General features: G+C 37.2%; 5 protein-coding genes across 7 annotated transcripts; 2 read left to right on the top strand and 3 right to left on the bottom strand.

Annotated features, from left to right (window-relative positions):
- Nucleotides 1-27659: 27659 nt before the first annotated feature.
- Nucleotides 27660-31258, top strand: glrx2 (glutaredoxin 2). Of its 3 annotated transcripts, none has more exons than XM_007560573.2 (4): nt 27660-27748; nt 29285-29351; nt 29817-29993; nt 30519-31258. In XM_007560573.2, exons 2-4 carry the CDS (start codon nt 29286-29288, stop codon nt 30672-30674), a joined length of 399 nt encoding a protein of 132 aa, XP_007560635.1. In that variant the 5' UTR covers nt 27660-27748; nt 29285; the 3' UTR covers nt 30675-31258. The 3 variants fall into 3 exon arrangements, with proteins under 3 accessions (XP_007560635.1, XP_007560633.1, XP_016531062.1); XM_007560571.2 differs by lacking the exon at nt 27660-27748 and adding an exon at nt 27756-27960; XM_016675576.1 differs by lacking the exon at nt 27660-27748 and adding an exon at nt 29149-29189.
- A 310-nt stretch (nt 31259-31568) lies between these two features.
- Nucleotides 31569-37484, top strand: uchl5 (ubiquitin carboxyl-terminal hydrolase L5). Its single transcript, XM_007560574.2, has 11 exons — nt 31569-31787; nt 32187-32250; nt 32330-32435; nt 33330-33455; nt 33611-33672; nt 33954-34084; nt 34262-34325; nt 34409-34511; nt 36323-36436; nt 36560-36658; nt 37105-37484. The coding sequence occupies exons 1-11, from the start codon at nt 31712-31714 to the stop codon at nt 37147-37149; spliced, it is 990 nt and encodes a 329-aa protein (XP_007560636.1). The 5' UTR covers nt 31569-31711; the 3' UTR covers nt 37150-37484.
- Nucleotides 37485-41607: 4123 nt separating this feature from the next.
- rgs2 (regulator of G protein signaling 2) lies at nt 41608-43691 on the bottom strand. Its single transcript, XM_007560575.2, has 5 exons — nt 43365-43691; nt 43190-43276; nt 42782-42843; nt 42396-42562; nt 41608-42293 (listed from the first exon to the last, which is right to left on the bottom strand). The coding sequence occupies exons 1-5, from the start codon at nt 43457-43459 to the stop codon at nt 42099-42101; spliced, it is 606 nt and encodes a 201-aa protein (XP_007560637.1). The 5' UTR covers nt 43460-43691; the 3' UTR covers nt 41608-42098.
- Nucleotides 43692-54771: 11080 nt separating this feature from the next.
- Nucleotides 54772-59248, bottom strand: LOC103143868 (regulator of G-protein signaling 21-like). Its single transcript, XM_007560576.2, has 5 exons — nt 58826-59248; nt 58425-58487; nt 58059-58123; nt 57728-57894; nt 54772-57554 (listed from the first exon to the last, which is right to left on the bottom strand). The coding sequence occupies exons 1-5, from the start codon at nt 58903-58905 to the stop codon at nt 57366-57368; spliced, it is 564 nt and encodes a 187-aa protein (XP_007560638.1). The 5' UTR covers nt 58906-59248; the 3' UTR covers nt 54772-57365.
- An 8395-nt stretch (nt 59249-67643) lies between these two features.
- Nucleotides 67644-69668, bottom strand: LOC103143869 (regulator of G-protein signaling 21-like). Its single transcript, XM_007560577.2, has 5 exons — nt 69483-69668; nt 69299-69391; nt 69151-69206; nt 68872-69032; nt 67644-68100 (listed from the first exon to the last, which is right to left on the bottom strand). Exons 1-5 carry the CDS (start codon nt 69557-69559, stop codon nt 67915-67917), a joined length of 573 nt encoding a protein of 190 aa, XP_007560639.1. The 5' UTR covers nt 69560-69668; the 3' UTR covers nt 67644-67914.
- Nucleotides 69669-71052: the final 1384 nt, after the last annotated feature.

Raw genomic sequence — 71052 nt, forward strand, 5'->3', positions numbered from 1 at the left:
ATTGACAGGTGATCTCTGGCTGCCAAGAGCTGTGCAGAAGCACCACAGCAAAGAGTGATTAATGCCACAGATGGTGACAACAGAAGAAAAAGCAGCTCATGCATAGCATTATCCACAGTGGAAGAAATGAATATGAACTGAGAGTCATGCATTAATCTGTCTGAGACTATGAAGGAATCTGAAAACATTTTTCCTCCTCAATTAATGCGGTAAAAGCTGTTTGTGAACTAACACGAAAACCTTTCATAGTAAAATATCAAGTATTTATGCTTGATCGGCTTCAAATAGTTTGCCATCAAGTGGGATTGGCTCTAGTACCATCGCTAAAAAGAAGGGGAAAAAAAAATTATCTGCACAAATAAGACACTAATTATCTCTCCCAAGGCCTGCGCGCCTCCTCCCTGAAGAGAGGCTGTGGAGGGCAGCGGCAGTAAATGCAGCTCCTCCACCTCTGCCGGGCTCATGTTTCAGTGCGGTGTTTACCCTTGCACTTTCTGAGATGACAAACGAGAACAAATTGCAGGCCAAGGGTGCATTAGTAGGGTTATTGGGTTATGTGCCGGTAAAATATAAGCCTGACAAAATGCCCTTTCCCGGCGAATCTCAGAAGTGTCATTCTCCAAAGTAGAAAGCAGAGCTCCTGCTATGTAACAATGCCTCTTTGTGCCTTGGGCACAAGTCCCGCAATGCACTTATGGGATCTGTGCCAAGGTGCTGATTTCAATTAGACCATTCTGACAATAGGACTGCGACAATAGTGCCAGTGATGTGTGTGAAGAATTTTGATTTAAGAGTACATTTGTTTTGTATCAAAATGTTAATTTGTTTTGGTAAAGATATGAGTACAAAACTATGCAAGTTTATTATGTTTCCACAGTCCTGAAGAGCTAAACACAATTTTGCATTGGTGTTGGATTTTGCCCTTTTATTTTCTTTAGGTTTTCGGAACCAGCGCCAAAAAAAATCTATGGGCTGTATTGGAAAAGTTTATCATTTTAAGTGAGCTACCTATCATATTAGAACAAGCTATTGCTATAAATCCTTTGTTCTGCTCTGTGGTGATTTTACTGCAGCATAAACTGAGCATCCTCTGAGGGATCATATTGGTGCAGCAAGCAAGTGATGTCCTCAAAATATAGAGAGCAAAACCTTGGGAAATAAAATAACTAATTAACCAGAAAGTAAATCTACTGTGCTCTCTACTAGCTTCTTAAGAAAATACTTCTCCCAGATCAGAGGCTGAATAGCTTTATAATTGCTGTCACACATTGTCAGTGTTTCTAAAAATGAATTTTATGTGAAAAAGATTTGGCACTTTTTGTGAAACATCAACTCCTGCCATGTGATACCTAACTTGGCGAGTTAGACTGACTTCTTACCCTTTCTCAAAGCACATAGAAGTGACAGAAAGTGCCTCAACTCCACCTTGAAGAGTTTCTGAAAGGGGCTAATGAATGCCTTTCAAAAAACAGGACTGAAGCCCCGTGTCACTTGGAGTCAACATAAGAAGCTCAAAGATTTCAAGTTGAAACGTTACATGTGTAGAAAGAGCATTTAAGTATGGTTTCAGTCTCCATGTTGTAGCTTTCTGGCTTTAGAATATTTCAGCATGTTACAAAAAAATATGTGGCAGTTTAATATGGTACAGCATCACAAAGCAGGCACACAATATTCCTGTGGAGATATTAACCATCTGCTAACTGTAGGTGCTCCACAGAGCTCAATATGCAGCATACAGTGAATTTAATTGAGACCTCCATCACTGCAGATGTTGATGATGAGAGAAAACAAGAACATTTTTCCAGGATGACTTGTTATCATAACAACAAGTAAAATCTCTTCCTGTGTCTGGATCCAAAATTATGACAACAGAGGTTTGAGTCCAAGGGACAGAGTTACTGTCCTTCAGCGTCTGTTGTGCTGCTGGCTTTATCCAATAACTCAAAAGAAAATCACAAAAGCTCCAAGAATAAAGAACTGAGACTCCGGTTTCTAATAATAAGTGACTTGACTTGTATATTGTGTTTCAAACAGATAGTTGCAGCTTTGTATTAATGAATACAAATGATAATTTAAAGGCAATAATCACATTAGAGAATTATGGTCAGGATAAAAGCTTATTATACTTTAGGAGCTGCAGAGATGAAAGCAACCAGAAGGTTTTCTTATCATCTCAGACAATGGACTTGTGAACTTTTCAGTGGTGCATTTGATATGATCAAGCACAGAATTAAATGTTACTGAGATGAAAGAAGCTAATTTCTTCACTCTATTACTCTCTGTGCATGCTTATGCTCTTATTCTTGTCATTTACTGTGGGAACACGTCCTTTTTTCTTCTTATTGGCATGCTTTCCTTGTCTGCTGTCTGTGGTTGCGCTGTGTAGATACCACCCTCTGTAAAAAGACAGTTTTGAACTCGTTTCCTCTAATCTGAAAGGCAAAGAGTTTGTTGCCTTTTGAGTATTGCATGGCACCATATGAACATCAACATAATTAACCTGACTGTATTCATTGACACAAAATTTAAAGCAATATGCTGAATTTTACTGGAATGTTCTAACACAAAACTTTGCCTTCTATGAATGATGAAATCAAAAACAATTTGACAGTTTAAGCTGATTATAGTGTCTCCATTTTTAAGGCCCTTGTCACAGTTTCTGTTTGCACTAACCTTAACCATCAGTAATCTAAGACCCAGCTGTTTGTGATGTCACCTTTAACCACATCCTGTTCTTTAGTGCTTTGCAGGGTCTCTGCTGAAACCACAGTCCTTGCTGGTCTTGAAATAACTTTACGGTATCCTGGTCTTCTTCCTGTTCTCTGTCACCTACATATATGACAAATGTTATATAAACTACACCCAATAGATAAGTAATGTATAAACTTTACAATTTGGAATAGTTCCAACATTCCAGTTTCCAACATCTTCAGTCACGTGACTGAGGAGCAATATAGACATAATAAAATCTACTTGCACAGAGTCGGATTACTTTCATTAAGATCATGATCAACCACATTTTTAAATCTGTTAGGGTCCAATCTCAGATAGTTTGAGTTTTTGTAGTTCCACTGTATCCCCATTTATGAGCACCTGGATGAATGAACCCTCGCTCTACTCCAATGCATGTCTACAGTAGCAGAATATAGAAATGATAAACATAAACAAAGTAGCAGGCACTGCTGATAAGAGCTGGATAATGGCTGTTCAAAGACACACCTTAACTTTTCTGTGTGGAAAATACAGCACCTCTATGCTTTCCTCTATTTTCACTTCTTTTTTTTCCTGTGATAAAGCTACATAAACACTATTGTCTGAGTCAGCAACTTTAACTGACCCATGTCCAGACAGGGAATGCTTAGCTTTATTTCCACAACAAAAGCAAGTTAGGGCTTTTTCAATTTCATTTGACATTCAAATAATGACTTACTGAACACTATGCACCTTTATTTCTGTCAGATAAAGTGGCGGTCAGAGGTGTTGGCATGCAACACTCCCAGTAGCTGCTAAATTAAGTCCTATCGCTGACATCAGCTTGGCACTGTTTCTTGCGCTGAGCGTAAATGCACACAGACAAGGAACAGATACACACTTTTGTTCCACGTTTCACCACAACCAGACTGTGCAATTGTTTCTGTCTCCTGTTAATCTCACAATGTGCTTGGTTGGATCTGCTATGTGTTGAATGGCTTTGGTTAAGAGCAGCAAGTGAAAAGGCATGGCTGTCTGGTGTCAAAAAAAAAAAAAGACAGAAATTCAGGAGACAATATCCAGGCAGAAAAATTGAACAACTCCAATGTTTGGAGGATGAAGCTCTGTTTTTGCAAAGGAACTATTCTAATGACAGCAAGACGGAACATGTTTTGAACTTTGCTTCAACTATTTACAATCCCTGCACATATGAGGGAATAAATTATTCACAGACTTGGACCGCAGCTCCCTCTTGCCTAATTGAGATGACTGATGTTGTGCACTAATGTGTAACATCCTGAGTTTCATTTAAAAAATGCTAAATTCTTGAAAGCACACATGGGACCTAAGTAAAAATGGCAACCTCGAAATTGGCGCAGATATAGGTCCCCTGTTTTCAATTAATTCCCAGCGCAAACACTTACCAAGCAGCTTATTTGCAGCCTTGCCCATATTTCGCCTTTAATAAGTTTGCCATCATCAATGACTGAGTGGAGGTTGCAATGACACACAGAGACAGACTGGAATCAGCTTTGATTTGTGGAACAGAATGTCATCATTTCAGCTCCGTGGATTTTTTATCTGACTGTCTTCGATTGTTGCACCATTTCAAACAAAACCTTCTGATAAGGGAATGTTCTGCTGTTGTTACAAAGCTTGTAAATCATGAGGACAATAACTTATGTTATCCTGTTAGAATCACTTGGCAAAATTGTAAATTATTGATGTATACCAAAGTACAAGTCAAGCTTTGAAAAAAAAGAAATGTTTTGTCTGTGAAGAAAACAGTTGCTCTGTGAAAAAACTAATTACACATATGTAGTATAGAGATGTTCTTAGGAATATCTGAAAATATGGGGGAAAAAAAATACACCTCAAGTTCCTGCATTGATTTGATGGTGATTACTTAAAGATAAATTAAATTGTACAAGCAAAAACAAGAAAAAAATCCCCCCAAAATCAAATCAATTTTGTATAAATGTATATCTCAAGAAGTTTACACATCTACAATTTTGAACCATGCAGGCACTCCTGGCACCACGTGTGTAGATATAAAAATTTACAATATTTTGCATCAGAATTGTAACATGTCAAACAGAATGTTAGTAAGTAGCTTTTCTTTGCCAATCTCCTGTTTTGGATACTTTGGAAGGTGACTGCTCTAAGACTGACAGTGTGTAGCTATGTTTCAGGCTCTTATTTTGAAGTTTGATGGGAAGTAGTATTTGTGTTGTTGCCCTGTTGTGTTGATAGAGACAGTTGAAAACAGCACATGGACTGGCTGACAGCATTTGCTTAAAACGCCTCCACAAATTGCCACGCAAATGTTTTTTGTGGCAGCATTTTGGTTGCACGGTTGAAAAACGATCCACAGACAGATGAGATATGAACAGTTTGTAACAGTTGAACAGTTGAGAATACTGTCACTGAGCAGGCTAACACTTAACAACGTTAAGAGTTTCCATTAACTTCAAAGCAATAACCAAAGGGATGTTAGTTCACTGTATTTTTTATTTAATTTTATTTTTTTAACAGAATTTGGACTGCAGTTGTGCAGCTGAGAGCGGTTACACCTGAACCTGAAACCTCCACAAAACATGACTATTATGAACAGAATTCATTTTGATTTTTTTATTTTATGAGACAGCAGGAATCAGCATTGGTTAATGTCCTTTCAGCATTTGAATAATCTTGGAATTAGAAAAGCTTACAAATAAAAAACACACAATTTAAGAATTAGTTAAACTAGACTGATTAATTTGTTAGTTAATTGATTAGTTTATTTCAATGAGAGTAGGAAAGGGAGAAAATAAAACTATTAAAAAACAAACAATAGACAAAACAAATTGAGACGACAATTTGCTTTTTCATTTTTTTAAAAATCCTGTTTTGTTTTTATGAAATTATTATCCTGTATTTCTTTGGATATTTTGTCATGTTGTAAATATTACTTATTGATTTAGTTGCTCAAAAGCTGATGACTCTAAATTGAGCTACTTTTCTAAATGAAAGGCAAGGAAACCAACATGGACATTGACATTTTTAGGGTTTTATCAGTTTAATTTACATCTGATCACTTTTCATCCAGACTTTTAGATGTACCAAACTGACCCTTGAAAATGTTGAAATCTTGCATATTTCTGTGTTTGGGTAACTTCATCAGCACCATTGCATGTGTGCCAATGCTGATTAAAGTTAAAAAGAAAAACTGCATCAAATGTACTTTCTAACAATACACACATTTTCAAGTAAGAGCTACTGAATATCATCATTGCAATTTTAATGTGGGCATCAATGAAACTGAAGGCCTTGGAAAATATTGCAGGTGTTAGTATTTAATGCCTTATATGTAATGTTTCACACATATCTTGTTAATTCATTGAATTGGTGAGGTTTCTCTGTTTGTGGATCCTTCTTTTTCCGGGATTAGAGGTTGAATTAAGATCTTCAGACACTGCATGCAACACATGTGACGCAACATTACAGCAAGTTTCAGTTAGGAGTAGGTTTTATTTTACTGTTAATCTGTTAGCACCTGAGTAAAAATTATATTTTGTGTTTGTCTATAATTCTTTTCGTCCAATGATTTGGTCACCAGCAATAAAAGTAAAATGGCCTTTTTTAGTAAATTTATTCAAACTTTAAATCCCCAGTAAATCTTGCTCAGCAGTGGACTTTAAAACTGAGATAACCGGGTAAAGATGACGCTTAATCTCATGTTCCTCAAATATTTGTTGTTCTTTTTTATTAGTCCATCTCACTATCACTGAGTCCATGTGTAATTTAAACATGAAGAGTCTAAATAGAAATGATTTACCAGTGTTCGCTTAGTTTCCCGTAACCAGAGAATGGGAGAACATTTTTATATGTAGTTTACAACAAACGTAGCACTTTGCAAACTGGTCTAACAACAGATTCGGCAACGCTTTATTTGAAGGGGTGTGCATAAAACTGACATGACACTGTCAAACATGACATAACACCTGTCATGAACATAAAGAAGTCTTTATGAGTGTTTATGACAGTTGTCATGAAGTGTCATTCGGTAGATAATGACACTTTTAATGCAAAGTTCCTCTAAAAGTTGCATTAAAAGTCCATTAAAAATACCAGCTTTGCATGATTTTGTAAAACAAAACAAAAAGAAAAAAAATTCTTACCCAGCAATTTTGTAGTCTTTTCTTTGAGTGATGTTTTCTGGTTAAAATTTGTGCAGAGGAAGTGACAGAGGAAGAGGGTAGAGTTCATTTAGAGGTCACCGGTCTATACTTCTCATCAAAGTTTGACAAAACGTCTTAATTTGATCTCTTCTAGGTAATATTTGTCTGAAAATCACCACAGTTTTCCTTCAGTATTTCCATGAGAAGAAAAAATGACCCAGTTTCTGATTCAGTGACTTAGATCCCTGCTTAACCCTGTTGGACCAACTCTTCCAGCTGTCATCTAGATCCAGAACCATTGTCGGTCCTCTTGTATGTCCTTATCCAGCCTCAGGTCTCCAAGTAAGTCTACCACCCTCCCTTATTACCTTAGCATGGCTGGTGACTAACTGATCGCATCTCCTCTGTTGTTTTTCTCTTTCTGCTGGTGTAGAAGCTGGTGATGTCTTCATGTATCCTCTCTAATATTGTATTCCCAAGATCAGTGTTTCCCAACCCTGGTCCTCAAGGCACACTGACCTGCATGTGTTAGATGTTGCCCTGCTTCAGCACATATGATTTCAATTGTTGGCTGATCAACAGGGTTTTGCTGAATTGCAATCATCTGAATGGGGTGTGTTGAAGCAGGGGAACATCTAAAACATGCAGGTCAGTGTGCCTTGAGGACCAGGGTTGGGAAACACTGCCCAAGCTAACTTATGTTAGCATGTTTTGGAGTGATACCAAGTTTGTTTCTATGGACTACAACCAGTCACCCAGAGCCTGTACTCCACTACCCAGATGCTCTCATTCATTTCCTGGATTCCCTCACCTGCAGCTCCATCTCTGCTCATCAGCTGCACCTGCTCTATATGAAGAGTTTCTACAAGGGAGAAGAAAACCTTTTAGATAATACTATTCAACAATGTTATTCTTAGAGTTACACACTGTTTTTTGACTTCCTTATCTCTCTCGCCTGTGACAGAACGTCACACGTGAAATAACAAAGAAGTCAACAGTGTTATTTACTGAGACTAGTCTGTCTTCAAAAAGGCTTTTTTTTTTATTTACACATTAATATTCAATACGACAAGCTGAACTTGTAACACATTCCCTCAGGCAGAGCCATGATTCCTGCTGAGCTGCTCAGACCCTGTGCTGTGCAGGCTTTCCCATGAGTTGAGTCATTCTTGTAGATATATACTCTAAATGTCCGTACGAACCTCATCCAACTGCATCATTGATAAGACAAATGCCTTAAACAAGTGCTTGCTCCTTTGACAACTCTTGTCGAATTTGAGTTTCACATGAAATCATATTAGATATTGAATCAGTCAAAAATAGATAGCTTTTATGGACCCACGTTTTGGGATTTTGGGATACTTTGTGGCAAAACTGTATTAACTCTGACAACAACTTGCAGCGTTACCACAGATTGCCATGTCCAATGATTAGATCAGACGGGAAAAGCACAGCTTGTAGTACAGCATGACATTTTGATAAGCAGCCAACAATAATAGAGTTTTCAATACAATTTAAAAAACGACTCAAATATACAGAGAATAATGAAAGTATAAGGGCAACATTTTTTTTTTTGCTCTCATTTTGTCATGAGCTGAACTCCAACATCCAAACCTTTTTCTATATACAAAATAGAACTATTTATCTCAAATATTTTGTGTAAATGTGATTAAATGTGAGCAGTTCTCCTTTGCTGTGATAATCCTTCCAACCTTACAGGTGTGGCATATCAAGATGCTGATTAGACAGCATCTGAAAATGAAGAAGGCACATCTGATTATTACACAGATCACAATAAAAGGCCACTTTGAAATGTGCAGTTTTGCTATACAGAAAGGTCTAAATGGTTTAGAAAATCAGTCAGTATCTGACGCAGTGAAGCTCATCTTCTTCACATAAAGATTGTCAGATTGTTGCTTGTGGCCTGTAGATTGTTCACTCTTCCTCCCTGGTAGGAACTGGAACATGCTGTTACGAAGTATGAGTTTGAGAATGGACAGAAGCTGAAAACTTACAAAAATCACACAGAATGCAGGTAGCCAGAGCAGAACAAAAACTCAACGCAAAAAGCAAGCAGAGTAACGACAGGGAAGTAAGTGGGATATACCAGTAATTTAGTGGGAGGAAATAGCAAGGAGTGTGTGCAGAATAAGGATTTAAATACTGTGAGGGTGAATGCTGGAACAAAAGTCCTGGGCTGATTAGCTAACAGGTTGCAGGTGTGAACGGAGAGAGCAGACAGTGGGACCAGACAGGGGACTAAGAAAATGGATCTCAGAATAACAACAAAAAGTTAGACACAAGGAAGAAATAAACATAATAAACTAGAAAAATTAAGCTGGACTAAGGTTAAAAAGAAACAAGGCTGCTCTAATCAGAGAAAGAGACAAAGGAATAAAACTATACTAATAAAACTATAACCAGTACCTGACACAAGCTGTCGTTCACACTGATCTGTGCCATCCTGACATGCTCAGTGACAGTGGGGTTATAAGGTCAGAGATAAGATTAGGTTACAATGTTAATAATTTATCCAATGGTAAGACATTGTGAAAAAGTTGGGTAACACTTTATTTGAAGACTGACATGACACTGTCATAAACACATGTCATGAACATGAATAAGCCTTCATGAATATTTATGACTTGTCATAAAGTGTCATTCGGTAAATTATGGCACTTTTAATACAAAGCTGACATTATTCAAAATGTCTTTGTCATGACAACTTGACATTAACCAAGAAATCATTACTGATATAAATTTGTGATAAAAGTATTACTGATTGCACTTTAAAACTTAGGTAACTTTATGTTATTAAAGGTAAAGTTTAAACAGTAATGATTATAGAGGCTGCTGATCATTAACCACATCTGGTGTTAAGAAGTTGTCTATGTTTGGTACATTTGGAAGCAATGAAATTCAAATTTAGATCCCAAAGTTTGATAAAAAAATAAAATACATAAAATACTGTCAATGCCAGAGCGGTGCAGGAGGAACAACATTTAAATATCAAAATCATATTTAAATTCTGCTCAGCAGAAAAACTAAGGGAGTCTTGTTTGCCAACCACAAAATTATATTACTCATCTAGCCACAGATCTTTTTTTTGTTTGTTTTTCTATTGACCTTTGTTATTTCACATCCTCTTCTAATATGCTACCAATAAGTTTTGTTATTTTGATATGTAATGTTTCCCTGTAATTACTTAATTACTTAAGTTGCTTGGGAAAAAGTAAGCTGTAGATATTTGTTTCCTGTTGTAGGGTTTCCTGTTGTAAAATAAAGTCCTCATTTTGCAATATGTATGTTTTAGTAAATGATTACCAAAATGTTTGCAGAATTATACTAACTGAAGAGACTCAAAAGGACCTGCAGAGTTTTTCCATCAGTAAAAATCTTGTATACGTACAATATGCATTTATAGGCTTCATGCCAATGTGATTATACAGATAAATGCTGTATTACAGTCTATCATCTACAGATGAAAGACTTGGATCATTTATACTTACCTTGTAGAAATAATTAATATAATTTCCTATGTATTTACACACATTTACATTACATAGACAAGTGCAGGAGAGTCTAAGAGCCACTGGGTAGTTAATTTGACTTATTTAAGGGTTAGGTACTGGCTGAAAAGTTAAACATAGATGGTATTTGTAATGTTTTTGAAAAATTGACTTGTTCACTAAAGATGTGATGTACTGTAGTTAAAGCAGAACTAAGTTATGATACTCCTTACATATAAACAAAGTTTGTTCTTCCTTTAAAGTTTGGCTGAGAGCAAATTCAAAACCCTGTTGTAATGCTGAGTTAACACTGCATTGTTCAGATTTTACTGCACAGCTTGCCTCTTTTCTCTTTGTTCCCCATTGCAGTCAGGATGTTATTCATCATTGGCTAAAAAGTTATTCCACCTGGCTCCCAAAAGCCAGAATGTCTTTATCCTTTGTGCAAGACTGAAAATGTCCTTATTCTCTACAAATTAATTATGATTTAACTGTAATTAATTCGGTTAATTTCAGGTAACAATTATGTCCCTTTTTAAATCTGCAAGTCAGTGTTGAAGAAATATTAAATAAGGGAAACATTAGTGAGGTCACCAGCAGCGGTTTGCACACAGCATGTTCTGTCACTAAAGAAAAAGTATTTTACACATTTTAAAGCAAGAGTCATTCTGAGCAATGGGCCTCAGCTGGAAAAGGTGATCAGCTCCATGCAAGTCAGGGCCCACAAGTTCCCTCTAGCAAAGCGGTTTAGCTCTCTGTTTTATTCACGAGTGAACGAAGCACTGATAGGCGGGGTAATTGAATTGGAACCCCGTCTGAGGAAATGCAAATGGTGTCTGTTGTGGTGAGCAGAAGAGGTTAACTCTAGTCTGTGTCCTGGATTTTGAGAGGCAGATCATAACCAAAAGACAGAAACTCCTGATATGATAAAATCGTCTGTGATGAGTTTCCTCCATGAGATGGCTGGACTTACACCTGGAAGGTGTGGCGCTCCATCAGAGCTGCTGCTTCTTTACACCAACAAGCAGGAGTTCAGGTTTTTAGGCTTTTCATTAGGATGGGTGGAAAATAGCCAGTGGATTTTATTGGGTTTCTGTCCTTCTTCCTCTCAAACCTCTAGACATGATCTCTGAAGTTTAACTACGAGGCTTATTCATGATAAATTTGTTGAATTTCTGCAGCCATATTAATGGTAGACCAGCATTTATAAAATATTGGATTTATTTCTGGGAATGATCTTAAGTGGCATAACCTCCTCAGATTCAATTTTATTTACATTTGTTTCAGAAAAGTTCTTTGCAAAAGGCATTTCTCCTTTTTCTGCGGAATAAAAATAAGACTTTCCAAAGTGACTGCAAAATATTAACTCTCCTTTTGTCTCTAACAATACCAACATATTTTCTTAATTTGCTGAGACTTTGATGTGCAGCAGAACAATCTGTTCAACCTCCAAAGAGTCTTTACCGAGTCCATCCTTCACTGGCTCTCCATCCACTGTAACACTTTATGAAGTACAGCTGCAGCTGTTGCAGCTAGACAACTTCAGAAGTGATGCAGCTTTTCAAGGTTGGCTGCTTCCTGGTCGAGGCGATATTAGCCTCTGGAGGGAGGTGGGCATCAATCTCACATCTCTCAAAGAACAAAAGGCTGCGTCTGCAACCTTGGAGGGTTTTCTTTTTCTTTATTTATATGCCTTTGCCTTTCTCATTTTTTTTTGTTCCTCCATATACCCTCCTATGGGCTTCTTTAGGAACTTTGTAGGGTTTCCATAATTCCATATCACATCAGAAGTAAAGCGGAAGCTATCGTCAGACATCATGAAAAATTAACTAGACTTGTCCTTTTGAAAGGCAAATTTATGTTTGCACTCTGTGTTTGTCCAACATGAGGTCTGCTTCTTTTCTTTTAATGTGAACACTTTTTGAAAATCAGTGGGTGCATTTCAGCAAAAGATGGGCTAAAGATAAGACAACCACCACCATCAGAAGGAATATTATTTTAATTTAAATCTGAGCTCTGTCTCACAACAAACTGCTTCACCTATTTTACAGTGAAAAAGACATTGCTAAAAAGCTAAATATATATTCAATGTCTAAGACATCATGTTCTTTTTAGCAATATCAGCTTCCGAAGCTCCTTTCCTGACAACCTTTAATGCTTGATGACTACCTTCCTATCTAGAAAACATGATTAATTTGTTTTGGTTGATGGTGCAGCACATACTGAGGCCACATAAAAATAGCCTCACACCCCTCTCTTCCATTCTTCCTTAGGTTCCTATTGTAACTCTTGTTTTGAGGCACAGCAACCTCTCTTTCACAAGGTCAGCCTCTTTGCATGGTACAGCTCTACGTTTCCACCCTGAAGGTATAATAAAGTCATATTTGTTCTTAAGTTTTGTTTTTAATTACCACATATGTCCTCCTGTGAATACCTTGTGGTTCAGACAGGAAGGGGGAGCCAAGAGAAAGAAAAGGTCTGACGACAAGAAAGAGACGTAGTGAGGCATCTGGATAAAAGCAAGGAAAGCAATAATGAAGGAAGGAAGCATGTGGGGAGAGGAGATACAAGAAACGCAGTGAAGTCTGTGGAAATATGTAGCAAGGAGAGGAGAGAAAGAATGAAAGAGAAAAGAGAATGAAGGAGGAATGCAGGACCAAAGCAGGAGGCACTTTCCACTCAAATTATGTTCACTTTTCTGGCACAATATTTTTTTTTTTTTTATTTTTTTTAATTTATCTGGCCACATAAAAGAACTCTTTGCAGAAAGACTCCTAAACTCCAACCTTATGTACCCTACAAACAGGTATCACCCCAGGGATCGGATTTTTCTAAATGATCAGTATTAGTTTTCTATGACAGCTGTTGAAGGTGTCATAGGTTTAAGTTTTGCTCAAGTATGACACCTTAAGTTAAGCAAAACAGTTTTGCTTAACTTGGCAAAACTATTTTCCATGGGTTGCTTGTGAATTTGCATCACTGTGCATCGAGATTAATTTGTTGATCTAACAATTCTGTGTTTTCACCTAAAATCAAAGTGCCCCACCCATTTTTCCTTTTCCAAAGGTGATGGAAGCCAAAAATTGGATTGGTTTGTTTTCTGTCACTGTCACATAACCAAATTTGCACGCTTTACATAGAACATGTAGCTCAAATACCTCCAGTGTTGGGAATAAGTGTGCAAAGCTCTGCTGAAGCTCTAGTAGTCATGTTTTATTCAAGGTTATTGAACAGGACAACCTTTTTTCTTTATGGTTCTGCCCACGTATAATAACTAGAACTGCATTTAAGTCAAATGCTAACGGTCTCTTGAGTAAATGGAAAGTGAAAATGCTAACAACAACCTTAGATCTTAGCACAATACTGAAAATTATACTGACGAAAACATCATTGCAGGCGCAAGACGTGAATTTATAGAAGACTTTGGTGTTAAGTGTTTAGTTAAACACATATTTAGAAATAATTTTAAAAGCTGATCACATTTCATCCTTGGTAAAGTGGGAAAGATCTGCTGAAACAGCAAAATGTTCAAAATGTTAGGTTTCTGAAGGACGACTTTTTTACACACAGAAATAACAGAATGACATTGCAGTATTTCATAAATCAGATTGAGTCACATCAAAACAAAGCAATGCAGATGTTATAATACCAGTGTTAATTAGACACGTATTTGCAGTCCTGCGAATTGTTATCTTTTTTCATTCCAATGCTTTGCTCTATATAATAAATCATGAATGGTAACAATCTTGAACATTTTTCCTTACCAAACCAAATGAAAACATCTTTTCCAGAGATGAAACTTGACTTTTTTGCAGACTGTAATTGTAGGCTATGTGTCACATCAGATGCATGTTTAGTTGCAGTTTCCTTCATGTTATTATCCCTGAATTTGAAGAATATATTAAAATAGCAGAGCATGTTTATATATATTTTGGGACAACATATGTCTTGCTAACATGCCAAAGTGTACAAGGGAAACTATAGTGCCCAAAATCCAGAGAGCTAAGTGCTTCACAATCATAATACTAACCTAGGCTACACATCAATGAATAAGCGTGGTAAGATATTCTACTGTATGCTTTAATGAACAATTAATTCCTGACTTGCTGTGGGAAAATTTCTGTTGTTAATAAATTTGGTTTAGGGTTCAGAAATCTCTGCTAGCTCTACTTTAAACAAAAAAGAAGCATTGTTTGAGGGGGAAGATCTTGTTTTATGACGACAGACTTCTATGCTGCACGGTATCCTTCCTGTGCCTCTGCCAGCAAGTTGGAGAAATTTCAATAAATAGTCCTCATGTGACAGTGTCTTTAACTAGACAGAAACAAAACAAGCCTGACAGCGCTCAGGGTATTTTTTTTCCTTTGAATTTGGTCATTATTCTGCACAGAGCTGAGAGGAAGCCAAGTGTGGCAGGTGAGAGCATCTCGACTAGACAGCTGTCAAAGCCACTCTGAATGGAAGGGCAGTGCGGGAGAGCAGCGTCACCACCAGAGGCCTCGCTGCTCCGACTGGTAGGAAGCAGGTACAGTTGGTGTACAGAAATCTCAAACAGAAAGGAAACGTAACGCTCGCATGCACCTGCATGGGTGGCTTTTGTTGCCATGGTATCAGGTGATTGATCCCCTGTGTTAAGTAGAGGGAGAGAGAGAATATTAATGATAGGGAAGAAGCGGTGGTGGAGGAGGGAAAGCAATGGCATGGTGGGTGAGAAAAACAACTAATAGAGGCTTGCATCGATGTGCCGAGGGAGGGATCAATGAAAACAGCATGTAGTGTGTTTTGTGTTTGGCTAAAGTCTGTGAGGACACATTGAAACACTGAAGCCTTTTATTGCTTCATGTGATCTGCTGTTCTCAGCTTATTGTGTGGAAAACCGTAATGTTATAAAGCAAGCAGGCTTATGAGGATTTAAGTAAATCTATACATTCTGAGACTATGATCGCGTCCCAGAAGAGTTTATGTTTCCATATTGGTTTATGATTAAAGCTTCATGCTCCACATTATTTAATGAAGAAGGTGATTCCTCATAAAAAGTGGAACTCAGGTGAGATGGTTGTCTCTATTATCCAAGGAAGGCCATTTATTACAAAACTGGTAGTAAAACAAACCATTATGCACAGCTAAGACAAGAATACAAATAAATGAATAATCAAAACGTGAAAACTAGCCGGGGCAAATGTTATCTTAAATCTATTGTTTCAGCTTCTAGGCAAATTTTCTAAACAGATGAACAAGGGGTGACCTTGTTAGATATTTCTGAGTTACTCTGAGTTTCTGGTAGAAGTGCATATCATTCTTGGCATTTTCAACAGCATTCAATATCAGGAAACAGAACCTTTAGAGAACATGGCTTTTGATTATATAAAGGATGGGAGGCTGGGATTCAAATTCAGGACCTTCTTTCTGCAGTCTTACCACTGAACACATTTACTTGAGTAATTATTATTACTGTCACTAAAGCTGCCAGACAGTAAAAGTGATGATGGTAGACATTCACCCCTCATTCTGCTGGTTACCGGTTCAATCTCCACCCGTCTCTGTCGTTGTGTCCTTGGACAAGACACTTACACCTTGCCTCCTGCTGGTGGTCAGAGGGCTGCATGGCAGCTTCTGTCAGACTGCCAACAGCAACTGTGGCTACCATCCACTTATATCTTCTGATGATGACGTCCACCATCAGTGTATGAGTGTGTGGGTGAATGGGTGGATGATAACTGACTGTAGAGTGAAACGCTCTGTGGTCCTCTGGAGTTGATAAAGTGTGATGCAAATACAAGTACAGACAACGAACTTTAGATAAGAGAGTGGACAAGGAAGTATAAATTTAACTGACATAAACCTACACAGGTAATGAATCGGGAGGATGTTGTTATGACCACAATACCAAGGTTCTGTTCTCACAGAGCAGTGGTTGAAGAGGAACTGTTATGTCATTGCTGCAGAAAAGGGAGTTACCTTTTACAGCAACCTCATTTTTACTTCTCTGACGCAGAATGCAGATAGCACAATGCTCTTTTATTTAGCTCCATGCAAAACTTGTAAAGTATCCCTCTGAGAATGCATAAAAATGATAGAAGGATAAAAGACTCAGAAGCACCAACGCAAAGGTGTAGCATTTCATGCAAATGTAGTCATTACTGTAATGATGGTTGTTGTACCAGCATGATGGTAGACCTGTCAGGGTGACAATTACCATGTGCTTAGTGTTCTTCAGGCCTGTACTGGATCTGTACTGCAGAATTCATTTCAGTATCTAAACTCATGGTCGGTTGATGTACTTTCAAAGAACGCATCCAGGATGTGATGCTCAGAATCTTCATTATATTTTGCTGCACAAATTATGTTAAATTCTAACAGTAATGAGATGCCTGCTGTGTAGCTCTGTCTTTTCAACCACTGATGAGTGAGTTCCCTTTTTACTAATGAGTAACAGAGACCTAAACTGCTTTTCCATAGCAAACTGTAAAAAGAAAATGTATTATTTTTTTTCCACTCTCAATAAACCTCTTTTTATTCAGAAGTTTATTTAGATGAATCAGATGTGACCAGAGGTCATGATCACAGTTTGACAAATTACAAAGGCTTCCTCTAAGATGAATAAACTTTACAGATCCAATTTGAGAGGCAAAAAAACGAGTTGGAAGATTTAACTTGGATTGCAAATCTCTTAAATGTGAAGCCAACAGAGCATCTCTGTGGAACCGAGACCTCGACTCACAATTTACACGACCAAAATGATCTGCTGCTGATATCCTGGAGTGAGGTAGCGCAGCACACCTTCAGTGGTTTAATGTGGTTTAAGCCTTGATGGGTCGAGGCAGTTTGACAGCAAAACAGAATAAACGACTATTAGACATGATGTCCATAGTGTTATGTCAAGCTGGTGCATGAAGTTCATATTGTTTACTGATTCCAAACACGATCACGTGTCTTTGTCTCCCTGTTCGTAGCTACTCTTATGGCGATTCAGGACAGAGTTAAAAACTAGCTGTTTGTGTGTCTGCGCTCACATCTTTTATCAAACCTTTCCCCCATCTCTCCATGTGAACAGACGCTAAAGGTCAGTCTTGTGATCAAAATCTTTCAAAGTCATCAGAAAGTAGCTTTCAGCATGACAACAAGCATCATGTTGTAAGAAGCCAGTTTAACTGACTGAGGAAAATAGTTATTATTCATTTGGTCCACTTTGAAATGGTCAGCATTTTACTTTTGTGCACCAAAAGTAATTATATAAAAACTGTTCTCTTTGACGAGTTTTAATTAAATATTTTACACACTATATATGTATGTAATTTACAACATATATTTGTATGTATTTCTGGTAGACAACTAAATGTGTCTTTCTGCTAAGTTGATTAAAGACTGTTTGGAAAAAAAAGTTTTCTCTATAACCAAACACTGAGTAGTTCATTGACATAACGTGATTTGTTAAAATGTATTTTGTCATTACTATGTTGCAATAACAAATGCTGTTAAAAGCAATGTTTTGCTTGGGGTTACATTCATAATTATATCTTGCATCTAAACTTCTGAGGAAAATGCACATGAAATAAACTTCTTTTGGAGGCACCATGTACGTGCATACAAAAATAATTATCCGTGAAAATGGGACTGTTATTTATTTTTTTCTACGTTTTGAGGCGGCTTTCTTCATCTTCAGGTAACAGCCTGTCATTAGAGAGAGGCTGTAGCAGCTGCAAAATCTGCCAGCTATCAGTGGGCATATGAACCGTGGCTTCCAGTCGCTCTGATCAAATTCTTGTGATTCAAAAGAAAGAAAGAAAAAAAAAACAGCTCTCCTTCCAAAACATATATAAATAGAAGCGCGGTTACATGAAATTATTCAGTCAGTCACACATTTTCTTGCAAAATAAATAAATAAGATGCATAAAAAAACATTTATTAACCAGTGCCTGATTTCTGAAAATTGTAGACATTATTAATATTTTGTCTTTCATGAGCAGCTTCCAGTGAATAAAGCTACTCCTGTGAAGAAATCTTTTCTTTCTCTGTTTTTTAGTTTTTGAGAAAAATGATTCTCAACTTTTTGAAAACTGTCTTGTCTATTTGACTTCTGGTCACTAGTGATGTAACCCCACAGCGCCAACTTGGACACATGCAATCCCATAACTTCCTTTTTTTTCTTCCCCATTTTGCTTATGTGTCTCCCCATGAAGAAGATTGTTGTGCTTCTGATAAAGTGTTTAAGTTGCTGCAAGGTCAACGTTACTGCTGCTTCTGATAAAGTGACACAGAGACAGGGAACTCAGCTCAGGGGGTTCTGAAGCCAGCAGATAAAACTGCACAGGAGGATGGATTCTTAAAAAAGATAAAAGAGGAAAAGAAGTATGGAAAGAAAAAGGGAGATAGATCGCCAGCTTCTAGGACCAACAGGACGTCATCTGTGATTGCTGCAGGCCACCCACACAGGCAGAGCTGCAGCGACAGGCTGTTTACTTATCTGCCTTGGCCCTTGGAGCCTCAGGGGTCGAAGATTAGTAGAGATAAATGCAGCATTTTCACTCTGATGTATGGCATTGGTTTGCGGTACTGCTAGGTTTTATTGCTTTATTACAAACTGTTAGGCTAAGCTCTCTTTGGACAAAAGAAAAGTCTTGGGCTAAAAGTGAAAAAATGGGTAATAATAAAAACAAAAGCAAATAATTGTAGACAATATATCTAAAACAAGATCAATAGCTTCTGTGGCTCTTATTGGTCCAAAGCTGCAGGTAAAGATTTCAACTCTTAGCTGAGCAAATTTCTTTCAAAAGTCACGTTTACATGTTAAACTTTGAGGCGCTGACAGAACAGCACAACCCTGCCCTCTTGAGGCAAAAGAAGAAACTGCACAGATTGCACCTTCACAAGCAGAAATAATAATACATTTAATTTGATATAGAGAAATAAGCATCAAATGTGCCGGACAGTTATATATTTAAAACCTAGGATGTTCTAAAAGACAAGTCAAGTATTTAAAAAGAATGAATATTACACCTTTGATAAGGAACACTCCATGAACACTGTAGACACTTTAAAATATTCATAGTAAATACTTCCTTTGAAAGAGCAGTCATCTGGCAATGTGCTAAAGTGTCATTTGGGAAGACACACTGACACACAGGGTTACTACCAAAACATTACATAACTGTGTAAATATTCTGAGGGTGGAGGATGAACGGGACCATTATTTAACACGTGCCATGTATTATCATTTTAAGGTTAAGCTTGTCTTGCGGATGTATGTCGATTGGGCAACTACAAAGCAACATAACAAGGTGGCGTTGACCTTATTTGTAAAGGGCCAAAGCACTTCATGGTGTGGAGTGATACAAATCAGGGGAAGCAGGGATCAGGAAGTGTCTCAGCATCTTCCAGGGGGCCTTTTTATTTGCCATCTTGTATGAAGAGCTCCAGGATTACCGTGCTCAAGGAGCTGTGAAATCTCCTCGGACACCTTGGGCGTCTGAAACAACTGGTGTCGCCTCTCCTATCACAGAAACACACACTGGCCAGCGTCCATCCTGAATAACAAGGAGAAAAGCTGCCCCAAAGCCCTCACACGCAAACCGTCTCTCAAGCCCAGCACACAAACACACACACTCACGCAAGCAGACACACACAATCTCTCACACACAAAGTCAAAAAGAATCCGGTCCTGTCCTTTTTAAATTTCTAAACCCTAACCTGACATGCCACCAATCCAATTTGTGTCAACTGCGGTCCTTCTACCCATCGCCTCAACGACAAGAACAAAAACAGCTATTCGTGTTGACAGCAGTCAGGAGAATACTTACTCGCCACATTGTCGTAACCTTCCCTAAAACAAATGTCACCGTCAATAGCCAGGCACATCTCAGCTGACACATGCAATGTCCGGTCTTTCAGCGGAGACATTTGAAAACCAGAGATGACACAGGAGTGGGAGGGGAGCGCAAAATTCATTTAAATTGCTGCACAAATATGGGATTTATGGTTTTGATTTTCTTTGGTGTAACCCTAAATCTGGGTGTCAACAGGCTGAATTGCCCTGAAATTAAACATGGTGGGACTGTTGTTGACTACAATGACTCATATTTTAAAGAGTTTGGCATGTTATTGAATTTGAAAAAGTTTAAAACCTTGAGCAAGTTTCTCCTAAGAATAACATAATTGATTTTTATATATCACAATTACAAGCCGACATGATCATCCAGTTAAGCTGACAATCTGTGATGGGAGAGTATTAATCAGAGAAACAGCATTTTGTGGCAAGTAGAAAGACATTTTTTTGTCAGAAAAGCAAAAAGAAGTCATTTTTAAAACTTTGAAACGAAGTGATGGAGGGGTGTAAACGTGGAAGAAGGCTTGATGAGAATAAAACCGAACTGTTTTGAACCACATTTAAAATGCTGTGTTAAAGAAAACTAACTCTGCATGTCAAGTCTGTAACACTCTTCAGATTTTCAAATCTGTGTTTTCCTGCCATTTTAAAATTAATCACTACTTTTGTTGGTATTGTTAATAAAACACACATTAAACCCATTGGGTTCTCAGTTGTTATGTGAAAGATTAATGTTATCAATAATTTCCAAGGTTTTGTGTCAGTGCCTTCCATCCAGATTATTCACTTAGAGGTGCAGTTCTGACACTGCTGGTAAAAAAGGGAATTACCAAAGTCATTAGGATAATTTGTTTTGGATTAGAGTCATTAAATATTCCAGAGTATGGATCTTTTAAAATGGAACTACTGTAATAATTCTAAAAATTTTGAGTCATAGTTGTGACAACATGAAGCGAGAAGTTGATATTCAATTATCATAAAAGGTTGTGTTGTCAATTTCCTGTCTGTCCCTATCCTTCCTATAACTCTTTTGAACTTAATTAGCATCTCAGAGCATCACACATTGTTTTTTTTTTGTTTTTTTTCTTTTTTCACAATTTTTTGAGACAATGCTGCCTCCAAACAAAACACATGCATGATTGCTCCCCGACAGCCAATCGGCAGCCTGAGTCATGAGAGTAATCAGGAACGGCTGATTGTCCACTGGAGGAGGAGGGGAGGGGAGGAAAATACGGTGCTGCTAACACAATTCATGACAGCCTCTCGCAGGACCTTGCCGACTGATTACAGCTCCAAGCTAAAGCATGTGGCAAACAGATATTACATCAGCACATGCTAGTATTGGACCAAGTGTAGTATGCATGTGCGGCTCACAGCTATATGCACTTGTGGCATTGGGAGAATTACATTTCTATAAGGGCTCCAGATGAGTTCAGGGATTTTTCTTCTCACAGCAGTGATTAATAGTGATGGTCTCACAAATTGTTCCATTGCTTCGGTTGTTTTGTACTTGGAAACCGTTGTGTTTTTGAGAGTGGCGGTTAGATATGCATTCAGTGATGAAATTCGGATGCAGGGAAATTGGAAGAGCCTAGATTGATTTCGCAAACCAGACCCATTAAGAACTTTGATGTGAAATGACATTCCCTGAGCCCAAACAATACGGAAAGATCTGGAAGCGTTATCTCATTTCACCTCTAACCTTGTATACTCCCACAGTGTGCTTGTTGCCACCTGCACAAAGATTGCCTCTATTTTTAGTTGCGCTTCAGTCTGGTCCCCAGACCATTTTCTAACATGTTGCGCTCTGACTCATTTTATAAAATTGGGTCACATATTTGTTCTGTCCTTCTTGACCTCACAACAGTTTTGCCTTTCAAACTGGCCACCAGCAAACCCATAAATGTACATTTTTGGGATCCAGTGTCATCCTATTTTGACTACTAATAAAACCATTTACCATTAAAATTGACATAAATTGTTGAACCAGACTTAAGGCGGTTTCAGTTTTCAGGGCTTTAATTGATTTCTTAAAAACTCTTTGTAATCGTATAATTGAATTTGCTGCAATTTAAAAGATGAAAGAAACACCCAGCAGTTCATATTTTTTTTTACTTTTTCCAAGCTAGTTATGTGAAGCTTTTTATTTATTGTGCCAGTGAAAATCTACGGAGGAGAAGCAGAGCCGGCGAGGGAGCCTGCTGAGACCAACCCAGGTGCTCTTGGAGTCCAATCACATGCAGCTCACCCTGTGGGCCTGGATGTGTGTACTCTGTCACACACTCTTTGAGGTTTTATCTGAGCTGCTTTGGGCAATAAAGTTGCTATCAGGGTTTTAACCAAATTTCCTACCCGCAGTCAAATAGTGGCGGTAGTACACCAATAAAGTGGCTTATTTTGGTGTGCCTATTCAGACACAATCAATTATAACTTGATGTCCAGCTGAATTTCTGGTAGTTTCATTTTAACATTTCATAAATGTCTAAATGAAATAAGTATTTGATCCCCTACAACTATTCCAGAACTTTGGGTAGTTGTTGTTTTTAGGTGTATCAATGTGGCGAAAAAATGACAACTAACCATCTGTAAACCTATAACTTCATATTCTAATACTTGCCATGGAGTCTAATAACTATGCAGTCTTCTTTATTTCTGCTCTTAGGTGTACAGCCAATCAGCACCAAGGAAAATAAATGCTGCTCTCAGATTGGCTGCTTTGAAAATCCCAGCCAGTCAAGTCTCATTGCTCCTAGGAATTTCTGGCAGTAACTTGGACTTAAGTTTCACAGAAAAAAAAATGTTTGAAAGTTGAAACTATGAACCAGGTCCACTGCATATGAACTGTGGTTCATAATATGGGAATCTTTTGCAATCAATTCATCGCAACGAGGAAAGAACATCACGGGGAAAAGAATGGACCTCCACAAGGCTGGAGTGGCATACATTCCTGCCTTGTTGTTGTAGATATTCTGAAATGGAAGAAACCTAAAATTAGTGTCAGTTGCCCTTAGTCTGGAGCTCCATGAAAGGTCTTGCCACTTGGGGTGAGGATGGTCATTAGAGAGGTGATGAATCACTGCCAGCACAGTAATGGATTGAAATATTCTCTCTCTCTCTCTCTGGCACATCTGCAGGCATCATAAGTTTTATAGTGAATTATCTAAATGACTCAGAGAAGGCTTACGTGAGTGACGGCTGGTCACCTAAGAGCCATTATTGAGTTCTTTGGAATCAATTCAACACTGCATTTTTGGAAGAAAATAAAAAATAAAAAAAAACAACCATCAAATTCATGGCATAATCCTGGATTATAACCTTCTTTCTTCAACCAAAAAAGTGAAGATGAGTTTTGGATTCAACCTAAAGAAGTGTATTAATAGGAGCTTATTAAGGTCAGTCTTCAGACATCTATTCTTTGAAATTCTACAGAGTCAGCTCATGGTTTGAGTTGCCATGTAGCAGCCAGGAAACCTGAAACCACCAGAGGAAACCCAAGTGTAACAAGAGCTAATTTGTTTTCAAAATTAATAATTTGCTGTGACAGTCATCTTTTCAAAAGGAGCATTCCCCAATTTTTCTCTGACAAACATTACCAAAAGAAATAAAAAAACAGCCAAACTTCACAAGAAAATTCAGAAGTGCAAGACTCTGACTCCAGACTCTGTACGTTAATCGCTGTTGAGATGAACATTTATGGATCTTGACATTCCTAGCAAAACTAATGAGCAGGAAACCAATTGCATTGTTTCCTACCAAATCCATACCCTGGACAAAAAGTTGTGTCTATAATAGCAAATTACTTAGACAAAGAGATTGCAGAAATCATAATAATTTCATATAGTATTGTCGTTATTGTTAATGAGGGCACTGTTTTATTCTTATATATAAGAACTAAGGTTTTTATATCCAACATTAACTTTTAATAGGTCATGAATTTTATCTGTCCCTGGCTGAAGTTCAGACTTGAACCCGTCAGCCCTAATCAGCCAAAATGATATTCAGTGCAAACCCCCCTGTCTGCAGCCCCTCTTGACTGACGGTACTATCAACACATCGAAATAGAAAATCTCCACATGCTGAAAAGCAAAGGAGGAACTACAGTCAAGCTCCAGTCCTTACTGAAACTCACACAGATTGAAAAATCACAGTGACACAAATTTAATAGATTTGCATGGCAAGCGTTAAAGATTCTAGTATTAGTTTATTGATAAACTGACCAAAAATGAAATATTATGTGCTCTCCTAATTGCCTGTTAAGCAGAAACTCAGCAGCACTCAATCAAGCTATGGCCACGAGCTACACTTTGATCAATGGAGACGAGAACTGAAATTTTTCCTTGTAGCTTTCAGGCATGAAGCAGTGGGTAGCAGCAGGAAACACCATAAACACAAAGCAAAAAACTTTAAGCTCATCAGACATTCTTTTCTAAATTTAAGATGAAAGGACATGAAAAGGAAATTTTCTTGCACTTCACTTGGTTCACACATAAAGTATAAAAAACACTGTGAAACTGTGAAGCACACATGACTAGTCCACGTCTCCCCAATACTATATTTTCAAATCAGCATAAGGAAGTATTTTTCCCTGTAAAGTGGAAAAAATGGACATAATAAAATAACTAATTATTTGATTTAAAACATTTTTAAACCAGATGAGACTGAAAATGTTACTTCTTGGACACAGCAATACTAAAATAATCAATTTTCTTATTTTTTTTTCTCTGAAACGAAGAATTTCTAGGCTTACACTTTAGGTTGAATCTGGTTTTGGGGAGAGAAACAAAAAAAGAAAGAAAAAATATCTACAGAACTATGTTTTATCAATACTTCATGATATACTGGTGTGCAGTGCAGGACAGATTTACAAATCAATTGAATAAAAGTATGCATAATCATATTGCTAATCAGGAATAAAGCAGAGAAGTGATGTGTATCAGACGGGTTCAGTGTTACGATTAAGATTCTGTATCCCAGCATTCTCTGATAATGTCCAATGTAATACATTTTTTTAAAGCGATAATCCATCTCTTCTTTCTGATGGCCCTTTTTTTTCATTTAGCTAAAAACTAGCTTTGAAAAAAAGCCATACACTTTTTTTTAATTTTCATTAGGATCCTAGAAGTAGAGATTAGTTCTTATCAGACAATCATTTCCCCCACATGTGGAGTTTTTCTTCAGTCCCTCCAGAGAACAAGCATGTGCTGCACATGTGGGGTTTCTCCAGCCACGCTTAAACACAAACGAAATCAGGGGGATTTGAGGCAGTGAATGTCTGATAAGAATGAATGTGATAGTCTGTATTTTGTATGCTAGGCTTTGCACTGATCTCACATAACCCAGACAAGGAAGAAACGACATGAATAAATGAAGTCCACCGAGATGATGTGGATGTCTTCTACAGGTTCATAATACAATGTCAACAACTTACCCCACGCTGTCTCTAATTTGTCACAATGAAGCATCACAGGACTAATGACAATGAGATGGAAGATATAGATCACTCTAATGACTGCTCATCCTTTTCCATAGACAAATTATCCACAGTGCAATGTCCATTTTCTGAGTAATCGTAGACAGTTTTGGGTTCCTCTCTTTCCTTCTTTGTAAAATCTTGCACCGATAGTTTTACAATGACAGCCCTTCAGAATGGGTTCAGCGAAATTAAATTAGCATTCATTACATCTGTGTGATAAATGATGTGTCTCTATTATTTTTTTGAATGATATGTGTTTCTGCTGTGTTCAGGGTTGCAAATCCATCCACAAACAATTTGTCACCCTATGCCAGCTCCACACGTCAGCACTTCACTGTGGCTTGAAATGTTTCTGCATGCGTCATTACCAAAGTGTGGTACATGGGAGCTGGGACACATTTTCTGAAAGTGCCATTTACGTTAGGCTGTTTTATATTGTTGTCACTTAAGTGTTGAGGTTGGTGAAGCTATTTTCTTTTTAAAATATTAAACTTCAATTTTACTGTAAGCCCTGCCTTTGTACAGTTCCATTAAAAAGAACAAAACAAAACAAAACAAAAAAAACACTGGAAATGTACTATAAAGTAGTCTGCCATTCCTTTTATATTTTATTTGCCCAGTAATAGAAATTGTATGTATTTTTTAGTCAGAAACCATAAAAAAGGCCTGAAGCTGGCACTGTAAGCCTTTTAAAGACCATTACCATGGCAACTATTTAGCCAATCACTGAGAATCAGTTTTTTATCTTCCTCTATGACCACCCTTATTTGTCATTCAATTACTCTAGCACTTATTGTGACTTGATCTGCTTCAAATATGATTCTAAGACATTTAGTCTACAGCGCCAAAATAATAATTAAAGAATATATGAATTAAAAATTACGAGTTCATTCCTATATCCATGGCATTTATTGATTATTTTTTTTTGGACAAATAGTTTCCTCCTCAATGGTCAAGGTAATCTAAATGCTGCCTGACTGCTTTTTTGTCTGAACTGCTGATTTGTTTGATGGGGTAAAAGCATTCTGAGATGATGCTTATATCTCCTCCTTCCTGAAAAAGCTGTTTGAAGCATTTCTGTGCTGCCTCATCAGGTATTTTGGGATTTGTGGTTGAACCTTCTGCCTGAGGTGGGCCAGAATGGTCAATGAGAAATTCAGAATGGATCTATTTAACTCTGCTTTTGACAAAGGAAGGGGAAATAGGCATGCAGGTTAAATGATATGCCTTCTTGTTTTTATGTTTTAACAAAGTGAGATAAATGGAAAGAGAAAGCTTAAGTTTTATAGTTGCTGCATTTAAATAATGGCTATTGTATTCCAAGAGATACTTTTCAAGACCTTGCAGCAATGAAAAGAGAAATTCAGTGTTTGAGCAATAAAAACTAGTTCTTAAATGCACTCCTTTTGAGTGCATTTAAGAACAATAAATAAATATGAGTTAATGTGTTTTTGGTAAACCTCTTGAAAGTGGATAACTGCCACTGAAATGCACCTTTTTTTAAAAGATGTTGTATGCATAGCTCCTCTTTTCACATACTGAAACTAGGACAAATTCCTTTCCATTTGTGTGATTTGAAATGTGACGTATTTCTTATAAACCTTTGAAAGCAGAATTGCACACGGGGAGGAATGATATAAAAAAAAATCAGAAGAGTAAAATAAGTTAATGTGACAGCCTTTGTAGTCCAACAATTGTAAAATTTATATGACATTGTTAGAATTTGAACACACGGTTTACATTTACTTCCAACACTCAAATATGTGCAGGTGCTACAGCATTTTACTCGAGCTGTATCTCATTGTAACTGATTTGTAAAAACTCAAATATTGTTGCATGATACCAATTTTGCCACAGATCCTTATGAATGTTATGTTCTGTAGTTGTCGCAAATTAATGATCACAAATACATAATCTGATGATGCTATTTTTATTTACTCATGTTGTAAATTTGTCCTTACTGTATTATTTATAAACACCAAATACCTTAACTTTTTTTGCTTCACTTCCGTCCTGTTGGTGGCGGTAGCGTGCACTTCAGTTGATTCGCCACCTATTCAAATAGGAAGAAGAAGTACGCTCCATTCGTAAGGTGAGAATCGGACAGAAAACGGTGTAAAGAAGAGGGCAAAACCAGACGAAAAGCTTTAAACAGTGTGTTGTGTTGCTCCAGAGCTTCTCATACTCTAACAGCATGTTTTATTCGAGCCACAAATTCGAGTCTTTACCAGCCGTTTGTTCATTTTTCACCATGTTTGTCCACGCAGACTGTCTTCATAGAGTGATATGGACCCATTGCAGAAGGTCATTCCTGCTTGCTTTACGTAGAAAATACAGCAGCTCAACTACTTTAATCAAACGTCCACGTTTCCTAGTTTGAAACTACTCGTCCTTTTTGTAATTGTACCGTTAACATTAGCAAACCACTCAGCAGCTGTGAAGATATTGTTGTCCCAGACACCGAACAGCGTTTATTCGTCAAAGTGTAATTTCATTGTTTTTAAGGACGCTGGACCGACTTAGAAAAGATGTTTCAAAAATTGAATATTCTAAAAATAATCAACGAAGGTATAAATCCCACAATAGTGCTTTAAAAGACAGTTATGTCTTCGTGATATTCCAAGAAAAGCATTTCCAATGTGTTTGTGCAAATAAAATTCATCTTGGAAAAACTTGACACAAAATAAGACAACAAACTTGACAGGATTGTGCTAAATTAAACCAACGTCATTTAAACATATTTAATAATCTGATAAGATAAGAAAATATATTTATTAAATTAGTCATGTTTACATAAATAGGATGGAAACTCCGGAAGGTGGGACGTCTAAGAAATTTGAGAGTAGTGTAGATTATTCCTGCTTTGGAAAGTTACATTAAATAACAAGTCCTATTTCACAATCAGACCAAGTCTGATTCCGTGTCATGGAAGTCATCATTGGAAATGATTTTCTGTGATATAAAAACTGCTTTTATATAAATTGATATTTTAAGGAAAAATTATGCAGCAGAGATTAATTTAGACCAGACTTAAAAAGTCTTATTCTGAAGTAAAGCTCATGAAGTGAACTAGATTCCCTAAAATTAGTGAAATATCTACTCGTTCAAGCTTCCAGTTCAATGTCAACATAACATTGCTTTCAACAAGCAGGACAGCTTTGTCCCTTCCTTAATTACTTTACAGCTTATTTCGGTTTACAGTGTTAGTAATGCACTTTTAAATACAATCCTTTTTTGACATGCATATAGTTTGTTGTCTTTTTAATTGAGTAGACACTTCTGAGCAGTTAGACATTTTAACCATTTGCTTATTAACCCTGTTAGGTGGATAATCCTAGATTATCGGTCTCTTAAACCGTACTGCAGTTGTAGGAAGGCCATTAACTAAAGCAACAGTAGTGAATGCACGGTGTTGCTACCTTCTACTAGCAGTTATTGCTAAAGCTGCAGCTATGGTTCATTTTTGTTTTGTTTTTTTTTCTACTATTTTGCCTTCCTTTCCTCCCTTCCTTTGGTATTATCACATTTCTAAGGTTATTAAATGTGCCTTACCGTGTGTGTTAGTTTTCATAGTCATGTTTTCCTTTGGTTGTGCCAAATGGACCTATGTTTTTTTTTCTTTCTTCAGGATGGGGAATCTTACCTCCTCCAGTACTGGGGGTCTCTCCAGTACAGCCTGTGTACAACTTGTTCAGGTGAGTAGTTGTTTACAAATCTACCTCGTGCTTTCGCTGTGCTACTGTTAAGTGGATGCCCTTTGAAACTCACTAATAACTCTTTGTCTTTTAGATTTATGATTTAAGTCAAGAAGTAGTGTTTGAAATATCTCTGAAGACAGATCTATGTATAGTTGCTTCTCAGCTGGGTTTCTGCTCTCTTTAATCTTTTGTCTGCACACACATCGTCTGTCAGTGTGATCTTACAGATTACCTCAAGTTGTTTTTCAGTTCGGTTTGTAATTAGAACTATTAATGAAGTGAACTAGATTTTTTTGGGGGATTGTTCCTGGCTACATAGACATGACTTACTTTTGATACCTGTATTAAAAAGCTAATTGTGATGGAAAAAGTATCTAATGTTCAATCATGGACAATGAATCCTGGAAATATCCAGTTAAAGCCTTATAATGGGCTAATTTCTATTTTCCCTCAATCTTTCAGGAGATGGTGTCACAGAACTGTGTTGTCATATTCTCCAAGACCACCTGCCCCTATTGCAAAATGGCCAAAAATGTGTTCAATGAAATTGGTGCCAATTACAAGGTGATTGAACTGGACCAGCACAACGATGGGAAGAGACTTCAGGAGGCCTTGGCACAGTTGACTGGTGTCAGAACAGTAAGAGTGTTAGATCTTAACGTGAGACTTTTAATGAACAGTTTATTTGAACTTTGGGATAATATATATATATATATCAGCCACAAATAAGCCCAAAATTATTTATAGCCTGCCAGATTTTAGTTTCTTTTGATTTTACTAACAAATTTCGTCTGACTGGAAGTAGTATTAATGTTTTGAAATGTTCAGAAACATGTGAAAACAGGGGTTAGAATGAATAAAGCAGGATAATTAAGCTTATGGAGTGTTCTTTGTCTTAACACAATTGTAAATTTGAGTAAAAGCTGGGTGTTAATCAAACAATTTAAATGAACTCTACTGATTCTTTGAAGCAGAGTGGTCAGATATCCGGCCAGAAACATGTCAGAAGATGTTTGTTGTTGGGGGAAAGATGGTGTTTTTTTTTTTTTAACTTTTCTTTTTTTTTCTTTTGCAAATGCTATTTAAGCACTAGTCTCTTAAAGCTTTCCCTATAGGTGACACACATTAAATTTTCCTATGTTGTCATATTGTTTATTTGTTCAGGTTCCAAGAGTTTTTGTGAACGGGAGCTGCATTGGGGGCGGCTCTGACACCAAGCAGCTCCATCAGCAGGGAAAGTTACTGCCCCTCATCGAGCGGTGCTCCCCCTGCTGCGTTACCGAGGGATCTGGCAGTGGACACTTTGAACCCTCTAAATGACTAACCGTCGTTGTAGCCTTTTTAAATCCTCTATTATTTAATATTTTGCTTAATTGTATACTAGAAGTTACAATTTTTTTGAACATGTCCATGCTCTTGGTTTATCAAAGTCAAACGGATTGTTGATTTCTAATTTGCTTGTATTTTCTCAGACATGGAAAGTATCAGTATGCATTTATTAAAATCTCCCATCTTAAAACATTAAGTAAACTCTGAAAGCACTCCCGTTCCTTTGTTGAATTACAAAATAAAAGGGGAAAATAGCTTTAAACTTTAATATGTACTGGAATTGGGATACCTGGAAATATTAAAACACCTGATTATAACTTCAGACACACACTTTGCTATGCTGCTAGTCTGCAAATCTTGGAGAACAACATTATGTGTATTTAAGTAGTTTATTGTTTTGTGACATTTTAGCAATAGCTGTGAATGTCTGAATGTTTACCAGAGAAAAGCATTGATAAAGAATCTCCGATGCATGTCAAAGTGTTTATGGTTTCAAATGAAACTAAATAGGAGAAAATATTTTTATTCCTGTACATCAGATGTATATTACTTAATAAACTTGAAAGAAAAACCATCCTCAAGTCCCAGAGCATTTGTGTGCATTTATCTCCTCTTTTGGTGGTGCTATTTTTTTTTCTGTTGACATTTTAATATTGGAGCTTATCAGTGAATTGCAAGCAATAATATAGAAATTATAACGCACATTTTTATTTAATTAAAAGTTGTTTTTATTGATGTGCTACTGTATTATGATGCATCTCTGCATTTAACATTCACAAAGATTCATAGGCATACAAGACGAGATATTAGACCACAACGTATATATATTTATTTTTTGCAAAGTTGCGGTAGCACCCCACCGGTGCGTCCTCTAAAACAAATCGCGCGTACCCAGTTAGAACACATTGCACCGCACAGAAGTGAGGTCACTGTGCTACAATTAATTAGCCTAGCTAGCGTGTGCACTGCTAAGCTATAATAATTTGATAAATATATTTGTTCTGAGGGTTTAACTGTGCGGTCGAAAAATGTCTGGCAGCGCAGGAGAATGGTGTCTGATGGAGAGTGACCCCGGAGTGTTCACGGAGCTCATTAAAGGTTTCGGTGAGTGTTTTCTGTCCAAACGTTGACAGCTCATTCAGCGTAATGTGGCTATGCGCAAACGCTAGCTAGTTGATGCAAAGCTAACTTCTAAATTAGCTGGTGCAAAGTAATTTTCTTCATTGTGTATACATATAACCAGCTGAGAATCTTGATCTGGCATCTGAATTTTGCTCCTTTGAAACATTTGCATGCGGTAACTGGGTAGCGGTCGATAACTTCATCAGGAAAGCTAAATAGCTAGCATTACTCAGCGTTCAAAAACGACGGCGCGTAAAAACAAGCCGTCATGATAGCGGACTTGTGTTTTCAATGGGTTTGTTGTCTGACCGCGTGTAAAGATATTACATTTTTTTCATCTATTTAAATGTTAGTTTAATGCTGCTTTTTTTTATTTGTCAGGCTGTAAAGGGGCTCAGGTTGAAGAGATCTGGAGTATGGAACCAGAGAACTTTGAGAACCTGAAGTATGTTTATATTCGCTACTTGACTTTATCGCACGCCTTCTCTTAAAACGTAATTTTTAATAAATCTGTTCTGCCTCAGGCCAGTCCACGGGTTGATTTTTCTCTTCAAGTGGCAGCCAGGGGAAGAACCAGCAGGATCAATTGTCCAGGATTCAAGGCTTGACCACATTTTCTTTGCTAAACAGGTACATCGTTTGTGTTTACAATGAAACCTACTTGGCAAAGGATAAACAAACCCAGGACTGAAAGAAGGTTAAGTAATAATTGTTTCCCTTTGTTTTCTTTAATGCTAAATAGTTCATCAAAGATAATGTTTTTGCTATGCCTTTACTGCATAAAAGTAAAATTTAAAACTTTATTGTAAAAAAAACATATCTGTAGCACACAAGTTTTCTCATTGTGGTGTCAGAAAACTGTAGATTTGTATCTTCAACAATTAAAGATAAAGTGGTTTACACAATTCTTCATAGCATTTGAATGGTTTCAAATTGAAATGTCACAGCAATAACATCGGTACTTGCTATTCACTGGGGAAAAAGGTTAAATGTTTTCACGGTTTCTTTGAGAGAAAATGTGAAAACTGGATTCAGTCCCTTGGAGTCATTTCAAAGAAGACTCGGCTCTCATGTACACACTGAAATATTAAACTGATGTTTTGATTTTTTTTCCCTCAATGGGTCTTGTTTTTTAAAAATATATATATATATTTTTTTCCTGTTCTTCCAAAACATGAGATCTATGTGGATGCACACCCTAAATGGCAAAACACCTTTAGGGATACACATGATATCTTCCTTGTGTTGATAATACAAATATAAAAACGTTGATTTAATTCAAGCTACTCGAAGGAAATATATTTGCATGAACAGTTTATATATACATAAAAAAATGCCAATGCCATAAAACTGTGACCACTAAGAATATCTCCAATACCAGTTTTCTGTTTTAGTATTTTTACAGCCCTTGTCCATTTCCAACAGCATAGTGTGAAGATGCTGCAGATGCTTATTACTGTTAATCAGTGGCTGTTCTGTGTGCTTTTAAATGTGTGTATTTTCTGTTCTGTGTGCCATTTTCAGGTCATAAACAATGCATGCGCCACCCAGGCGATCATCAGCGTTCTGCTCAACTGCTCCCATCCGGACATGTTGCTTGGCGACACACTGACAGAGTTCAGAGAGTTTTCTCAGAGTTTTGATGGAGCTGTACGTAAATGGTATCTTTGTATACTTGCTGGCGTTTTTCAGTTACGATCAGAGAAGAGATAAACAACGTGACTTGAATATTTCTCTCCGCCTCTGCATGTTGTGATGCCAGCGTTTCACGGTGGGTTTTATGATCTTCTGCATTTGCTCCTCAGATGAAGGGTCTGGCTCTTAGCAACTCTGAAGTGATCCGACAAGTTCACAACAGCTTTGCAAGGTGAGCGCTTTCCCATGTCATCCCCAAGCTCTTTTCTGTTTAGCTTCTTGTGAATGTGTAAATTAGCTGCTGAATTAATATGTGTATTCTGAAATACAAGTCAGTTTCAAAATATCCAGCATTCTTGACTGATTTTTCAATCTAATAACATAAAGAATACGTTTTCCCTACAGTTTATACTATTACATTGAAAAAGTCTTTTGCTTTATTTGTGTCCAACATTAACATCAGAATTTGTCACATTATGATTGTTTTTGACTGGGTTTGTATGTGTTTTCAAGACAGCAGATGTTTGAATTTGATGCAAAGTCTTCAGCAAAGGATGAAGACGCCTTTCACTTTGTGAGCTATGTCCCTGTTAACGGCAGACTGTATGAGCTGGACGGGCTTCGGGAAGGACCAATCGACTTGGGTAAACAGAATGATTCACTTTATGCATGTTTTAGTTTGTTAAAGTTTCTGTATAAATTGTAAAAACAACAACAAAAAAAATCTTAACATGAGATATAGGAATTATATTTTGGTAGTGATGTACTATACATGCTTGTGGAAACAACAGATTTTCATAGTTGTGTATTTTATGCCACAGGTACCTGCAACCAGGATGACTGGATCAGTGCAGTTCGCCCAGTAATTGAGAAAAGAATACAGAAGTAAACAATATAATTAAATAACAAGTTTTACAAAAACCTTAAGTCTATTAAGTGCTGAGAGAAATTCTCGTTTTCTTCTTCAGGTACAGTGAAGGAGAGATCCGATTCAACCTGATGGCCATCGTGTCCGACAGGAAGATGGTGTATGAGAAGAAAATTGCAGAGCTCCAGGCTCAGCTCACAGAGGTAAGAAGCAATGAGAAATAATATTACTTTTCTTATTTGAAGGCTTAACTGCATGTTTGAATTTAAAATAAATAATGCTATTTATATTTAAATCATGCATTAATTTTATTACTTTAAAATATGCTTTTGAGACAACAGTTTCAATTTTTTTCCCCAGTAAAAAGCCCAAAATTAACCAACTAAAGCCTCAACAAGAAGTTTAGTAATTGTAAAAATTCCATGTTTTTTGTCTTACCTTCTACTTTCCTACTAGGAAAACAGAAAAAAAAAAGTTATTACAAAGGGAATTTAGGATTAATAGTCCCTAAAGTCAATTCACAAATATGTCAGTCTGGTGTCCTTTTCAGAAATTGCCTTAAATAATTTCTGAAACAGCTTTGCAAAAATGACAATGAACCATGGATTCGAGATTTTTTGCTGTTGTTGGCTCATCTCTCCACTGCTGCATTTGTTGCAAGTGCTGATCATTTTGCTCCTTCACTGTTTTCTACCTCTGCATCCTGACTTTGTTCAGGTATGAAATGATGTTTTTAACCACAAGACGTTTATTAACAGCTTTGTGTCAATTTATACCAGTCAGAGAGACGTTTCACATTTTGTTTCCACCTCTCAGTTGCCATCTTTACCCTCACTAACTTCTCAAAACACCACTAAGAAGTGGGTTGAGTCTTCAGAGGGATGAAAGTGTGCAGTGGACGGGACATGTTGCAAATTGACGGAATGTTTGTTGTGCATGTTTTGTTTATTCTTTCATTTTTTTGGAACCCAAATTACATTTTAACTAAAAAATGTGACTAAGTGCAAAGCCTTAAAGCTCCACCAGATTCCACACGTGGTTGTGGGTTAGTTTGTGTTCTCACACGGTGGAAACACTCCTCCCACATCAGCTTGCATCACGCCAAGGTCCCCACTCCGTCCCTGCATCCTTCATTTTGCTTTAGTGAAACGCCACGCCACTTTAAAATGTCTATCCAAGAGTTTTTAGCCATTTGACAACCTCTGTAGTGATTTTGTGAAAAACTATACAAATATATGTATTTCTGATAAACATACCTCCAATTTAATATGGACGAACAAAACCCGTTTAGTGGAAGTGGCACTAGTTTAAGTGAAATATCATCATTGCTGTATGAGTAAACTTCTGCATAAAACAAGCTTTAGCCTTTAGTGTGAAGTCACCAAACCGGGTTGTTGTGTGGATGCATGTAATTGGTGGCACAACTCAAAGCAGAAATTGTAATTACTTCATACATGTTAAATAATGCAGCAGCTTTCTCTGCTTTCTGTCAGGTTGGTCTGCCATTTAGGATTTTAAATGACAGCTTTCTTTCTCATTGCTGCAGTCCATACAGTCATTTGTATAAATGTATCTTTGGTCCAAAGATACATTTAAAAAAGAAGCTGCAGGCTCCTTGACAGAGGTGTTGGTTTGGAATCCAGCAGTAAATTAAGTCCATACAATATTACAGACGCACATAATCAGTAGTTGTTCAGGTTAACCATGAGCTGCTTGAAACTTTCAGCCTTTCCAAAATCCATTTTTATTCAATTAAGTCTGCAAAGAAGCTTATTCCAAAATCTCGGTTAAATATTTATATTGCTGTGGATTTTTTTTCACCACTAGAGGTCAGCAAAAGTTTTCTTTTCCAAACTTCATGTAACCTTTTCCAGAATGACATCTTTTAAAGCACTACCCATTTGTCTACATCTATAGGCACAGATCATAAAGATCAGAAAGACCAAAGAACTGTTTAGACTCTTCTTTTTTCTAAGAAAATAAGTAATTTTTATTTTCATTACCATGTTTGCAGGAGGAGCCCATGGACACAGACCAGAACAACACATTTCTTAGCTCCATCCAGTCAGAGATTGCCAAGTATCAGCTCCTTATTGAAGAGGAGAACCAGAAGCTTAAAAGATATAAGGTTAACAATACAAAATGGTTCATAAATTTAAAGCTCTGCTTTATTTGTTGTCATCTGGTTCAGTTATCTGTCGCAGAACAAATTTAGCTTTTCCCAGCTCTTTTGAATTCTGCTTTCTTGCAGATTGAAAATATTCGACGAAAGCACAACTACCTTCCCTTCATCATGGAGCTACTGAAGACATTGGCAGAGTACCAACAGCTAATACCTTTGGTGGAAAAGGTAACGGTTCTCTCCTTTTTGCAGTTTTCCACGACTTTATTGACTCTGGGTTCACAGAGTCTGAGAACATAAGTGCCATGACATTTCTAAACGTCCGCCATTAAGCATGCCAATTAACTTAATGAGCCATCTGGGTGCGACCTGCAGGTACTCTTTGTGGGCTGAGAATGAGAGATAATTCTTTCCCAGGAAGATAAAAGGCTTGTTAAAAGGAAAATAATTACCACTTTTGATGAGGCACTCCTTTCTAGAAAAGTACCAAGTGAAAAGACTAAACCAAAGCTTCAGTTTTTATTTTTTACACACTGGACGGCATCACCTGTGAACATTATATTTTCAAAAGCAAAGCAGGTTGATTTGTAAGAAAAAGCTAAAACTGTTTAATCGTCTTGTTTTAACACTGCACCAATTGAAACATTGTGGCCAATGTGGGTTTTTCTGAACAGGCGAAAGAAAAACAGAGCGCTAAAAAGGCTCAGGAGGCCAAGTGAAGAACACCAACACTGACTTCATCAGAGAAGGTTCCAATCAGACACAAACACCCAATCATCCTGAACACCAGTCACTCTTTCGTCAGTGAGCCATGTACAGATTCACCAGTTATCTTCATGAGAGCGAGTGTGGACGGCCTGCGGCGCTCACGCTGTGGCTTCCTGTGAATTATTCAGAAAGAAAGAACTGCACTGCAGCTGCAGCACAGAGACTGTCTGACGAAACGCTGTCTCCGTGTGTTTTTATTAGCGCTAATATGCATGTCTGAAGGAAAAAATGTGGTCATATTTTGTTTCGTCTTATTTTCATAATAAAATGTCTAGATGTTTGTGAATTTTTTGGTTTTCGGAGATTTAATTTCCATCTTACTCTTTTTCACCCTCCTTCTGGTTTATATTTTAAACTTGCAATGACATATCAAGGCCACTGTAGACAGAAAATAGTAAATTGCTTCCAAAAACTCTCCGACATATTCTAGGAAAAAAAACATGGCAATTTCAGAGTTTGAAAAGTGGATTTAGTTTTTACTTTTCAAACTAAGAAATGTCCAAGTGTTGGACTGTCTACAACATTCTTTATACACCGTGGTATAATCTCGTCTAAAGAGATTCAGCGCTGTTAGTCAGAAATTAGTTTTTACTGCCACCTACAGTCAAAGCACTGTAATAGCTGGAAGTGTTGCATTTTGAATGTTGCTGGAGCGATCACCAAGTCTGCATAATTCATATAAGGTATCACTCAAACATCGTTTGTGGTTTGCATGCCACGATTAGTTCATCTAATATTTTTTAGTGTCATTTGATTTTGAGACATTAAAACTAACAAATTATTAAAACAAATATCAATGTTAAGTAAAACAAACAAAAAAAATGGATAGTAAATGTTACCGTCACAACCTCCTGGAAAAGACGGACATTAACACCTTCAACATGAAGCTCAGGTCACTACAGGTCATTATTAAAGATGCTGGCTGTTCAGAGTGGTAAATCATTTATGAATCGTTGAGCTCAAAGAAAAAGTGGGGGTAGAAATAAGTGTACAAGTAACAGGGCAGCCATAGTCTACAGAGGATTGCCCTTACCTGGATTAAGGACGAAAAGGAATGAAATTTTTCACTACATTTGGAAATCAAGGTTGCAGAGTCCGTAGGAGGGAGGAGAGACACCAAAGTATAATTACTGGAGGACCAGAGTTAACTTTCCACAGTCAGTAAGGAGTTCTGGAGAAATGTCAGCTGTGTTTTATCAAGACTAAAGTAATCATAGCCATGTGCTTGGACATTTGTGAGCGCTTCATGCTTCCATCTGCTGAAAAGTGTTATGGAGATGAAGATTTTATTTTCCAACAGAACCTAACACCTACCCACACTGCCAAAAGTGCCAATACCTGCTTTAATTTCCATGATGCATCACGACCAGATTACCCAGCAAACTCCATGGCACGCCATATTTATGCAGCAACTCGTGCAAAAGAAACCCAGACCGTGCATTGAATTTAGCATAGCAATATTTCTCAATATATTGCAAACATTACATTTTTATGCAATTTCAAATCCTTTTGGGTTTTTATTAGCTGCAAGCTATAACGTCTTGAAATAGTGTGATGAATCTACATGATGTGATAGTTTAATAGTTTTTGATTTAATTAGGTAAAACAGTTTTTTGATGATGACCAAATGATGATTTGATATTTTAATTTGACCTGCATCTGTATATGTTGTCACATTGTAACCAGATATCGTTTTATTCAAGTATGACTGAAAAAAACATTTTTATTAACATAAAATTAGAATCGCTGTGTTGCGATGCAACACTGCCGCCAACTGAGCCACTGTGCAGCCCCTTTTAAAAATATTCATACTTAGAATTGTTATAATTTCTCCAAGTTTTGATATGTTTTTGGATTATTTAGCATATATGGATTTGTCCCTTGGTTTAATTGCAACGATAAAGTGAAACCGCCGCGTCTGTTTATCAAAGGGCTTATAATGAGCCCACAAGGCTTCTGCGTCCAAGACTTGTGGGGATAAACACAAAATGATTTTCTAAAACATAATCCACTCATACATCAACCAAAGCAGCACATGGTTTTCCATTTCTTAGAGTCAGAAATATGTTGATCTTCTGAACTTTCTCTTTCCATTCAAATCAGCATCAGAATGGAAACTTACTGAAAATACACTTATTTGCTTTAATTGCTGCTCTTGAACAGAGCGTGCTTCTAAAACTCTGCGCATTCTGACGCATCTGCAGTCTGCTGACCGAAGTAAGACGTGGCCGGTTTCTAATTTTAGATCCAGAGTTTACATATGCACCTTAAGTACTTATTGGACCCGATCCCAGGAGTCTGTTGCCAGGTCGGTGCATAGCAACGGACGAAAACCTCATCGGTCTTACTACCAGCCAAGGGGAAAAAAAGATCCTCTTTGTTTTATTATTCTGTCCGTCACGACACGTGGACGAGCAACTGAAGTAACACGTTTTCTGTTCAGCTGAGGTTTTTGTATACCCTAATCATCACGCTGCATTTAGCTCTTTATTGAATCCACTAAAATTATCTGTGTTTGACAAGGGTCACGGGATAAAGTGCTGCAGTTGGCAGACGGAGAAAACACAAATGCTATGAAAAAGGATGAAGTCCTAAATAGCAAGACTGCTGCATAACGGAATGCGTATTTGGTATGCCAACTTAGAGGGTCAAGGAAAGTTTATTTATGAAGCTCATTATCGCACACAGTTCCTTAGAGAGCCAAAGAGGCCCATTGCTAAGAACGTTTCTGTTCAAACTATTTAAACATAAACCAAGTAAATGAATGTAACCTGACCTCAAATGTCAGAAAAACAACACAGATGACACGAGGTGCAGGCTTTCTCTTTGGTTATAGTTCAAAATGTTTCCAATAAGAACTAAATTTTAGACATTCGAGTTTTAAAAAAAAATCACTTTGAATCTGCAGTAATCATACAAACATAAGGAAACTCTCTTCTTTTGGTGTCATAAAAACTTTAAAACAAATGCAAAGAGTAAATTGTACACATTTACTCAGTCGACTACTCCCACTTTTATTGACACAGGCCAGAAATAGACGGCTCTCAGCTGCAGGCACAGAACAAAAAAAAAAAAAAAAAAAAGAAGATATGTTTCCAGGTAAAGGCAGCAGGAGGTGTCAGGAGCAGGATGCTTGTTTCCTGCTGCTGCAAGGAGTTCACAGCTTCTTTGAGCGCAGACATACGTCAGAATGGAGGAGGATTCACACTATCTCTTCTTCTCCACTGACAATCTAAACACTCATCATTGTTATTATATTCAACCAAAGAAGGGTGTAGTATTCCAAAAAGATAAGGAATGCTGTCGTGTGACTTACAAAACTGTTTCTAATAACTAAGTACATTGCGGACCTTTGTCCTGTTGCCATGGGTGAATGAATGCTATTTAAATTACACCCTCCAATTTAGGCTGAGTGACGCTGATTGCGTGGCATCCAGACAGTTTTCCACTAAGATTAGCAAAGAGACTTATGCTTATTGAAATGGCCTTCTGCGTGAATTCCCACATGTAGTGGCTTGCAGATGTATTCATGTGTCTTTGTAACTTTATTGCAGCTGAAATTTTCAAGCTGCAACAAAGTTCACTTGTATTTATGCACAGCACCTAAATAAAACTATGTATAGTTGGGGAGATAACGGAAACAGTAAAATCTGAAGAGTGCTGCATACATTTGTATTCAGCCACCTTTATTTCTACACAAGATAAAACTAAACTGGTTTAGTTTACTTAATCACAGAGGCACCCAAGAGGTCAGTGGGTAACTCTGGAGGAGCTGCAGAGATCCACAGCTCAGACGGGACAACAATGAGCCATGGAGGCTTACTCCACAAATTACTTCTTCTTGAAGCTCATTTTCTGAGTACATTCATTTGAAAAGGTGGACACTACACTTTGAATCATTGTATGGGCATCTTGTGTAACAATAAATGTAATTTGTGAATGCCTGATAATATTTTTGATACTTAAATAATATAGTTACTATTCGAAATCAACCACTAATTTCCAAAACCCTTGGTCAAATCCACAAAAATCTATGGATTAAATGCACAAAAGCAATGAAGGAATATCTTACTAGAATGACCTTAACATGAGTGAAAGATCTTGCAGTGAATCTGAGATTCTAATCTATAGATTCATGGTTGAACTAGGCCTGCAAAGAACCACATTCAAGGTTTTCAACATTGAGAAAATATTTTATTTCACAAGCAGGCCAGCTGCCCAAAGCTTAAATATACAGGAAATATGATATCTAGTGCATGATCGCAGTATTTACATTCTCACAGTTATTTGCAGTGAAAACATTATTAGTTGACATTATCATACACATTAAAGTCGCACACCTTATGTAAACAAGTGCAAATGCAACAGAGTAAAATAAAAAAATAGGGTTACAGAAAAGTGTAAAACTCTTTTTTACATAGTCTTTCAGTGGATTTTGACTAAACATACATTCTTACAGCACTGTCGGTTTCATTGGAGCAGAGAAGCACAGTTCAGTGTTTTCATTTCTCAGCTCTGCAGCTCTACAATGTTATTCTGTTCTAAGTGTATCGTTGCATAAAACTTGAAATAGCCTAAAATTGTAATGGTGGATCAAAAAGTAAATGTGGATAATGACCCGGTGATGAAAATGTAACCTTACTTCCACCTTGTAAAAACACCCTGCACTTTTCCTGCAGCTTATTTATATCAACCTCACAGCTTCCTTGTTGAAATCCCGCAGCAGGACAGCCTAAAAATGACTTCACTTCGCATTTTCCACACTCGCCGCTGCTGTTTATGCTCGAAATTTGCATTCAGGTCTGTTATCCTGATGCAGCTCCTGGAATGAACATCATCTGCACTGAACTCACAGTCACAGCGGTAAACAAATGACTTCAGGAGTGGGTGTGTGGTTTGACTAGCACTTTATGAGCTTGCTATTTCCACTGGCAACTGCACACAGTTCCTTGTAGAGGTCTGAGTGGATAAACCTAGGGTAGGAATTGTTTTCCATCAAGCTGTAGACTTTCTTCTGTGCAGCCTGGAAGCTTGTGGCAGTGGGTGCACATAAGCATTGCTCAATAGCATTTCTTGTGTTGAAATCCAGATTTATCTGTGGCAAAGGAAAACAAAATATTAAACATTTGATATCCTCGAAACCACAAAGAAAATAATATAAGGTTAAAGTATCTTCCGAAAGAGCAAATGTCCTTACCTCCTTTGGAGCTTCACTTTTAATGAACTCCTCATAGATGCTGTTGGCCTTGGATGTCAGCGCTTTTTGTGACGTGAGGGACTTGAAGTTCTCACAAGCCGTCCAAAACTCGATGTTCTCCTCACAGAACTCGGACTTCAGAAAGATATGGAAGGCAGCTTTCCCATCTGTGGGAGGAAGAAACGGAGCATGAGGATTGTGAGACGTTCCCCTGCGTCTTTCTCAGGCTCTTTGCCCATTAATGGAAGGTAAAGTGAGTGCAAAGCTATTACGAGCTTTGGTTTATTGAGGCCAATAAAATGCCTTTATTCAGCTCCCAGTTACAGTGTGACCTTTGAGATGCTTTTATGTAAGACTGCTGCCGCAGCGGGATGAATGATACTTACATTTATGGCCGAGTAGTTTGTCAAGTGACTGTGCCCATTGGTTCACGTCATCAACACTTGGCCTGAGGGGTAGAGAACATAGCTCTCGTAAGAGGTAATTATAGCTGAGACAACTGCCACTTTTGTAGGCCACTGTAAATTATTGCAATTGATTACCACGGCTAAAATGGTATTACAATCGACTGGCTAGCTGTTCACTAGACTTTACTACATAGCCTTACTTTCTTCTTGCAGTTTGTTCTGCTACACTGAACACTGTAATAATCTCTTTCACTTTGAATATATTTAGTCATTTTGACAGTAGGCCGTATCACATTATAGTTAAGTGGATAAAAGTCCTCAAAAGTAAATTAGTACAATGTATCAACCACATACATGTATGTGCATATATAAAAATTGCCATCCTACCTGTATGACTTATTTTTCTTTGGATGCAGAATCGACTTGGAAGAGTTTGTCCACAGAAACCTTATTCTGTTTCTCCAGTTCTTTCTCCTGTTAAAAAGCACAAAATACATTAATCACTTTTCATTTGAAGTAAAATTTCATTAAGGACATCAAAAGATCTTTGAATAAGACTTACTTTATCCCCCTGTGCTCTGCAGACAGGTCAGTGGGTTTCATGCAGTCAGGAAGAGCCATGTTTTGGGACGACATGCTGCGGAGGTTCTCTCTCATGGTTTAGTCTCGTCTCTTTCTCCCTCTTGGCTTGCGAGGCTGCTTTATACTTTTTGCTCTGGAAATCATGGGTGACGTGTCGGAGGGCGGTCCAACCAGACTCTGAATGGACTCTGCCTGTGACTTTGCCTGAGGCAGAAGAGAGGCTGTCCCTGCATAAACATTCCCTCCCTGAAAATGCTGCCGGTTTTCAAAATTAAGAGTGAGGTGAAATATATGGCAAACATTGTTTATATGTTCTATAAAGTTTACATGCACTCCTGCTAGCTCCTGTTTTCAGGTTGATTTTTTTTTTTTCATCTCAATGTATTTTTTTTTCAACTGATTTTGAAAGAACAACAAAAACTGAAACGTTAGCAGGTTTTGCCAAAAAATCTTTTTTTCTAGTTCCTCTGTGTCGTTCTTCTTCTTTCTCTGTTTGTCCTGAACAATCGAGTCATTCTAACACCGGAAACACGGCTGCATGTTTAATGTTTGTTAAATTAGTCATAAAGGGTGTGTGAGCGTGAAGAATCTTGATGACGGTATGTTGAGATGTGACAGGTTGGTACATGATGACGCAATATCCTCTCACCTTTCAAGGTGGGATGGATAAAAAAGGCAGGTCAGCTTTAGGCAGGAGACAACTTCACATTTCGTAGATCACATCAGAACATCAGATAAGATGAGACTCTTATGTTAAGGAATTCACTATTTTTAGAAGGACGTTGCACAGTTTGATTTAGTGGATAAAGTTTCAGCCTGCTCTGCGAGCTCTCGGGAGGATTTCATCTCAACTGTGAAGCTTCTCTAAGGAACTGATCCTCCTTTGGCAAACACAAACTCAAATATTGCAACCCATTTAAGTCAACATTGAAAATTTAAACCCAACGGGATTAGGAGTGGTCCGTGCTTGTTTTAAAAAAAAAAATATAACCCCCAACCCCACACACACCAGCGAGCCTACGGTTATCTGGGAATATATCTGGCTGTCAGTGGTCAGCTGACGGGAGATGTAAGAGATGGTGACGGATGTGGTTGATAGAAATCAAATTATGCAAGTTCTAAATTTGAGATGCAAAGTTATTTTGGAGCTCAAGCTATATCAATGCCTCTTTCACCAACGAACTGATAAAAACATCCCCTGCTTTGAATATGATTAAATTAGTTAGGGATTAGAAAAAAGGAGCATGTTGATTTGACTCAGATTTGCTCTTTTTAGTCATAAAACATGCTGTTCTTTTGCTGCTCAGCTGTCATGTATTGTTTATGAGCTAATTGTCGATTTTCTCCTCCGTTTCTCCTTCTGTGTATTTTCCTCTGTGTTTTTTGATAGTCATGGAGACTAGAATAATGTAGTACAAGTTGTGCCCCCATATTTTATAATTTGCAGTGGTAGTAAATGAGATATTTTTTTTAACTAAGAGTCTGGCTTATTACATTGTTAGAGAGATGTTAGGGGAACACGGGGGATCCAAAGATAATGGCCTAAATGAAAGGATGGTGGATGCTGTGGGTTTAAACTTAAACATACATTTCCACATTTTGTCACATTAAATCCACAAGCTTGAATGTATTTTATTTGAATTTTATGTGAGAAATTGACCAGTATAATAATGGCAAAGTGTATAGAAAATGATACATAGTTTAAATGTACAAATAAAACTTGACCTAATCTAAAGTAAGAACTTTCCACTTTGCGGTGTTGACTGATCACGTGCTGAAGAGAAGCAGTGAGAAGTGGAGATGGTGTGTGCAACTCTCATGCAGGCTAAACAATGAGAAGTTCAAAGTGTGGGATATTGTTTTATGCAATCTTACTAAAACACATAAAAGTTCGACACAATGTAGAAAGGTTCAAAGCATTTTAATACATTTGCAAGTTACTGCATACATATAATGAACAGCGTTTCCTCAGCGTTTCATTGTCCATTCATTGTTTATAGTCGCTTGTCTTTGCAGGGTGACCTGGGCTGGTGCCCAACCTGGCAGTCATTAGGCGAGAGGCTGGGTACGCCCTGGACAGGTCGCATGTCCATTACAGGAAACCAGAGATACACACACTCATACCAAACGGTATCCCAGCGAGAACCTGCACACACTGGGAAAACATGCAAACTCCACACAGAAAGATTTCAGGCTGGCATTTTAACTGAATCTTGTTTTCTCAACTAGATGACAAAAAACCCCCCCAAAAAAAACAGACTTACAATGATGATGCAGCTTCAAGTGAGGGGGTGAATTATGTTTGGCCTTTAAAAGCATACCAAACACATCTTTTCAAGAGCTTATTAACTTAAATTGTATTTTTATTTTTTATTTTTTTTGCATGACTTCCCAACTTGCACATACGGACCTGCAACATTTCATAGTAACATTAAAAACAAGTTCACTGAGTTCACTGTGGCAAGGAATAGGGCCAGCTTGTATATATGCATACAAGCTGGTGAATCACCCACATCATCTTTGCTAAACACAAACACAAAGTCTTTTTATTCCGTTTATGCCTTTTGTAAAACTCTGGTCCTTAAATCTCTTTTTCACAAAAAAACAGACGATGGAAAAAGTTAATCAGGACTGAAATAATTTTTCATGATCTTAAACAGTAAAGATTTAGAGCAATGTTATTAGCAAGAAGAGGCACAGGAAAACCCTTTCCAGTAAGATTACGGGCTTCACTATGACATCACATCCCCACAGAACTGAAAGGTCAAATCCACTTTGGAGCACAAAGTGCTCGTATGTAGAATTATCACATTTTGTTCTATGTTATCAGTGCTATAGTGTATCTGCGTCACCTGTTGTACACTGTTGTGGTTAGCCTTGGCCTCCCTCCTGCTTTCGCACGGGTTTAAAGCTATGCTTTGTAAAAACATGGTGTTCACCTCTTCTGTTTATTATGATGTGCAGACTGTGTGTAAGCAGATGTCTGTTTATAAGTGGATGGAGAGCAGAGCCAAGTTTCCACTAAAGCACTCATTTTATCTGCAATCTTAAACAGAAGGTAATTCCCATCATTGCTTTGCACCACTTGTCCTTTTTGTGTTTATTGGAAGTTTCAGAATTCAGAAAGGATGTGTGCCCTCTAAATCTTCACTTGGGGGTTTTCTGCTCGGACTGATGTCACAGAGCAACAAAATAAAAGGTCAAAGCTCAGCATGATGCTTCAAAGGCTTTAAAGATGTGCCCTGGGCCAGGAGCACAGCAATCAGAACAACATATTCTCTTTTTGATTCAAACAACTTGGCAGTCAAACAATATTTGAAAAAAAAAAGAATCAAATAAGAATTACTATTGCACTGACTTTCTATATTGTCTATAGCTTATTGAAGTTCAACCAACAGGAAGGTAATGAAATCAGCTGAGTTACATTTTCTCTTCTGCTGCAACTTTGGGCAAAACAAACACAACATTTAACAGCACAAGAACAGGCTTATTAAGTAAAAGTAAATAATTTAAACAGAATTTTGCTTGTATGTCTTTTGCTTAAAAACATGATAAACTATAGATTCAGACTAACTTTACAAAGCATTTTTAGGTAAAGTTAAAATTGACAGAATTGTTTTCTTTTTCCTGTTACAGGATGTAATTTAAAATGACCATAGTTTGGATAAAATATTGTGTTGCGTTATGTTTTATTTTAAAATTGTTCATTAATAAACTTTAACAGTTTTACAGACATCAGAACAAACATTTTACGGGTTCCTTCGACTACATGAGGCAGGATTGTTCGACTGGTGAGACACACACCTTCACGTACAAGTGCTTCAGCGCTGACTTATCTGTCTTGGCTTCTAAATAGAGATTTCATCATTACGAACATTTTAGATGGACATGCCTGAACATTTGCCCTAATGAATGTAAACAGTGTTTACTTATGGCAGTGGCCCTTTTACCAGGATAATGTGACAAAATGACACAGAAATGATCAGAAATGTCAATTATTGTGTTTTTTTAGCTGTATTTGGCCTTACAGATCATGATGTTCATTTATCTAATTTCTTATTTGAAATGGAGGGGGAAAACAAAACAAAGCAAAAAAAAATAAAACAAAAAAAACAGATAGATACACAAAACACGTAGACCAGAGAAGCATATTGACATGGAGGGTAAAAAAACTTCTCCATTGTTTCACAGCCAGAATGAAAGTCACATTGTTTCTGATCGATTCGAGGTTCGACAATCAGTTGGAGCCTCTTCTCCAACACCTGAAAGGATGAGAAGGATGTAAATATCTGAGGTTTAAATAGGGAACCCCTACCTCAAAATGCTGAGAGGCAATGTTGTCTTAATTTAAACTTGATCTGATTTACCTGTGTGGGCAATTCCAAATTTATTTTTCATAAAATGTGTTTAAGAAAAAGAAAATGTAGGATGTCCTGTTTTACCCAGACTGGAGCTGTTTTGCCAGCATAACTCAGCATTAGGTGGGTAGTTAACATTCATAGCTGATCATTTTTTTTATCCATTTTTTTTTTTATTCCAGCAAAACTCTTTGCCTTTAAATGGTAAATGAGTCCAAGCTTAATACCTGGTCGTGCTGAGGTGTTGGGAAATAGTGTGGTGACAGTTTATGACTTAATTATGACATTTTTCTTGCATATTGTAATGTTGAACAGGTCACAACCAGCACAGAGGTATGTGTTTGTGTTTTGGGCAACACTAGCTACTCGGTTGGCAGCACGTCTCCATGGTGCTGATCATCCTTTGTTTTGTCATCATAACTAGACAAACGGGTTGAAGAATTACTTTGGTGTGAATTAAAGAAAGATACAATGCCAGACTGTGATGATGCCAATTTAAAAAAAAAAACAATACCTACAGTCTAAACAAGGACAATGTAAAATGTAAATTAGTCCTTTTTTCTATGCTACTTGAATTAAAGGCTTATTCCTGCAGCTTACACTGGTTTATAGTTAGCAAGGAGACAGCTGTTACAGTACTTTAAAGAAGTTATTGTTTTTAGAACTGCAAACATAAACAATTTTGAAGAAAGCAGGAGAAAAGGAGTCTATTTATCTGCTTATTTCAGAGGGAATGTTAGAAAATAGTTATGTGTTTTTGTAAAGACAGACAGTGCTTTTATAAAGTGGGAGTTATTTCTGGCAACAAATCTGTGACATACAGTTCCACGACTTCTTCCTCCATATCTATGTAGATGCTATGTACTTAACCAACTGTTCGTCGTTCCAGTTGGAATCTGCAGTCACTAATGTGTTCGTACACACTGTACACATTTTTCAAGTATGTGTGTTTTGTCAAGTGTCCTTTCTGCAAAAACACACAAGTTTTATGACAAATAACATATGATGCAATATTTATTACAGTTTAATTCGCTTGACTTGCATACAAGTTTAACAATGTTTTCTGTATTAAGTGCTACATTATATGTATGCCTTGCACTTGAACCACACAGCGACAGAAGCAATGTTTTCTTGGCTATGTCTCAATGACCCAGCAATATTTGTGTATGTATAAACATAATAGTTTGTACCAATGTCTGTAGGATAAAAAAGGGGAAACAAACCCACGAGAACTATCTATTTACTTATATTCACACAAATTTGAAGTCGTCTTTAACCAGGAGAAGTGAGAGACAAAAGTGGCTCCAAGGGATTTGATGCTACTCTTCACTTGGTTTCACTTCAATAGGCACACCTTTGCAAAGGACAAAAATAGGTTGTGAGTGTTAAAAAAGGTCAAACATGTTACACTCGGCGTGCGCCGATTGATTGAAGTCTTTCTGGTTTGAGGGACAGGAAAGTCACAGACATCAAAACGCTTCTGAAAACATTCCCTTCCTTTCAAGTTCTCTAACATCCTGTCTGACAGAATCTGTTCCTATTTTTACTCACATGATAAAGGATACTAAGACTGATTGGTCGCTTCTTTTACTGCTTCTCTGACAAAAAACAGAGGCACATATTTGTGTGGTGCTCTTGTAGCAGGCCATAGTGTCTAATAACCATGTAAAATAAGTATAATATTAATAATAAAACCTGCATAACAATACGTTTTTACTTAGTGTGGATCAGTGGAACAATTTTGGTTTGGAAAAACAGAACGTTTTGATCTCTGAGTCAAGCTTCCTTTTTCGCGCTACCTTAACATGACACAAATTAAAAAGTAGATCTTATTTGTTAAAGAGCTGCAAACTTAAAACTTGCCATGTCTCTAATTTTTACATTAAAAAGTCAAAACCTTTAAAAGTGACCATGTGGATTTTTCTCATTTGGGGTTTTGCAGAGTTATCAGCAGTTAGTATCTTGCGTGCAGCTGAAAGCCTTTTGAGTCGGTTCAGCTTGAAGACACCGAGCTTCTCACAGCATGGCTGAGCTAGCAGTTTGTCAGAATGAGGCGACTCTACAAGCAGATTAACCACAAGCAAAATATTTCACAATGAGTCAGGCAATGAGAGTCAACACTGTCATGAATTTTTGCATTTCAGAGCTTGTTGTTTTACAAGCTGAAAATAGGGCAAATAGGGCAGGTCAGAGGGGCTTTTTATAAAACATGTTCCAGAAAGCAAAACAACTTCTTACAATTGCAAAGGCATTCTATCCAGTTGAAACTGCAAACTTCAATGCAATTTAACAGGAATATATAGATGTACTTAATTATCACGTTAATGCAAAACAAAATGTAAACATTTATGAAATTATGTTTTGCAAACAAAATTCAAAACAATGTGGAATTTCAGTCAGCCTTCAAGAGTCAGATACAACTTCTTTGTCTAAAGACAGTTGCATGACCTTTGGCGCATGTCTTCACCAGCCTGCAGAGTGATTGAAATGTTTGCAAATTCTTCCTTTTAAAGTCTCAGTTTTTAAGCTTTGCTAAATATTTTCAATTGAATTTAGGTCAGAACTATGGTTTTGTCTGTTATTATTAAAGTTTTTTGTGTTTTTTTTTGTGTATTTCCTTTCTGAACATTTCTGGGCTATTATTGATATTTAGGTTATGCCATGTGAAGTTTGTTCATTGATCTTTTCATTGTCTTATTAATTTATTAAATATTAAATTTTTGTTTAGTTTCTTACTTATTCCATGTGTTATTTTCTTTATGCCTTTTAATGTATTTCCTTATGTTAGTTTCAAGACTTTTCCTTTTTGTACATATAAATTTGAGTCTTGATACAGCTCCTTTTTTTAAATTATTCCCCCTCCTTCAGTTTCCCTGCTCTCATCCTACCGCTCACCTGGTTCTTTGTCATTTTCCTCCCCTTCCTTAGTATTTAAGCTCCTGTTTTTTTGTTTTTTTTTATAGCTCCTTGGTGGATTCCTCTGTTTCTCTCATGCCAGCTCCATGTCCTGTTCTCCTCATACCAGACTCCTCAGGTCTTCCTGTGTCATCATTAAATTTCAACTCTGACCTCTGCTTGTACCTGTATCTTGGTTGAATTGAAGACAAACATCTCAATGCCTCCCATCTGAATATGTTTCAAACCACTTAATTGGTAAAATTCTGGTCTTAATATATTCTTGTTATGTCTCCATAAGTAGAAATATATTTTTCACAGCTTTATTTTTGCACTCACTCTAAGCTGCCAAGGCATTCATATGTCGTCTGCAAAGGTGGGAAGTAACTAGTTATATTTACTGATTTACTTGAGTAACATTTTGAAGAAAACATACTTTTTGAACTAGTTTTACTGCACTGTACCTTAACTTTTACTCATGCAAGTATCGGTACTCTAACTGGAGTAAAAATCCTGGATGCTCTCACCACTGTGAGTAACTTCACTGAATGGAAAACAAATTTGTAAAAATGCACCGAATACAGTAAGTCAGAGCTCTTGTTTACACCCAAGCTTTGTTGTTATTGCAGCCTTTTTCCGATTGCTATATCTATGTTATGACGTGAATGCAATGTTATGTCTCCAGATTCTCCCATTTGATTTATGAAACTATGCAGCTCCTCCACAGTTAGCATTAGTGTTTTGGCTGCTTCTCTCATTTGCTTCTTGTTTTTTTCTTTTTAATCGGATTTTCTCCAGCTCAAGTGGCTTTTGTTTTACAGCGGTCAGACAGGAAAGCAGGTTATGAGAGAGGGGGGAAATATGCGGCAAGTGTCAACCCGTACGCCACCGCCACGCCTCAGGCTGCTGCTCTCATCAACGTTTTCCTTGCTTGGTGTTTCAGTTTATCTTGGCAGCCATGAGTTGGTAAGGTTACGGTTGTAGCATACTTTCTCCATTCTCATATTTAGATATAAAGCTAACCTGTGAGATATTCACAGCTTGGAATGTTTACGTGCCTTACACTGCTTTGACTTTTCCTAATTTTTATCTTAAAACTTTCTGAAGATAAGAGATTTAACTGGCTTTCCATCTGAACTTTGTAAAGTTCAGATGGAAAAAAAAGTCACATTTCTTGTTTATTTTCAAGAAGTGGAAATAAAGTCTATGAAAATTTGTCCACATTTTCCAGCCACATTTGCAACTTGCAAAGCAAAAAGTTCAAATAACCCGTAAAGAGGAGTTCAGTCTTGTAAAACAGGAAATAAATAATAAACCTGATGGCAATTTGAATGAATGAAAACACAGATGCAAATAAACATGGCTGCATGTGTAGAATACATATGAGCATGCAATATTTTCCATATTTTCCATCCCTCCTGTTGTCACCACTTTGTTTTCTTCCCGTATTTTTTTGAAGTACTTTATCCTCAATATTTGCATGATGGCTGTGAGTGGGAAGCACACAAATTTGCATTTTCCATTTACAATTGTCTTGAATCCTGGATGGAAAAATCTGCCATTGACACAGAATGTAAACACGGATGTTCCTGGTATGTTTTAACAGAAAATGAATGTTTTTTAAAATCATTTCGCAAACTTTCAGCATCAGTGTTAAAGCTGTCTTAAGACGTTCAGCCTTCTAAATATTTTGGGTGTTTCTGTGGAAAAATGCAGTCATGTAGTCAATTATGAGGCCAAAATTGCTCAGTGTTGCAACTTGCAACTTGCACAGTGTGAGAGTGCGTGGTGGTAGGCACAATGAGCGCATTGAAGAGGGAAACTTGCACCTCCCACTTCTACAGACAGCTACTTTAAACCGTAATTACCAGTGAAAGATGCTAAAGATTAAGACGCATCAGGGGGGGCATTTATCTGTGGCCATCTTGGCCACGCCTCCTTAAGTGACACAGAGTGAAGACTGTAGAGCTTTTACTTTTTAAAATGGAATATGTGCAACGTTTGCAGCACTTTTACTTTAAAGTTTGATCTGATACTGGAAGTATGACAAACCTGTATGAAGTCAAAAGATCGATTTGTCTACTTGTAAAATAAGAACATGAAACAGACGAGACTGTTAGACGGGGATCAGTTTAATAATTCACAACCCATAAAGCAAACTACTGCAGAGTCAAACAGTTTTTGAGGGAGTCGGCAGCACCAGGATGATTACCTCCTGCAATTTATCTTTTAGAAGTAAAAAAAAAAAAAAGAAGTCAAGTGGGTAATGTCTCATCACTTTTTCCAATATTCCAATGTTAGGATTCTTTCACAGCAGTCTCTTTAGAACAACAAAAAGCTTCACTGTCTTGTTTTTCATTCTGTGAGCCAGTGGTGGATCTAGAAACTTTTACATGCACTTTTGCTGGTATATTTTGAATTGCTTGAACTTCCAGCATCGGGTTTACACGCAAGATGCAAGATCTCATCAAATGTACCTTATGTTGTGAGCTTTCTGTGCCATGATTGGCCTCATTGAGAAGTTTTGAGTGACTGCCATAAGCAAAAATTCACCCAGAGCTTCAATGTTTTTTAATATAAATATATTTTTTAACTAAAATCATCCTTCATTGTGAGTAGAAATATATTTTTCACAGCTTTATTTTTGCACTCACCCTATGCTCCCAAGGCATTCACATGTCGTCTGCAGAGATGGGAAGTAACTAGTTATATTTAATGATTTACTTGAGTAACTTTTTGAAGAAAAAATACTTTTTGAACTAGTTTTACTGCACTGAACCTTAACTTTTACTCATACAAGTATCGGTACTCTTACTTGAGTAAAAATCCTAGATGCTCTCGCCACCGTGAGTAACTTCACTGAATGAAAAACAAACTTGTTTTCAGTAAAAATACACAGAATACAGTAAGTCAGAGCTCTTGTTTACACACAAGTTTTGTTTTAAAAAAAGCTTGAGGCCTTTATCTGATTGCTATATCTATGCTATTACATGAATGTTCTGCATCCCAATAGACAGACAGACAGACAGACAGACAGACAGACAGGTTTTACCATTCACTGTAGAAACTTCTTTTTGCTGTTCTGTAAAATGTTTTGGAAAATAGATTGGATTGTTTCATTATCTTTGCATTTTGATATATCTAAAAAATGCATAGTGACATTTAGAATTATCTAATGCAGTTTCACTGTATTTCTATATTATGTGGATTTGCAACATATTTCATTGCATACTGATAACATAGATTGATTACATCTCCAAACCCTGGCCTGTCTGGCTTCATAACACATAGGGTTTTAATAAAAATATGTTATTTCTTTACAGCATGAGCATCTAAGGTCTCTGCACATAGAGAATAAACAGATTAGTTGGTCCAGATTGAATATAGGCTCAGTGTCTTCCTTTTCTCCTTCATCAGTTTCATCTCATTTTTACCCTCTACACTAACTTCATATACGTCATCTTAACCTTTTCTGTTGTGCTTCAATGTCATCTGGGCACATTATCAGTCTGTAGAGATGATCATATCTTTATGGGAACTTCAGAGGCGGTTACTGTGCGCTACAAATGATTCACAGCCTTTAAACCTTCTTACATTTTGTCACTTTAATGTATTTAATGTATTTCATTACTTATTATAGTTTACGTGATACAACATCACAAAATGACATATAATTGTGGAGTGATGCATAATTTATGAAGGCCAAAATCATTTTAACTGGTTGTCATCCAACCAGAGGACAGACCTTCTACTGTTTGCTGCCCTCTGAGATGATTAAAGTTGCGAAACATTGCTTTCCACCCTAATTGTCCTTTGTAACAGACCCGTCTGCCATGTTTCTTGGTCTTCATGGTGCTGCAGAGTTAGTACTAGCAGGACCGCGCCGGATACGGCTCCAAAGTGATTTGATGGACAGCTGGCTGGATTCATTGACCGGCTCGTGATTTACATCACTGAAGACTCCAAACAACATTAGAGTTTAGCTGTGGACTGTGGACATGCTGTCTGCTACCAGAGAGCTGTTCAGTATGGAGGAGCAATTATGAGTTATTTTAGCATGAATGATTTAGCAATGCTGATGGGGCTGCGGTTTTGAGTCGACAGTATAAAACACCAGAACTGCATAATATTAGATGGTGATGTGAATTTTATTTTTCCTTTGGGCTTAAAGAAATAAATAAACTATGCATTAGCTGCATGAGCTAAATTAGAAAGGTTGCACATTAAAAAATAAATAAATAAATAAAGGGCCAGTATATAGTTATGTCTATATGTATAGAGGAATAATCAACTGATCTGAGTCTACGTTGCTATGTTTGGGCAAGAAATGAATTTCTACGAGACAAAATTAGGTATCTGGGTTTGAGTCGATCAGAACCAGAACCTCGAGGTTCTCCATTGTGGAGTGTTGCTGCAAACATCAGCAGAGAGTTGATCACCTGCTGAGTGATCAAGTCCCGCACATAACAGCGAAGAACAGAGCAGATTATGGAAAAGCTCACTACTTGGGGCAAAACCGAACAAATTGTAGTTTTTTTTTTAAACATTCTTATCATTTATGGTTTTCCTTGGAAACCTTACAATTATGTATTACTTTAAAAGTTACATAAAAATCTGTGAAAACAAATCGTGAAAATTCTTGCAACACTCGGAATGTTATAGTAAAATCTGTTGTTTCTACTACAAGCTGAATAACAAAGTTTGCTGAATTTGCAACAGTTTGTTTACCCAAGGTCAAATCTCTGTTGCATTTGGACACATTTGGCCCTGCAGACAAAAGGATGTCACAAAATAAAATGGAGAAAATCTCATTTCTCTCACCTCTTGATTTCTCAAGAAACTGGAAGTCCAAGCCTTCCGGTTTGTCAAAACCCACATTCCGCTTGTGTGCCAGTAACGCTTTTCACTGACTCCAAACCACAAAGCAGTAGGGGGACACTAACCCTGTTGGACTAATGAATAAGTTAATGTTCTTTGTCATTATTTTTATTAAAAAAAACAAAAGAAAAAAAAACCCAACCTGTAATATCTGTGCTCATTTGAAAGATTTTTAAACTGCCACTACTTCTTTTGATTTCTGATGATCATTTTCATGATTTCCAACACAAACAATGTTTGAAACTTAACATAAAAAGGAATCAAATTTTCAAATTAAAGACACTCATAATCATTTACCACACATTCATAAAAACTGCTGACTATTTTTTCATTCTTCTATGACGTATTGTCGTGTGATGCAATACCACAGACTGTTATGTGGCAACATCACTTCAGCTTATAGCGCAATCTTTTAAGATCAGCCTTTTTCCAAAAGTGTGCTGTCTTCTTTGAACATGACTGAAAAAGTTCAGGATGATGAGATTAAATCCATGTGAAGGAGGAAAATAAAGTCTTCTTTTTTTTGAAGCGGTTCAAATAATTTAATATCATTTAAATCCACCAGCAGTTAAAGAAGCACTTCAACTCTACAACAAACTTTGCACTCAAGTTGTGACAGAACAGTAAGCAATAAATAATACAATGATCAAATTTTAAGTTAATTTAACTATTAAACTCCTAATAAGCATTTATTCACTCGTATTCATGCTTTGACAATCAGTAACAAGGCCCAGTCCCAGGATATATAGTTTCAACCACATTTTCAAGCTGTGTAATAGTAGTTCTAATTCTATTATTATCAAATGCAAAACTCATTACGCTTCAGTGCTGTAAGATGTCGGTTTGAGTTTCGGCAAGCCATTGACCAAGTGACGAATTAAATTTGACGTAGGCGTCCTCAAAATGGGAAGTTCTTGGTTTCAATAGCGCAACTATTTGTCAAGATTCCACAAAGAAGTTTAGAAAATGTGCATGATTTCGTTTCCTTTGTACATATCAGTTTAAAGACAGTACTTGCAAAAGGTAGTCTGACAATAATCAATGCTAAAGAAGTTAAAAGGAAAGGGGGAAAAAAGAAATAAAAAACTTATCCGTGGGCCACCTTTGAATAAAAAATATACACGCATTTCTAACCCAATTTAGATTAAAGAAATAAAGATGCTTTAAAATAGTTCTCACTAAAAAAGGACAGATCATTATTAAATCCTCAGCCTGCGATGGATTTTCTGTCTCTCTTAGTGCTCTGATTTATAATTGACCAGCTCTTTGGCTACAGCTTATTCTGAGTAAATGGTATTTAAGTGCCATCATAAAATTCTACTTTTTTTTAAATTCAACTTGGGGCCCCTTTCTTTCCCCCCTCTCTAACACACACAAGTGAGAGAGTGGGAGTTGAGCAGTTGTGACTGTTGTATCTTTTATCTTGTATCTGCACAAGAAACACCTCTCCAAAGAAGGCCAGAAGGCATCTAGTGCATTCTTTGCATATGCTGCGGCTTTGCTGTCGTCGCAGAAGTCCGTCGCCTTGCTAATTCGTTTACTGTGAAAGGCATTTGTGGTGTCCTGGACAGTCTTCATCCTGTGACGTGGTCTACGGGGTCATTATTGGGGAAATTTGCTTAAAAAAAAAAAGTCTTCAGGTGTGTGGTGCTAAATGTAGGGATCCGCTCCTTTATTAGTGTCGAACAGGAGTGGAATCGCCGACGTACGCGGGCCGCTGATTGTGTCCTAGTGCCACACTGGATGACCCTCCTTCCTTTTCGTTGTCAGTTCCTCCTCCTGAAGGAGCATCAAAGATTCCAGTTATGGGTTTTCTTCTCCTTCCTTCCTCTCTCCTCCTGACCGTGCTTTCATCCCGTCGTGGCGTCAGCAGCGAGGCTTTCCAGGAGTGTTCTATAAATGTCCGAGCGGAGGAACCGCGGGTACGAGTCTCTTTCCATCAGCCCGTAAACTATCTTCTGAGCTTCGTCAAAGCAGTGCATGGTGGGAGTCTTGACGTTTCTTTTGATCTGCTCTCGAGTGTGATAGTCAATGTTGATCTGGAATGAGGCACACAGATAGGTATGAGGGGGATTTGAGCCAAGAGCGAGAGATGGGAGATTCAACATTTGAGCTGCTGTTTCTTTCACTAACACATAGAGCTTAAAATGTAAAACAGAAGCTGCATGTGTGTGTGTGTCTGAATGCAAAGACATCTCGCAACTTGCTTTACCTCTTTAGGTGATTCTGCTTTGATGAACTGCTCATAAATCTTCTTAGCTCTTGAGGACAATTTGAATGAAGACTTGATCTTCTTGTAGTCCTCACAAGTGAGCCAAAATTCAATATTTTCATCACTATATTCTGATTTGAGGAAGTTACGAAAGGTGGCCAGTCCATCTGAGGGAGGAACAAACAACAGCAGGCTTAGCCAGGTTTAAGGCACATATAGCATCCCTTTTGAGCTGTTCTGTAAGTCAGTTATTGCACGCAAACTTTCATTTTCTTAAACCTAATTTACTGTCTTAGCAGCATTTTTAATTCCCAAGAGGAAAACAACTTACATTTAGATTCAAGAAGCCTTTCCAGAGATTGCGACCATTGTTGGGTGTCTTCTAAACTTAGCCCGCTGGGAGAGAAAACATGTTGGATTACTTAACCAGAATCAAATTTGAGTGAAGTAAATCTACAAGGACAGAAAAGGCTCTGAGGCATTCAGGCCAGGAAGGCCTTTTGCAGATGTGCTTATCAAGTTCGTACAGAAATGTTGAACCCTGGGATTAGCTGGCAGTAGCATGTATCGTTCCAAAGCAAACACTGTGTCTCTAGATCATTTGAATCCTTTCGCGATGCCATAGATGGAGATGGTTGTAGCAGGCCGGCTATTTTAAAACTGAAATGTATGCAAAACAGTACATAAGGTTCCTCACCTCTCTGAGCATTGAGGCGTCTGTGAGAACATGCACTGGAGTCGACACATAAAGTTCTTTCCACTGTGTAGAAATAAGAAATACATGAGTTCATCCTTCATTGATTTGCTGTCCTTAAATAAGACTCCAGTGAGTGTGTGTGAAAGCATGACGAGAATGTAAGTAGACCAAAAGGAAGAACTTAACAGTCAAAATGTGATCACAATGTTATTTTTTTCCTCCAAAAGGATGTATTTTATTACCATTACCCTTTTTTCTAAAATTCCATATTTGTCCGACGTTAAGTTATTCGTGAGTTAAAACAAATCAAAATCTTTCACATAAATCAGGTGGTTAACAAATATCTTAAATAACTACCGAGTCAGCATGTCTACAACACATCCCAGTTTAAAAGTACTCACAGCGTGTTGTTTCTGTTCCTGTCATCTCGGTCCATGATGAAGTGATGAGTGCTGGGTGGTTCGGCTTTTATGCTGGGCATTGTTTTGTTAGGTCCACACTCTCAGGCTCTTGGTCCTGGTCATGCTGTGTCTAAGAGGTACTCAGGAGGGTTCCCCCTGCGATGCTGCTTTTTATACGAAGGTTTCCTGTCGCCACGGGCTGGGGCTGCTGGGATACCTCAGCAGCTTTACTCAGACTAAAGAGGAAGTACCCCTTCCTCCTCCTCCCGCCTGCTGCGCTTCTCCTCCTACTTCACAGTTCGAAACAACACTTGCAGCGCCTGAATGCCTTCCTCCTCCTGATGCCTTACTCCCTATTATGTCTCGCTGGCTCTTCTTCTTTCCCGTCTGCCGTTGCTTTTCAGTCTCTCCTCCTTGCTGGTCTAACCAAACAAACGGCAGTCTCTGAGGCTGAAAGCATACAGTGTTTGAATTATTTTTAGTCTGGCTGCGCAGATGCAAATGACAGCAACAGAGAGTGTGATAGGCAAATTTCCAACCATCTCGTGCAGCATGTTAAGCAGCTCATGAGATCAGACTAAATTCTGATCTCATGATAGCGCAAATGGAAAGACGGTTCTTCACAACAACTTATACAGCAAGAAACTTAAATCTTCATTTATCCCACATAAAAGATAGAATTTGCAAAAGAAAACAACGAGAAAAACATGCAATGTGAGGTCACAGCCTTTTGTAAGAAAGAGGAAACACCAGAGTGATTGCAACAGAGACCGAGCAAAAGGACAGGAAGTAAGAGAGACGGCCAGGACGTCACATTGTGACCAGTCTCATTTGGAAACCACCAAGTTGGTGTCTAAAATGTTTAGCCTGGACAAAATGAAATCTTTTAAATTGCGGTGAGAATAGAATAAATACTCGTGGACAGCATCAACAAAACAGAGAACAATAGCACTAGCATAAAATAACAGAGCAATACAAAACATGCATACAACAAAATGCACAAACAGCCTTATCTGTAATAATGATATCCCTCCAAACAAAGAAACTTTAGTTTATAAATATCTAGACGAACATTCTGCGAATGAATGAGTTTGCCAAAGGAAGCGGATTCGTTTTTATTTGAAGGAGCTCAGATATTTATCAGTTCACCCTGTTAGCAGTTCAGCAAACTGGGAGCTGACAGAAGTAAAGAGACTCAGAGTCAGTGCCAGAAATCCACTTGCTGTCTGGGAACTTGAAGTGAACTGGACAGTGTCTTGGCATGAGGTTAGCTATAACTGATATTAGCATCTGTGGTGCTGACCGCTGACGTTTGAGGTTGACTTCAGATCAGCTGTGATCAGTCCCAGACACTTTGGCTTGTGCCTTAGCAGATACCGAAAACTGAAACGCAGTGTTGGGAATTTACATTATGAACGACGTGTTGTCCTGTAGAAATACAGACGTTATCCTGGAAAGGATTTAAGTACAATGCATCAAACAGCCGATTGCTGTGCATGTGATTTAGTTTGAGAAAGTAAAGAGGTTATCTGGAAAATGGAAACCACTTTATGTGTTTGGTCAGTGATAATCTATCTCTCATGTACAAATACTGCAGCAAAGTAGTGAAATAAAAAAAAAAGGTTAGTTTAGCAGCTAATATGTTCTCACATGAAGAGTATTCAGTCATCTTTTCTCAGTGTAAAAATGCTGCTGCAGGATGTCCACAAATCTCTCTGGAGCTGACACTAAATGCAAAATGACCTCTAAAACTTTTTCCTGACCGCTAGAGCAGGATGATGACTGGTTGTAAACCATTTTGCATCTCCCATAACCCATTGAGTTTTGGCTACTGGATGTCATCCGTCAACTACCAAGTAATAATTTCTCAGCCTCCAATAAAGCCATTTTCGTCAACACCAGCACTGTTAGAAAAGTATTTGCCACTTTTTAGAGTTTTTCTGTTTTTCTTTTATTTGACATGATTCCATATTTTAAATCATTGACCATTTTTACATTTTAAACAAGTAAGCACAAAATTTTGATTTCATTTATAATGGGAAAAAAATCCTCAAACCAACCAGTCCCCATGTGAACAATCATCAGGTCAGGCTCCCTTCTTTATATCAAAACCAGTCGTCTGCCACATTTTAAACCACATTTTCAATAAAACATATCTAGTGGTGAGACTTGATAAAAAAAATTTCATTGAATTAATAGCAGGATCTGTACTTAAAAACCATTAACCACATTTAATCAACAACCACATAGTGTCAAAATAAGCAACATTTTCAATTCAAAAATCCATCCAGCCCTTTCAGGAACCCATGTAACTTGCAACATGGAACTGCTTTGAAAAACTACTTCTTTAGAAATGTGGACTGTTAATGTTGACATTAACACTGGGAACATCAGCATTGGGTGCTTTTATGCACCACAAATCTGGAACAAACTTACAGAAAACTGCAAAACAGCTGAAACACTGAGGTCCTTTCAATCTACTTTTAAAAACTCACCTGCCTATAGTTGCTTTTCATTCTGAATTAATAGAACATTGACCAACATATGATGTTTCTTAATGATTTTGATGGTGGCACTCAACAAAATGTAACGTCTGTTACAGGTTTCTGGTGACTGGATGCTGTTTTTATGATTTTTTTTTTATTTTTGTGTTTTCATTAGTGTGTTTTCAAGCACTTTGAAGTGCCATGCTGCTGAAATGTGATGTACATATCAGCTTGATTGATTGACTTCTGTGGTGCAACATGTATTACAGTGAGACTGTATTTTAGGTTTGAGTAGCTTCAGAGATAGGCTAACGCTTTTTTGCACACAACAACATTCCTTTATGTTTAGTTGCTTAGTTTGTCCTGCAGTATCTTGATAACATCTTTAGATGTCTAGATGAGTTAAGTGATTTGCTGATTCACTCTTTTGTTGAAAAGAAATTGAGCATGCGTTTCTTATAAAGTGGACAATAAGTCTATGTAATGAGGAAATAACTTCCACTGATGCACTGAGATGTTAGGGTTGATCAATGGATTTACCTGAACGACAACCAATTCTATGTTTGCTTGTGGCAGCCTGTCACACCGCTATTAACTAAAAATCTTTACAGTAAAGAGATAAAACAAACAACTTTCAAATTTTAGAAACTCAGTTTATTCAGCCCATAATTTTAGAAACTGCTCAGAGCACAAACACTCAGAAATGTATGTTGCTGAAATAGTTCCTTCTGACGAGACAGGCTAAAATTCTTTTTAGCCTGTGTGAGGTTGCATGACTGCTTGCTAAGCTCTGCTGTTACATAATCTAAGAATGAATTTGTGTTTGGAAGTGGCCGCAGCACTCACCGCTTCCTGAATGCTAGCACACACTGAGCATGCTAATTTATGTCTGCGGCATTAGAGATAGAGTGATGGGGTTTTGGTAGTTTCTCTCAACAATCGACACTCCCACCTTTGGGTGAATTCATTGAGCTGTTCACTCTTTGGAGTATCGGCATGATAGTACTTCAAGCTTTTTTGGAACTGCTTTACAAAGCTTTCTCAGGTTCACATTGCTACGATGCTTTTCTCTTTTTTGAATTGTCTTCACACAAACGTGCACGTGCCTGACCAACAAAATGACAAGTAGTCTGTTTTTATAAAGGTTTTCACAGTTACTGATGACAAATGAATCAAATGGCACCTGGCTACTAATTCCCTCATAGAATCAGGGAGGTAATACTCAGTTTCTCTAACGAGTAAGTTATTCGTCCATTTGTTCATGAAATTCTTGTAAGTCAAAACACACCTGCTTCAGTCCATTTCATTCTTCTGCTTGAAAATAAACAGGAAGTTGTGCATTCAGCCTTTGACTTCCCTGATGAAGTTGTTTTTTCTGGTGGTAATATTAATGCTCATCCATTACATTTATTGTTATGTAGTCATCTGTAAATGTGCATTTATTTTTTATTGTTTTTACATTTTGAAGGCAATTACCATTGAATAAGCCCTGCTGACATATGCGCTCTATTACAGCCTGTCCTTTAGTTTGGCTTCACTGATGCTGCTTCCCCTCCTTTGCCCAAACATGGCTGTAAGCACTGAGCTGTTACATGGAACTGCTAAATATTGAATTAATTGCACATTTACACAAAAGTGTTGCACCTCATGTGGATATAGATTCATTTAGGATTTCTAGCACTTTGATCAGTCACAATTGGGACAACTGTAACACAGTGCCATTGACACTACTTACTTCCTTTTAGCTACCATGGTAACAGAACTGGGCAATGAGAAAACAGTGGCAGCTTGTGTGTGAGGAACAGTACGCCGTGTGATGGAGATCCGAGAACTGTGTGATTTAGCAGGAGCAACCCCTGATACTCCAGTGTACTCACGTTTACTGACGTAGAGCTTTGGAATAAATTCTGCCGCTCATAACGAACTGGCCATTAAAACACTTATTTATTTTGGTCATTGCCAGTTTTTTAATCCAGTGGTCATAAACTGATTGAATGTCGTACAAACTTTCAGCATGCAGCAGACACAAACACTGAGGTCTTGACTTCAGATTGGAAATTTCCACTTCAGCCATGAAACCCGTTGTTTTTGGTAAACTAAGACTTTAACACATCTGCGTGTTTTGCCATAGTCAGAAATGTCTCATGAATGCATAAACCTTTGCACGCAGGCAAGTCAGGATAGAAAAAAAAACAAAAAAAAACTTGTTGTGGATGCCATTCAAACATTACTGTCAATACGATGCGCAAACAGTGATGCAAATGTTTGAAATCCACTGGCTCTGCTGGAACAGAGCTGTGTTTTTCTTTTTCCACAATTGAAAACATGCTATTAGTTTCTGGTGTAAAGACAGAGTGAGAAACTCTTATAACAAAGGATGTGTCTTCTACACTCTAAAAAGAAAATAGTTGAACCAACTTAATTGAATTGCTTCTATGGGTAACAAGCAGTTTATCCAACTTAATTTATTAAGTTTAACCAATTCAATATATTATAATCATCCAACTCAATTTGTAAATGTTTTTTTTAACAAATTGATTAAGTATGTTTAAGATAACAGATTTAAGTCAGTCTTACTCAAATCATTTAGTTTACTTAAAAAAATGGTAAATGGACTGAACTTATATAGCACTTTTCCACTCATTTTGACCAGTCAAAGCGCTTTACACTAGAGTCACATTCACCCATTCGCACTCAAACACATTTATACACCAATATGCAGATTGGTAGGCAATTTGGGGTTAAGTGCCCAGCGGCACATCAACATGAGGAAGCTGGAATCGAACCTACAACCTTCCAATCACAAGATGATAAGATGACTACTCCACCCACAGAGCCACGGTTGCTTACCAGGGAATCTGTCCCTGGTAAGCTTGAGTCATGGTGTCAGACAAGGGATACAAATATGGCATTGAACTTAATTATTTCAAGTAAAGTCAAAGTAAAAAGGTCATTTAAGGAAAATAGTGTATTTACAGGACACTGTAAAAAGAGTATTAGGCTGCAAACTAAGAAGTTTGCAGCCCATTTCTTAGTGGGCTGCAAACTAAATATTTCCAAACCAAATATTTAGTTTGAAACTACTTAAAAGTTTGACTTTCTGTAGAATTAAGTCAAAGAGATTTTAAATGTTTATTAGAACTAAATAAATGATTTGAGTAAGAGTGACTCAAATTTGTCATGTTAAACCCCCTTTATGAATTAAGTTATAAAAAATGGATGATCATAATAAATTGATTTGGTCAGACGTATGAAACTGACATTGAACTCAATTGTTTTAAGTAAAGTCAAAGTGAAAAGTTCCTTTAAGTTAAAGATTTGTAAGTTTTGAGTTAAATGAACACAAAACAGTAAGTTGTCATAGCAAAAGCAAAATAATTAAGTGAAATTAATGTAAATAAGTCCATTAGATGAACTGCAGCCCAAAAACACTTTTTAGGGTGTAGTGCATTTCTGTGTTTGTGGTAGATTTTATGGATTTTATGCTTTATGCTGAAATAGTAAAAATTTTGCACCAAAATTACTATAAATAATATATTGCTTGTTTTTAAAACTTTCTGCTCAGAGCCAAACTAGCTGGATCTCATGATATTGGATTGTTAAAATTAGCTAATAACATCATTTTTGACCAAAACTGCAGTATGTTTCCTCTCATCTAAGACCCTAAAATGCATCCCAGTGTCATTTCTACAGAGTCAGACTCTCTTGTTAAAGCAGGCACAATTTACAGATTGCCTTTAGAGCACGCTTTAGTATTTGCTGTTGCAGTGTTTGATGCTTTCAGCACAAAATGTTTTCACTCTCATTTTGCAATCTTAATAAGCAAAACCGATGCAGTGTGGGAAATAAATAAGTTGACTTGGGACATATTATATAAAATAAATATATTTAGTTAGGTTTAGCTTAGAATACAGTAATATATGTCTTACAAATAAGAGAAAAATATTTTGATTTGGAGGTTAAATAAGTGGACTTCTTTTTCTAAGGCAAATATGCATATTTTAAGCTGTAACTGTAAAATAAATAATGATAAGTGGTGTTTTTTAAAAAATATATTTTACAACTATATCCCCAAACTAACTGTCCTTTCTTGCATTCATTCTAATGCTGACATTTTAAGTATTTTAACTTTTTGAATTATTTATGAGGATGAAAAGTTTGAGTTAGAGGGTAAACAGAGCAATGAAGATAAATGTGTGCAGCTGATAAGTTATATAAAAGCAAATACTTTAAATATTCTGAGCTTTTTTAAAACTTCTTTAAACAAAAGACCCTTTATTTCTTCCTAACTCCCCACACTGTCTCTTTTTCTAAGTTAAGCACTTGTATTTTAGCCCCATCATTGTCTGTTGGGTGATGAGGTTATTCCCCTAACAAGGCAGTATATTCTGACTGTTACGCTTCAGGTTTTCTGATGACTCCAGCAGTGTTGTCGTTTAAGCTCCTGACTTATTTTTAGCTGCCTTAGTATTCCTTTTTAGGCTCATTTTTTAGGAAGAAAGCCTTGTTCAGAACGGAGAACGATTAAAGGTCACAGAGGGATTGCTTTTTTTTCCAGTTTGGTAAACCCTGCAACTTGTGTATGGAATCATCCCTGAACCTAATTAGAGAACATATCAGGCATAAGACCAAAGACAGGATCTTTTTTTCTGAGAAGTGGAAACTCTTCTCCTATTTTGTGGTTCCTGAGCATTTCTAAGTCTGCACTTAGTCATTTAATCAAAAAAAAAAAAAATAAGAACAACGGGAAAAAAAGCAAAAACAAAAAACCCAGGAAAAAAAAAAAAAAAAATCACCACAATAATGTAGATGCAGGATGTAACAAGTGATTTCAAGTTGAAGTCAAATCGCAATTTTCTATTATTTACAGTTAACATTTTAACTTTAAATGGATCCTGTCTAGTTGCCTGAACCTCGGCTTGATTATCAACTCTAATCATCATCAATACAATTAATGCAGAAGACAAACATTTAACTTTTTTATGTTTTGAGGATTCAATTTGAAATGTAAAAAAACAACCAGTTGTGAAATCCCTCTTCGGTTACCAGTAAATGTCAGGTTTCTGAATGAATAAAACAGGAAGTTTTTCCACTTTGAAAGAACATTATTGTTTTTATATTTACATAGTAGATACACATTAATCCTTGTATTCAAAGTATCCACTACTTTAGTAGAACATCAAAACATGTTTAAAGGCTCTTTTCTCCTCTCTGTAATTCAACAGATTAGGAAAAAAAATATTTGGAAATCATTTACTAAATCTACACTTAAAGGTGTTGTTTTCATGTCTGCACAGTAATTATGCTCCAAAGGACATCATAAAAAAATAATAATAAGAGCAAGGTCCAAAATTGTTAATGAAGAAAGAGGGAATATTGCATTTCTAGAATAGAATCAGTTTTATTTTTGAAGAACCTGGAGGCTTTATTATTATTATTTTTTAATTACACTCCCTTATTTGCAAAAGAATAAAATGAAAGTAAGGTAAATAAAATACTACTTTTTAAAGATGCAAAGTGATCTAATTTAAAGTTCAGTTTGAGTCATTAATCTTCCACAGCCCAGTATTTTCTGGCTAACAAATCAAACTCACCCTTTTGCACAAAAATGAGTGCATCTCAGCCAAAGTTTCATCCTATGGTTCTCTTACTGCGAACATTGAATTAAAACAAATTAACTTGGAAGCTGCAACTAACTACGTTAGATTTTATGCATAGTTGACAAACATTATGTTCTTAAATGCATTCAGAAAACTGCAAAACAGCTGAAACACCGAGTTCCTCTAAATCCAGGCTAAACACTCACCTGTTTAGAGTTGCCCATGAATCATGACAACTGGAAGATATATCAATATGATGGTGTTTGACTAAATGTAATGTTTATTGCTGTTTCAGAATTACTTACTGTATTATGTTTTTATGGTGTAAAGCTGCTTGAACTGCCTCGTTGCTGAAATGTGCGATAAAATAAACTTGACTTGACTTGACTATTGAGCTCATGCTCATTGCGTAACATCACCATGACAACCATGTTTTTGTATACACCGTAACAACAGCGAGGAGCAGGAATTATCTGCTGAAAGGTACATTTACTGGCATTTTTTCACTCCTAATTATGAGATAAATATTGATTATAAGACTGAAGTCTCAGATCATTGTTTCAGGCGAGTTTTAAGTTCTTGTGCTTACAACTTTATGGTAGTTGACAGAAACTCAAGTCCCAATCTCTGCAATAGTTTGCATCAAAAAAAGAAAGAAAAAAAATCAACATTAAGAAATAAACTGTAAAAAGTAAACAATCCCTCATTTAAAAACAAAGGAATGTCATGCCATTCACATATGTTAATCTTTTATTGTTCTCCATAATCTCCCCTGACTTACTTAGACTTTCAAGCAACACATGCAGCACTTTAAGCAACCCTGAACGAGCATAAAAATGCACGTCGTTCTTCAATGCACATCGCCGTCACATAACTCCTCTCTCTTTCAGCTGTTCTTTTCAATGACTTTATATTCTTACAAACACAAAACATTTTTAGGCTGTACACCCTGACACTGAGTCGTAGTGTTTTCCCCTGAAATGGGAGCAGTGCCTATTTTTCCCTAAATATACCAATGGGTCCTAGATTTGCGCTTCAAACTCAGGTAAGCATCTGAGTGAAGGAATCTGGGACAAGAGTCTCTTAGCATCAGGAGGTAGACGTGTTTCTGGGCCTCATCAAAGCAGCAATGGCTTGGCTTCTCCAGCGACTCCTGGATTTTCTCTCTGACGCTGTGGTCTACATTGATCTAAAAGAGAAAAACGAAAAAAAGTTTAAATTTAGAATGTGCAATTGATAAGTGATGAGCTGGTAAAATGATCAATGGCTTAATCTGGCAAAAAAAAAAAATGTCTCAGGAATAAAAGATTCAAGAAAATCTCTTTAGCTTTAATCCCAACAAAAATATACAGAAAGCTGAGTGGTCCTTGTCCGGTGAATCCCAAATTTAAATACAATTTTCTTGTGTTATTTTTAAGCATTCCTTTTATTTAGAACTAACAACACTGAGCAAATTATTAGAACAGTGCTTCTTTTTATTTGTCTCAACTAAACAGCGTGGTTGTGTTTACCATTGTTTTTTTTTGTCTCCACTTAGCCAAATAAAAGAAGAAATGTATACAAAAGCTGATGTTAAAACACAAATTCCTAAAGCATGAAAAACTAACCATTTGGATCAGAAGTAAAAGATTGTGAATAGAATCACGAATAAATGACAGCCAAGACATGCCGAAACATTTTCTGCTCAAGGCATCGTTTAAAATAAATACCAAAGTTTCACTGAAATTCGGAGCACAAATTAAGTTGGAAGTTGAGACTTCAAACGCTTACATGTTGTGTTTCACTTCACTGTACGTCACTTCATTCTAGTTCTGGGTCATTGTGTTGGCACAATGCTTCTTTCAGTAATGTAAGATTTATTTAAATGGCAATGAAAAAGACAGGTATCCCACTCCTGGCCAAGAAGGCCGCTGCTCTCCTTGTTGAACACTATGAACTCCTGGATTACTGTCAAACTGACCTCTCTGCATGCTGTAGGTTTGACAAACTCCTCATAGATCTTCTCAGCTCTCCATTTCAGGTCATCTGAAGCTGACCTAAAGTCTTCACAAGCGAGCCAGAAATCAATGTTTTCCTCACTGAACTCAGACTCCAGGAAAGAACGGAATGCCGCCCTGTACCCTTCGGAAAAGTACAGGTTAAAGTCAAACACTTGTTCATTATCTTGTAATTCCTTAATGTTTGAAAGTGTTTGGGAGGATTGTAACGGTACATTTTGTGAAAAGTTAGAATGTCTTACTTTTATCTTTCAGCCATTTTTCCAGAGATAGGTCAAGTTTATGGTCAGTCTTCCAGCTGTAGGAAAAAAATATTTATTATTGATCTTTACTGCCATGAACACAAAATATATTGCTAACAGAAATAACAAATAACTAGAAAGCCACTACCTGAGGTTTGAAGGACAAGCTTCATCATTTAATTTTTGACCTGAGGACCATATGTTGCAGTTTCTCCTCCTTCGATTCAGAACAATATCAATCCTGTCACACAAATCAAATTAAATCTATGCAAAATAATAACCAACAATGAGAAAAAACATTATCATAGTCAGTGTCATACTGTCTGGCTTACCTTCGCGGTCGTTGCACATTTGGAAATAAATCCTTTATATCGCTAAACCGAATCTTGGAAAACAGAAGCTTGGGCATTTTAACATCACTGGTATCGTCTTAGCAGAAGATCAGATGATCTGATGTGTAAGTAAATGGTGTTTGGTTTCCCCTGATCTGGATTTTAACTTGATAGCTGTAGTGAAACACCTGTGACGTTGAGGGCCTGCTGGTGCAAGAAAAAAATACCTTTCAGATAACTGTTTGGACGGCTGCAGATTCGACTCAGAGGCTGTTGTTACTGACTCACGGCTGTAAAATTCCAGTGAGGAAAGATTGATATTTGACTCAGATATTTGAGGAAAAAAAAATGAGAACAAAGAATCAAGAGGAGGCTCGAAATGTCTAAATATAAAAGAAAACTGATATGGACAAGAGAGATGAATTATTTTTAGAAGGTTTCTGAAGTGTGTTCATAAGAGCGAGATGTTCCTGCTGGGGAAGCCACATTTCCAGTTCCGGTGCTTGAAGCAGTAACCGTATGTCTGGGACTATGACTGAGTGAAAGGTGGTGAATCTCATGATTGTGATTAGTGGGAGGATCGGATCAAATTTGAATTTTTATCTTCTGATGTCTTCGTCATCAAAGCGTGACATCTGGTTGGCGCTGATGATCAAAAGTGAGACAAGACAAGGTTTGGTTATGGAGGAGTTTCAGTCTTCCGGCTGAATCCTGGATGGAAGTTGGTTGAAACTGTTTGTAGCTCTGCTGCACCATGTTCTGTGTAAAAGTTGGTTCTTGGTGTAGATTGGAGAATCTCCCTCAAACAGTAAAAGATGCAGATTTTACATTTTATTTATAAAAGAGTTTATTAGTGTCATGATCTTTGGGTGTTTGTGTTTTGGTTCTCTCTTCTGTTTTTGTGTAGGTTATTTTAGTTTTACTAATTTTGTATGGATTTTCTCATTTTATTCTTGTGTGCATCTGTTAGTCTTTTTCTCTGGTAAACACTTCATTGTGTGCCATAGTTCAACTTTATTTATTAATTGATTTCCCCGTGTTTCCCCTGGCCTCATTCAATGTATTTTTCAGTATTCATTATTGTTGAATTTTTCAGATGAGTTAAGATTCCTTCTGTGTTTCCTTCCTTAGTTATTCTGCCTTTCCTCAGTTCCCCGCTTGCCATCTCCCCCAGCTCCTCTGCCTTTTGTGCTCCATAATCACATTTAAACTAATTGGTTTCATTCACTCACTGCTGGATGCTTAAGTTATACTGACGCTGTCTCCTTTAATCCTATGTCTTTTCTGTCGAGTTCTGTGAGTTTTTCAGTTAATAAATGAATCATTCTTTGCTACTCAATGTCTTCCTCCTCAAAACCCTCAAAACATGACCTAGCTTGTAATCATAAGAAAAGGTGCTGCATGCGGTTAAGTTTAGGGTTAGGGTGTTAATTCAGATTAGACAGAGTTACGACAAGTGAAAATTGAAAGACGCTGTGTGTGTGTGTGTGTGTGTGTGTGTGTGTTTGTGTGTGTGTGTGTGTGGGGTTGTGTGTGTGTGTGTGTGTTTAGTTTTTAAGAATACCCTCAG

Source organism: Poecilia formosa, unplaced genomic scaffold (assembly GCF_000485575.1).
Source record: "Poecilia formosa unplaced genomic scaffold, Poecilia_formosa-5.1.2 Scaffold116, whole genome shotgun sequence".
Lineage (NCBI taxonomy): Eukaryota > Metazoa > Chordata > Actinopteri > Cyprinodontiformes > Poeciliidae > Poecilia > Poecilia formosa.

Bases quoted from the DNA above. Each gene is read 5' to 3' on its own strand.
- LOC103143868 (XM_007560576.2), bottom strand. From the start codon at position 58,905: ATGCCCAGCATAAAAGCCGAACCACCCAGCACTCATCACTTCATCATG. The intron at 57,895-58,058 runs GTAAGTTGTTTT...TTCCTCCCTCAG, and splicing joins AAGGCTTCTTGAATCTAAAT to ATGGACTGGCCACCTTTCGT. The intron at 57,555-57,727 runs GTAAAGCAAGTT...GCCTCATTCCAG, and splicing joins AAGCAGAATCACCTAAAGAG to ATCAACATTGACTATCACAC.
- glrx2 (XM_007560571.2), top strand. From the start codon at position 27,851: ATGTTTTATTCGAGCCACAAATTCGAGTCTTTACCAGCCGTTTGTTCA. The intron at 27,961-29,284 runs GTCATTCCTGCT...TTCTTTCTTCAG, and splicing joins ATATGGACCCATTGCAGAAG to GATGGGGAATCTTACCTCCT. The intron at 29,352-29,816 runs GTGAGTAGTTGT...TCAATCTTTCAG, and splicing joins CCTGTGTACAACTTGTTCAG to GAGATGGTGTCACAGAACTG.
- rgs2 (XM_007560575.2), bottom strand. From the start codon at position 43,459: ATGAGAGAGAACCTCCGCAGCATGTCGTCCCAAAACATGGCTCTTCCT. The intron at 43,277-43,364 runs GTAAGTCTTATT...GCTTTTTAACAG, and splicing joins GCAGAGCACAGGGGGATAAA to GAGAAAGAACTGGAGAAACA. The intron at 42,294-42,395 runs GTAAGGACATTT...CCTTTGCCACAG, and splicing joins AAAGTGAAGCTCCAAAGGAG to ATAAATCTGGATTTCAACAC.
- LOC103143869 (XM_007560577.2), bottom strand. From the start codon at position 69,559: ATGCCCAAGCTTCTGTTTTCCAAGATTCGGTTTAGCGATATAAAGGAT. The intron at 69,392-69,482 runs GTAAGCCAGACA...TTTGTGTGACAG, and splicing joins AATGTGCAACGACCGCGAAG to GATTGATATTGTTCTGAATC. The intron at 69,033-69,150 runs GTAAGACATTCT...ACTTTTCCGAAG, and splicing joins AAAATGGCTGAAAGATAAAA to GGTACAGGGCGGCATTCCGT.
- uchl5 (XM_007560574.2), top strand. From the start codon at position 31,712: ATGTCTGGCAGCGCAGGAGAATGGTGTCTGATGGAGAGTGACCCCGGA. The intron at 31,788-32,186 runs GTGAGTGTTTTC...TTTATTTGTCAG, and splicing joins GGAGCTCATTAAAGGTTTCG to GCTGTAAAGGGGCTCAGGTT. The intron at 33,456-33,610 runs GTACGTAAATGG...TTTGCTCCTCAG, and splicing joins CTCAGAGTTTTGATGGAGCT to ATGAAGGGTCTGGCTCTTAG.